This window comes from Osmerus eperlanus, chromosome 14 (genome assembly GCF_963692335.1).
Source record: "Osmerus eperlanus chromosome 14, fOsmEpe2.1, whole genome shotgun sequence".
Lineage (NCBI taxonomy): Eukaryota > Metazoa > Chordata > Actinopteri > Osmeriformes > Osmeridae > Osmerus > Osmerus eperlanus.
In genome coordinates, this window is record NC_085031.1 from 8,740,714 (window position 1) to 8,808,322 (window position 67,609).

The 67,609-nt window shown below is 45.6% G+C and overlaps 7 protein-coding genes across 14 annotated transcripts; 4 read left to right on the top strand and 3 right to left on the bottom strand.

Moving 5' to 3' along the window:
- Positions 1-4,134: 4,134 nt before the first annotated feature.
- Positions 4,135-12,023, bottom strand: LOC134033218 (stromal interaction molecule 2-like). 3 transcript variants are annotated; one of them, XM_062477288.1, is made up of 12 exons: positions 11,065-12,023; positions 10,322-10,452; positions 9,499-9,610; positions 9,245-9,356; positions 8,986-9,101; positions 8,710-8,887; positions 8,459-8,636; positions 7,622-7,783; positions 7,410-7,510; positions 7,045-7,280; positions 6,684-6,855; positions 4,135-6,398 (listed from the first exon to the last, which is right to left on the bottom strand). In XM_062477288.1, the coding sequence occupies exons 1-12, from the start codon at positions 11,201-11,203 to the stop codon at positions 5,048-5,050; spliced, it is 2,988 nt and encodes a 995-aa protein (XP_062333272.1). In that variant the 5' UTR covers positions 11,204-12,023; the 3' UTR covers positions 4,135-5,047. The 3 variants fall into 3 exon arrangements, with proteins under 3 accessions (XP_062333272.1, XP_062333271.1, XP_062333273.1); XM_062477287.1 differs by having other exon boundaries at positions 6,669-6,855; XM_062477289.1 differs by lacking the exon at positions 6,684-6,855 and having other exon boundaries at positions 6,214-6,398; positions 11,065-12,014.
- Positions 12,024-12,682: 659 nt separating this feature from the next.
- On the bottom strand, positions 12,683-18,918 carry rbpja (recombination signal binding protein for immunoglobulin kappa J region a). The gene is made up of 11 exons (XM_062477346.1): positions 18,710-18,918; positions 18,032-18,070; positions 17,715-17,810; positions 17,412-17,577; positions 16,967-17,141; positions 16,591-16,728; positions 16,234-16,346; positions 15,989-16,129; positions 15,766-15,921; positions 15,591-15,694; positions 12,683-15,480 (listed from the first exon to the last, which is right to left on the bottom strand). The coding sequence occupies exons 1-11, from the start codon at positions 18,727-18,729 to the stop codon at positions 15,129-15,131; spliced, it is 1,500 nt and encodes a 499-aa protein (XP_062333330.1). The 5' UTR covers positions 18,730-18,918; the 3' UTR covers positions 12,683-15,128.
- A 412-nt stretch (positions 18,919-19,330) lies between these two features.
- Positions 19,331-26,852, bottom strand: hgsnat (heparan-alpha-glucosaminide N-acetyltransferase). Of its 2 annotated transcripts, none has more exons than XM_062477325.1 (18): positions 26,539-26,852; positions 25,389-25,504; positions 25,001-25,137; positions 24,308-24,426; positions 23,976-24,045; positions 23,725-23,794; positions 23,346-23,449; positions 22,995-23,071; positions 22,879-22,909; positions 22,590-22,750; positions 22,339-22,454; positions 22,084-22,205; positions 21,725-21,851; positions 21,494-21,580; positions 21,238-21,315; positions 20,923-20,993; positions 20,689-20,801; positions 19,331-20,544 (listed from the first exon to the last, which is right to left on the bottom strand). In XM_062477325.1, exons 1-18 carry the CDS (start codon positions 26,717-26,719, stop codon positions 20,363-20,365), a joined length of 1,962 nt encoding a protein of 653 aa, XP_062333309.1. In that variant the 5' UTR covers positions 26,720-26,852; the 3' UTR covers positions 19,331-20,362. The 2 variants fall into 2 exon arrangements, with proteins under 2 accessions (XP_062333309.1, XP_062333310.1); XM_062477326.1 differs by lacking the exon at positions 26,539-26,852 and adding an exon at positions 25,859-26,181.
- Positions 26,853-27,587: 735 nt separating this feature from the next.
- On the top strand, positions 27,588-37,171 carry LOC134033243 (proline-, glutamic acid- and leucine-rich protein 1-like). 2 transcript variants are annotated; one of them, XM_062477340.1, is made up of 6 exons: positions 27,588-27,894; positions 30,774-30,815; positions 31,285-31,329; positions 31,526-31,670; positions 32,095-32,256; positions 32,411-37,171. In XM_062477340.1, exons 1-6 carry the CDS (start codon positions 27,844-27,846, stop codon positions 33,526-33,528), a joined length of 1,563 nt encoding a protein of 520 aa, XP_062333324.1. In that variant the 5' UTR covers positions 27,588-27,843; the 3' UTR covers positions 33,529-37,171. The 2 variants fall into 2 exon arrangements, with proteins under 2 accessions (XP_062333324.1, XP_062333325.1); XM_062477341.1 differs by lacking the exon at positions 27,588-27,894 and adding an exon at positions 28,295-28,393.
- Positions 37,172-38,386: 1,215 nt separating this feature from the next.
- pdcd4a (programmed cell death 4a) lies at positions 38,387-50,938 on the top strand. Its single transcript, XM_062477348.1, has 12 exons — positions 38,387-38,632; positions 38,746-38,855; positions 43,427-43,735; positions 43,910-44,007; positions 46,032-46,145; positions 46,285-46,506; positions 46,616-46,713; positions 47,337-47,451; positions 48,298-48,405; positions 48,877-48,987; positions 49,123-49,262; positions 49,342-50,938. The coding sequence occupies exons 2-12, from the start codon at positions 38,810-38,812 to the stop codon at positions 49,391-49,393; spliced, it is 1,413 nt and encodes a 470-aa protein (XP_062333332.1). The 5' UTR covers positions 38,387-38,632; positions 38,746-38,809; the 3' UTR covers positions 49,394-50,938.
- Positions 50,939-51,418: 480 nt separating this feature from the next.
- Positions 51,419-56,703, top strand: mogs (mannosyl-oligosaccharide glucosidase). 4 transcript variants are annotated; one of them, XM_062477312.1, is made up of 5 exons: positions 51,419-51,577; positions 52,223-52,586; positions 52,800-53,023; positions 53,505-53,698; positions 54,528-56,703. In XM_062477312.1, exons 2-5 carry the CDS (start codon positions 52,238-52,240, stop codon positions 56,290-56,292), a joined length of 2,532 nt encoding a protein of 843 aa, XP_062333296.1. In that variant the 5' UTR covers positions 51,419-51,577; positions 52,223-52,237; the 3' UTR covers positions 56,293-56,703. The 4 variants fall into 4 exon arrangements, with proteins under 4 accessions (XP_062333296.1, XP_062333297.1, XP_062333298.1 ...); XM_062477313.1 differs by having other exon boundaries at positions 51,425-51,577; positions 52,205-52,586; XM_062477314.1 differs by having other exon boundaries at positions 51,494-51,577; positions 52,112-52,586.
- Positions 56,704-63,121: 6,418 nt separating this feature from the next.
- LOC134033248 (early growth response protein 4) lies at positions 63,122-67,170 on the top strand. The gene is made up of 2 exons (XM_062477345.1): positions 63,122-64,087; positions 64,320-67,170. Exons 1-2 carry the CDS (start codon positions 63,931-63,933, stop codon positions 65,669-65,671), a joined length of 1,509 nt encoding a protein of 502 aa, XP_062333329.1. The 5' UTR covers positions 63,122-63,930; the 3' UTR covers positions 65,672-67,170.
- Positions 67,171-67,609: the final 439 nt, after the last annotated feature.

Consider the following 67,609-nt stretch of genomic DNA (forward strand, 5'->3'; position numbering starts at 1 on the left):
CAAGACTAGTGGAGTGAGTCTGTGAGCACAATGTACTAGCAGCATGCAACACGTGTGCTGGAGGATGAGTGACTGTTTTCCAAAGGGTTTTCAGTTTTTCTGAAGTTTAATCTGAGATGTTTTGGGTCAAAACAAGTTGACCCATTTGTGGATACAGTATTCAAGTTAATTCATCCAGATTACTTGTACTATGCTAGGCAACCATTTTTACTTTTACTGATGACTGGACATACTTTCGTTTTGTTTGTATAACATTTATTGTGAGTGTATTTTAAATGTTGTGATCTTAATTCTGTTGTTTAGAAATAAAGTGTTACGTGTGATAGTATGATGTGAACTGAAGAGCAGGTAGAAGCAACATAAAAAAATATATATATTTTAAAAACGCAAGAACACGAGGGGGATACTCAGTAGGACACCATCACTGAGATGTTTATCAAGACTGACAAAAGGAGCACACATACATGGCAGGAGGATCACAATGGACACCAGCTGAGTGATTGGAACGAGAGAGGGAGAGAGAGAGAAACACCATACTAAGACCCAACACGCACCCAGACAGCCAGACAGAAAACAATAGGGGCGGGGAAAACCCGGAGAACTTCATCTGTTTTCTATTTGAACCAAGACCTTTTTTTAAAAGACAGACATTAGGTTGAAACAATCTAACCACTTCTATTCTAGAACTTGAGGTGGGAGGCTTGATTTGCTAACAGAGACACCCCAACAGCTTTTGATAATGTTGGAAGATGTTTAAACTGATTTTAACCACGTTAAGAGGTTGTCTAAGAAACTATCAATGTCAAAGACAATACACTATTACATATCTTTTTAATACAATGTTTCATAAATATCTTTAAAAACAGACAACTGTAACCACATAGGAAGTCCTGCAGTAATAGTAAAGAATGACAATGAAAAGAAATCAGTCAAGTCACGGTAAATAAATGTATTTTTGTTATGAGTCGCGGTAAAAAACTATATCTAGAGTGATGGATTTATGATTGGGAAATCAGTCAGTAACCCAAACAGAAATCAGACATGCGACATCTATGTAGGTGTTCAATTGTACAAGCAGGTGGGTGTTCAGGTGTGCTGTGACACACATTGCATTATTCCGACCCAGTGGGTCACGGGAGGAGGAGCAGTCAGGACACTGCAGAGCTCAGACCACAGACCCTGTCAGTATCAGCACATTCATGCTTCAGAGGAGGAAGAAGGGAACATTTATATTCCTGCCACAAAATATTACAGTGTGTTCACATTTCTCCTGAAGAAACAGAGGAACCCTTGCAGGAAATAGTATTCTTACACAATAAAAGCCATATGGAGACATGTTAATAGTGAGATATTATCTCTTTTATAGTTTCTTAGGCTGGAGTTGGTTCCCCTTTGGTTTCTATTCCTGCCTTCATGTTTCTGTTGTTTCTATTCTTGCCTTCATGTTTCTGGGAATGCTTTCCAATAGACATTGGAGCATTGATGCAGGATTTGCTTCCATTTAGCCACAATAGCATTAGGGATGTTGAGTGATTAGACCTGGCTTCCAGTATTAGAATTGATTCAGATTGTGTTTGACTGTGTTTAGGGCAGGGACATGTGCAGGCCAGTCAAGACTATCCACAGCAAATTGGACAAAACATAGCTGTATTCCTCGTCTTTTCAGGGAAGCCCCAAAGCACCTCTCATCCTCTTCTTTCAATTTGTTGATTTTAATAAATTTGACTTAATTAAATTTGAGGTGATTTTATTCTGTGCCATCCAGATGAGTTTGTGTGGCTTTGGTGACAGGGACGCACACAAAAACCACAACAGTTTCTGTTAATTGCATAGAAACTGTCACAGGAAATGTTCTGGTATGGCAGACAACTTAAGTTGCTGCAGCAATTTCTGTGTTTCTGTGGCTGCATTTCCTGGGTTCCAGGTCTCCAGTCAACGCTCTGTCCTGTATCATCTAAACCTTTTAAACAAACTTACTAAGTTTGCACTTGTAAATGTTTTTTATATATGATACAAATTCCTTCATATGAATACAAGATTGACATTTTGTTGGCTTGATTAATTGTTTAACTTGTTGCATGTCTGAAAACTTTCACCTAATTGGTTGCACTTGGTTGCTTATCACAGTGTATGCTCATGTTTTGGCTTCCTGCAATGTTTTGGGGGGCTATCTCGTTGCTTATGATCATTGACCTCTGCACTTTTTGTAAAGCTCTCTTGGAAGTCGCTTTGGATAAAAGCGTCTGCTAACTGAATACATGTAAATGTAATTTGAAATGAAAGCCCCCTCTCTTGTAGGCCATATAAAGCTGTCTGTTCTTCTGTGTGTGTGGAGAAATACACACCCCTTTAATAGACAGGTAACCCAAACAGCTGGGAGACAGCTTTGGCCAAGATGGGATGTCTGGACACTTTAACCCCCGACGCCTCCATTGTCTCCCTGGTCACACCTGTGACCCTGTCTGCTCCCCATCTCTCTCTTTCATTCTCTTTCCCTCCTTCTTCTCTCCGATCATACCATCCACACTGTGTCACATTGTCTAGGCGACAATGTGACACAGAACCCAGGTCCTGCATCCTGGTTCATAAAGAGCCCCCTCCCCTCCACAACGACCTTTTGGTCTAATCCTGTTTTAATTTGACTGTTCTCTACACTTATCGTGGAAACTTTTGAATGGAAAAAAGTTGCCACGGAGAGGGACTGAAAGATAAAAGTTACCTCACGGTTAATTGTTTGAAATAAAACATCTTTTTAAGAACATTATAAAGCACCTAACCCAATGTAAACCCTCATGAAGACACAGAGACCGTTCAGGTACAATTGTTTTGTATTCCAAACAGCACCTTACGCAGCTGAAAATCTTGTATCATACGGAAATTACTTTTAAGTTTAGTTCTTTAGCTTTCTTTACTATTGTTACAAATATTTCCCAGCTCTTTCGGGTGTACTATATTTACAGTACTGAACAGATAGATAGAACAACAATTGCTTACTGATATTCTACAGTTGGGTATAGCTCAGTGGTTAGATCAAGAGGTGGCAGATTCAAATCCCCCCTTATGAATTGTTTGGATGAAAGAGAGAGGATGAAATAATTAATTACAGTGGCATGGCATGTTAGCCACACACGTCAGTTTTTATTTCCACAATTTGTATTTCATTTAAATTCATGTATACATCCCAACCAGCAAAAACTAATTTGTTGGGTTGGTTTATTTACATTAAAAATTATACATTAAGTTCTAACTAGTTTAAGTTTCAGGCATGTAACACTTTCCTAGTCAGTTAACAAGGGGTGCATTTCGTGGCAAGAAGGTATACAACAAGCCTGCCATGAAATGCACCCCCCTCTAATGTCTCTTCTGTATATCCCAGCATCAAATGATTCTTACTGTACACTGAGGGGACTAATATGAGTAACCAGAGTAAGTTTCAGGCATGTAACACTTTCCTAGTCAGAGTTAGCAGGGGGTGCATTTCCTGGCAAGAAGGAATACAACAAGCCTGCCATGAAATGAACCCCCCTCTATTGTCTGTTCTGTATATCCCAGTATCAAATGATTCTTACTGTACACTGAGGGGACTAATATGAGAAACCAGAGTAAGTTTCAGGCATGTAACACTTTCCTAGTCAGGGTTAGCAGGGGGTGCATTTCGTGGCAAGAAGGAATACAATAAGCCTGCCATGAAATGAACCCCCCTCTAATGTCTCAATCTGTATACCCCAGCATCAAATGATTCTTATTGTTTACTGAGGGGACTAGTATGAGCTATTGTCTGATCTGTATATCCCAGTATCAAATTATTCTTACTGTACACTGAGGGGACTAATATGAGTAACCAGAGTAAGTTTCAGGCATGTGACACTTTCCTAGTCAGGGTTAGCAGGGGGTGCATTTCGTGGCAAAAAGGAATACAATAAGCCTGCCGTGAAATGTAACACTTTCCTAGTCAGGAAAAGGAAAAGGAAGAATGTGGTAATTCTACAGATTTAATAGGTTGTGGTTAACTCTCTCTTTGTCTTCCTATCAGGCTGCTACTTAGCACCTGTACTCCAACACTACACTTCTGTTATTTTATCATACTTTTTTCCTGTCCTCAGAATTGTAAGAATAACAAATCCACACTGCAGGTAAATCTATCAACATTTATTTCAATATGAATCCAACAATAGGTCAACAAGTCACAATACATGATTAACTGACTCCCATTTCAATAAATAAAACAGTGCATTTCCTTTTCCTTCCAGGACTTTCGAGAGAAACCAGTTTGTCAGAATACTCAACAAAAAATGTCACTATATATCAGAACAAGTACATTTAAAAAAGATTATCAAATAATTTATCAATTCAATGTCAATCAGATGTTACCGATGTTGTCCCTTAACAATTAAACAACAAAAAACAACAGCAATGACTTTCCATCAAAATAAACAAATAGTTCCAAAGAAAATGTTAATTAATTAATGTTAATACTAATTAAGTTAATCTTTTTTGCATCCATTCAAATGACATTTTTTTAAGAATCTCCTTTTGGTAAAGATTGGTGCAGCTTTTAATAACACTCATTATACATATCAGAAACAATTCAAATTGTGTGAAACCCCAAATACTTAAAACTTCACTTCCAAACTCTGCTGTTTGCATTACACAGAAAAACCGAAACAAATTTGAACAGGAGAATGTTCAGTCTACTTAATGTAAACAAAGTGTAGCAAAACACAAGCTGAAAAGCTCAAAATACCACCTATCATCCTTCTGCTTAAGACTTCATCACAAAGACTACAATTAATCAATATTATATAAAATTGTATTATATCAAAAAATTATTGAAAAGAAACCTAAAAGCAATCAGGCAAAGAGAGAGAGTCCCAACAAACAGAGCCACAGTGTCTGGAAAAAACGTCCTGAAACCAAATGTTAAAGGGGGAAAAAAAGACTTGCGATGTTGTCATGCTTTCTAAGAGTTTTTCTTTCCTGCAAGTCTCCCTCACAAAGGAGGTTCTAACCCTCAGGACACTTCCTGTTTAAAAGAGATGGTAAAGCGTCAGAGTTTCTGAAGGCCTCCTTGTGGTGGCCGGTCAGAGGCAGAATCCTTCTTCTTCTTGAACAAATTTTTCAGTTTGGACGTCCTCTTACTCTTCTCCTTAGGCTTCTCCCCCCTCCCTGAGGGAGAGGGGTTGTGAGGGGTGGCAGCCACACCTAGTGGTGTCAGGTCTTCCTCTCCTGCTTTCAGGCTTTCGGTCAACATTGGGGCCGTGGCAATAAGCTCATCTGCGCCGGTTGGGGTTGTAGTGGTTGGCGTGGAAACGCATTTCTCCAGGATCCCATCATATACAAGCCGGCTCAAAGGTTCGAAGGGTGGTTTCCATGATGACACAGAGTTTAAGGTAAGGTCAGGCTGTGCCATCCGCCCAGACGAGGAGCCTGACTCCTGAACCACAAACTCCTCCCTTGATATCCTTCGTTTGGGCATTTCCAGGACAACGTCCACCCTGTCCCTGGAGATCTTCCCAGAAGACGTGTCTACAGAGCTGTCAATCATGTCTCTGGGAATCCTCCTCCGATTTAAGCTTGCAGGCATGTCAAGTTCATCTCTAGAGATCTTCCTAGCAGCAGAGGAGTCCATAGAGAAGTCTGGCATCTCTCTGGACAACAAACGAGAAGACGTGTCTATGAGAATTTCCATCTTGTCCCTTGGAAGCATTTTCCTTGAAAGTGACTCAGTTGAGAACTCAAGTTCCTCCCTGGAAGTCTTTCTAATCGGGATACTGATAGGGTCCACCATTTTGTCCTTGGCCATTACTCTCATGGTGGAATCTGAAGACCCATCTTTGTCCCTTATTAACTTCCTAAAACCTGTGTCCATGGACACCCCAATAGATTCTCTGGAAATCATTCTGAAGGGGCCATCGAATGAACACTCCTCCTGCTGCAACCAGCTGTCCATGGATCCCCCCATGGACTCCCTTGAGAACTTCCTGCCCCCTATTTTGGTAGAAGCTTCTCGTTCTTCTCTGAGCATCTTTCTGTTGGTGGAGTCCACAGAAACCTCAAATGCATCTCTAAAGGTCTTCTTGGAAATGATGTCTACGGAGGGCTCCCACTTGTCCTTGGGCATCCTCAGTGAGGCCGTGTCTGCTGTGGCGTCCATCTTGTCTCTCGGCATCTTTCCGACGGCGGCTCCAACCTCTTCTCTGGGGGACATGCAGATGGGAGGTTCCACTGAAGGTTCCGGTTCCTCTCTGGAGGTGTTCCTCACAGGGTCGTCATCAAACATATCTGCCTCATCACGGTAGATCTTGCGAGGGGCGGAATCAACAGCGGCACTGGGGAAAATCCTGCCAACAGGGGGCGACGTCATGAAGTCTGCATCGGTGAACATTTCCTGAGGCTCTCTATAAAAAAAGAGGGATAGAAGGCGGCCAGAGAGAAGGGAGGAGAGAGAGAGATAAAGGATCAAGAGAAACAAAGTAGTGGAAAACCAGGGTGAAAGACCGGGAAGGAGTGAAGAGAAAGAGATCAAATGTGAGAAAGAGAAAGAAGAAAAATAGAACGATGAAGGAGAAAAAGAGAAAGTTAGACATTCCATTTCAGTGTAACACAACAGTGAGTATCCAATCAAACAATACAAGCCTAAGGACTGGAGATACCAGCCAATGACGTACTGTCTCAGCTGAGACCTTATCAGTTTAGTGGCCTCCTCCTCCTCAAAGCAGGGGAGCGGGGCATGACTGGCCAGTAGTAGGTCAGGGTCGGAGGACATCATGGAGGAGGTCTGGGCAATGAGGCCAGGGCGACGAGACCGACACACAGTGGAGCTGAGGCTCCGAGGGGAGCGTTTGATTGGAGGAACTGAAGTGGGGAGGGGTCAAGTCTCTCAGTGGCAACACTTTTGTTCTCTTTATATTCATCAATTAAAGTGCATGTACAAATACTAAATTATAATATGAACATGCCTCATCACCACCACTATCATCATCATCATCATCAGCAAAACAACCATTACCATCTCCATCATCCCCACCACCACTAGTTCCCTACCAGGTATCTGAGGTTGGATGGGTGAAGAGTCTTCCGGCAGGTCCTCCACAGAGCTATGGCAGGAGTAGTTCTGCACAGGCACCCGGGACCTAACCAAGTTGGCATCGACATAGAGTGTGGCAGTGAGGCTGGCCAGGCCGGTGTTCCTTATGATGGTGAAGCCACACAGACGCTCGATGTTCTGCCAGCGGACCAGGCGTTCTCGAAGACAGGCCGTCACATCTGACAAGGAGTTCCTGAAGGGAGGACACAGCACAAGTGTGTGAGTTATGAATGGGATTCATGCACTCTAGCTCTCTCAATATGACAGAAGACTGTGTGTGTGTGTGTGCTCATCTGTGTTTGTGCTCATGTTTGTGTCTCACTTAGCCTCCATTATCTTTTGGTCCACCTGGTCCAGACAGGAGCTGTGAGCAACATGAAGAGTCCCCAGAACTGAACTCCTCTTCTTTTTGATCTTTTCTGCCTGGACGGAGACACGCATGCAAATGTATTATGAATACAGACAGGACCAGCCATATGTCCATCCACATTTGTCTCCCTCCCTCCCTCCCACCCTCCCTCCCTCCCTCCCTACCTCCTCCTTAGCAATGGCCAGCTGGAGCTCTGCTCTGTGCTTCTTGACATTGTAGTACTGGACCTCCACCTCGTGGGTGAGCTGCAGCCACAGCTGTAGGGCCTCAGGAACCGTCCAACTGGACAGCATGTCCTTCTCTGCCCTCTTCAATGCTCCCCGCACCTGGACACACACACACACACACAATCAATCAAACACACACACATTGGCGTTTTGGCACACAAAACAGGGCTTTGTAATTGGTTGAGACTCTGAATACATAGTACAATCAAAAAGATGTTGAATAGAAGAGCCGATGAACCAACTACGTATGTGGCTACCGTCATATTCAGGAATAGATGGCTGAGGAGTCCATGACCCCATAGACATAATAAAGAGTAGACGCCGCATTGACCACTACTGCCTACTGGCGCTGACGAGCCGTGGGGCCGCCATCTTGGAACGGGCACCCGCTCCACTCAGTGTAATCTGTTTGGCTGGGGCAATGAGCTGTCAGCGCATTTAATTAATCATACCTCACTGAATACCGAACTGACTTTCACACGTTTATTTTTGCTGCAAAGGTCATACAGCTATGATACAGGACATGGTTATTCTATTCACAAAACATAACCAATAGTACGGTAATGTTATATCTTACTTGTGAAAAGTAATCCCCCGAGCCCTGTTTGCGATGGTCTGCCGATTTGAGCAGGAATATGCTGCACAGTGCTGGCATCTTGTTTATTCTGCTGCTACACAACTAGGAGTATGACCTGTCCAAGATGGCGGACGCATTTCTCGCACCCAGCAGCCAATGCGGCCTCTACTCTTTATTATGTCTATGCATGAGCCTACCTGTTCTAGCTCTTCTTCTGCATATCTCAGACGGCTTAGTTCGCTGACAGCGCCCTCTCTCAGCTCATAGAGGCGGTGCGCCTCCTCTTGCGCCCCCATGATCTCATCTCTCATCTTCTCCTCCAGGGTCTGCTTCTCCTCCGCCACATTCCTCTTCTCCTCCTGGGCCCGCTCCAATCTGGGGAGGAGGCAGACCTATTAGCCTCACACACGGACACAAACACAAACACACACACACTGTGTGTACTCACTGTTCCTGCAGTTCGCTGAGGTTGAGCTCAGCACTCTGCAGACTCTCCAGGTCTCTCATCATTCTGGAGATGTGTATCTTGCTGGATTTGTTCTGGACCCGGGAAAACCAGCAGCCACCCACTCCCATCATCACTGACACCATCAGCAGCAGGTCCTTCAGCCAGTTATGGGGTGGCCCTGGAAAATGTGAGGGGGCGAGGGGAGAGGCCAGAGTACAATGTTAAATGGTGATGGAGATGTTAATGATAATGGTTTGGGTTTTTGTGTGCTCGTACGTGTAATTGGTCCAAACAGCACAACGTCCAGAGCTTTGATATTGAGTTTCTGTTTGTCTCTCTGGTCAAAGATCTTCAGCTGACCGCTCAGGAATGATGGCTCATTTGCTGCAATCCTTCACACACAGCAACAACACTCACACTGGTTGGATCATGGGACTTGAGGGTTTGGGTGTAAACAAATATTTATTACTCTGAATCTGATTGAATGCAGTTCTAACAGAATGCTTCTCAGAGGTTGATTAATGGTTGCTCTGACCTGGGGAGGGTGTTCCCGTCAACCCTGAACTCTTTGAAGTTCTTCTGGTACTGAGGCAGCTCCACAAAGTCCCTGAGCCAACTTAGAACATCGTCTTGAGTCCAGTTATGCACTGTGGAAGAGGGTGAGTGGAAAGGGAGAGGAGGGATGAAGAGAGAGCAGGAAGGGGTAGGGGAAGAAAATGGGAAGTTAGAAAGAGACTCACATACTGTAAATACTGTTTAGATACCTACAAACACACACACACACAGTACCTTCTGAGGACTTCCAGCTTCTCCACAGCTCCTCTACAGTGATGTGCTGATCCTCTCTGTGGAGGTTACTGTGTTTATTGGTCTGCTGCTGTTTCATGTCCTCTATGATGAACTGCAAAAGGAGGGAGAGAGAGAAAGGAAAAAGGAGAGAGGGAGTGAGGGAAGTGGAATGGGGGTGGGGGTCTGTGAACTTTCAAAGTCTTGGGTCAAGTGTTATGACTAGACAAGTCCCACTGCTGTCTTTGAAAATCAAATTGTGTGTTCCAAGGTTTAAATACATTAGGGTTTTAGGGGGGACAGAATAGAGTTGTAGTCCGTTTGTTCCTTGAGTTTATGAGAGTCCATTATATCAAGGTAGTCAATTAATATGACTGAAATGTATTTAAAAGAAATATGAGTGTGTGTGTGTATGCATGAGTATGTGTGTTCACTGTCTTGGAATCCATCTTTGGCTGTAACCAGAGTCTTCATGTGATGGCTATTGGAATTCAGGGCCAGTTTTCAGATGGGTGGACCCCTCCCCCCTAGTATCTATGGTAACAGCAACCTGAGCCCCGGGATACTGTAACCGTAACCACATTCTGGAACGTCCCGACATTCAGTAGTTCTTGATCCAGCACCTCTACCACTCCCACATGTACTGGAGCTACCCACTCTCCTGGTGAAAAGATACTGGCTGCACCAGACTGAGACCCACACACATGCTCACACACACACACACAAACATCGCACAAGCATGCCTGCTGCTTTCAATGAACCTGCGCGCGTTGACCGACCACAGCAGACAACAAATGATATGAGAGAAGGGGGATACCTCCCATACCTCCACACTCTCCTCCACCTCGATCCCTCCGTCCTTGTCGTCGTCCATCTCCCTGTGGATGTTCCTTAGGGCTTCCAGACTGTAGCGGTCAGACTCGCTCATACAGGGAGGAGTCACCACCACACACGGGTCTACACAGGCACAAAGCATCAGTTAGTCTTCTTGCAAATAGTTTGTCAGTCTGTCAGTAAGTCAGCCGGCCAGTCAGCCAGCCAACCAGTATTGGGAATGCTCTAGGCGAGTTCACAGTCAGTGTATAAACTAGGCGTGTAGTCAGTATACAAACTAGCCTTTTTCTTCAGTTTGCGCACCTCAGCTCCATGGCCTCACACACAGGTTCGAAAGTCATCTCCAAAGCCGATCTCGGCAATACGCACAGGTCTGGGTGTACATCTGAAGTGGGCTGTGTATTCTGAACATAAGGCTCATCTGAGATAATTCCCTTAGATTCCTTTCTGACAGATAGGCCTACAACTGTCCATCCCTAGGATTCTGTCATTTCATTTAAATACCCCCAAACGGATCTCATCACATGGAAAGTGTCTACTAGAGTCTCCCCTGCCCTCTGCTGGATCTGTAGTTTTTCTTTAGCTCTCCAGCACATATATATTCTAAACATGAAGATAAATACGACAAATTCCTGGTTGCGGTCCAACCATTTCTTTGTGTACCCAAGAGACTTCGATGAACCCTTGCCAGTGATTTGGCACTTGGCACTTTTTGTTGACGGCGAGGCGACTTACCTTCAGCGTCAAACATTGCTTCTTCATCGGGGTAGGGGAATCGGTAGTGGTTATCACTGTAAACGCTTGCAATGGTGTGCGCGCCCACAAAGAGCACTAAGCGGAGGATAAAGAGCAGAGCCTGGGATGTGGGCATCATGGCTGGGGCTTTCTAGAGCTGTTGGCCCCGAGGCTGCTGCAGAAGATCCACTAATCAGATGTACACAAACAAACTCCTCTTCAGCGAGTGCACCGCCGTGCGCAACAGTGTCATGCGATCGGTGTCTATTAACGGCACCAATGAGGCAAGATGACGCTAATGATTCAGTTGAGAAACCAAGTATTACTATTAGGAAAAGAAAATTGGTGCTATTTGTAAAACGCCAATGTTATAAACTCCTGAGCTTGTTAGGACTAATGTCTTCCAGCAAGTTGTCACGCAACCAGATAACTTCATTAGACCTATTGGCCAAAATAGTTGGCTATTCTGAAAATATTGTCCATCATATAATTACAAAAATACTTAATATGGCAATTTTTTGTGTCTGCAACCCCCAGATATGGACCAACCTAAAATAAATCTCGTGTCCATTTACTCGTTTCTACCTAAGCTCCAGTAGCATCAACATTAAACTAGTGCGCAGAAGTCCAACATCTTTCAAGAGGAACCAAGACATCCAACGGTTTTTAAGAAATGCATGTCGTCGTCTGAGTAGTGCAAACGTGCTTTGACTATTGGGTTCCCCTGCGCCTTTCTTAATTTTTCTTCATAAAGACGTCAACTTTCCGTACTTTTCCATACATCTGTCCCTGTTAACTCTTCTTCCCGTCCAGACTGCGGCGCAGTATAGCGCAGTTGCGTAAAGTTGTGACGCGTTTGCGCGGAACCAACACACTCACATACAGAGCATGAACAACAGTTGTCCCAACAGCTTGCACAAACACTTTAGAACACGATACGCGTGGTCTTCATATCCAGGTCAGATCCGCGTTAGAGACAGTTACCAACTCCAAGAATCCAACGACTTTTCCGCATGTTCGCGGATCTGAGCAGCATCGGGATGGGGTTAGTATTCTGCAGCTGTTGATAGACCTTCTCTAATAACATCTATATCAGGCCTGCTAGGTGATGCAGTCAGTTAGAAAGAGTTTTACGAGGCCACATTCCACACACACACTCATCTGCACAGCCTGTCCAGACTCTAGATTAGACAAGGATCTACCTCTCAAACAGCCAGAGAGGCTGAACACACTCTTGCTCTCTCTCTCTCTCTCTCTGTCTCTTTGTCTCTCTCGCTCTGTCTCCCTCTTTCTCTCTCTCTCTCTCTCTCTTTCTCTCTCACACACACACACACACTCATGGTAACAGAAACACAGTGTCATCTTTCGTCCCTGAGCCCCTCCGAGGAGTCTATAAATAAAGGTAGGGCTGACCTCTATTCTGAAGAACATGCACAGGTGACAGGTGTCAATCACTATGCCAGAGGGAGTGTGTGTATCTGTGTGATCTTGAAGAAGTAGGTTGCCAGTGTTTGTAACGAGTGTGTCTGTGTGTATATTTTGTGGTGTATATATTAAGTGGTTTTGCAAGCTGTTATAAGCAGATAGACTGATCACAAGAAACACACAGAGATCCATATACAGAGGGGCAAACTTCTGCTTTTTTATTACTTGACCTTTCTCTTGCGAATACTGAGACTCACCTTTAGAATGACACTCAAAAGAAAAGACATGAAAGGAGAGAAATAGAAATGAGAAAAAAATGATATACAAAACAATGTCCACTGAATTACCCATCATTGAGTTCTTACTGGAATTAAATGATTCTCTCTCTGACTCCAAACGAAAAGCTGCCAGCATAACGACAAAGTTAAAATAAGAAATATTACTTTGGCATTTTAAGAGTATAGTTCTTATTTCCTGTCCTGGTGCTTGTGAGATTCACAGTGTGAAGACTTTGTCAGTCAAACAAGAAGACAGTGAGCAGAAGAGAGATGGCATAGAGAGAGTCCCACCATGGATGGGTGAAGCTGGTGACAACCTCACCGTCATGTTGAGGTCCAGGACCACACTACCAAGCAGACACATTGCTGTTTTGGAATCTATCCGTTTAAAAACTATTCCTTTGACATGTGACATTGTACACACTGTATATGCTTTTCATACTGTGAATGCTAACAAGAACAAAAGGATCCCTCTTTTCCAAAATACAGACTGAAGACTTTGTTCATTAAGGCAGTTCAATGAAAGGGTTATTGTACGTTAACTACTCAGTACACAGCAAGAGGAAGGAGCTAGCAGAGGGAAGAGAGGCCTCTCTTTCTCGTAGGTAGTGGTTTTAAGACAACATGATTCAAAAGACCCCATAGCTTTTAGCCCAAGTGCAGCAACTTGCGCTGCACATTAGCGTTAGCTTAGCAAGACACAGGTACAGCTAATTTAGTGACTTTAGTTATTTTGACCCTCCTAATGCAAACACATCATCAGACATTAAACAAAGGCTGGGGGTGCTATAAAAGGCTAAAGGCAGACTTGGTGTTTTAAAGCTCTCTGTGAAAGAATTAGGCCCTGGTCCAAAACTGACCATTAGCCCCTTACTCCCTGCTTCAGGAGATGTTAAAAGGTTGGGTGCCAAGCAGAAAGACAGAACCCCTCATGACTTATCAGGGGCCAGGCTGGGAGTAGATCCAACCTGCCTCCACCAATCAGAACATCTTAGTGGCAAGGGGGTGTTTGAGAGGTTAGGGGAATATGTTTGGATTTGGGCATTCACTTATATAAAAGAAAGGAAAAATTGATTAGAAAATACAGGCCTTCCTTTCCGAAGGTCTCCCACATACACTGATAGTGTAGAAAACAACATCATAACCACATATACACTTTCAACAACAACAAAAATGACTGTGTTGTAAAAAAAATTATGATAGAGAGAAGCGATTGGCCAGAAACAACTAAGGCAGCTATGCAAATAAACACCACTTTGAGGTGTCTCAATAGGCTAAGGGTGTTTCTAGGGCTGTTACCATCAACTATTATGGTATTTGAGTATTGTGCTAATTAATCGACTTAAAAAAAAAACGTTCAACCCTCCACAGTGGCCGTGAATAGTCCATTGCACTGTGAAGGTCCTCTTTATAATTGTAAGATTAAAAATATTTAATTACATGTTAGTTACATGATTATGCAGTAATATTACAGCTCTTGCTTCCAGTGGTATAATTTTGTAAGGCAATATTTTCTCTTTTTGTATTATTGTTATTTTCTTATCCCAGTGAATGAACAAATATTCGACTACCAGAACAGTTGTTAGTGACAGCCCAAGCTAATAGTTTTCTTTCACCTTCACCTGACCTGAAGAAACAGGAAGTAATGGCAGCGTAGTGGAAGTGTGAGTTTGCTCTCATTCCTCACTACTCTTGTATGTCAGTAAAACTGGAAGAGACAAGGAGAGGAAACCAGTTTAGACAACTTAAGATGCACACATTACCTTCCTACCCTTCTTAAAGACAGAAATGTCTCAAACGCAAGAAGAAAACAAATAAATCAAAACTATTTGGTAACAAAAAGTGTACTTCAATTACTATAAAGTTATAATACAAAAAAAGTGAAATTGTACCTCAGCTAAAGCTTATAAAATATCATAAGAATAAAATAATAATATAATAATATTCCTTGGTCCATAGAAACTGTTACCATAATAAAGTTTTTTCCCCACACAGGTTTCCCTTGCACACAAGCAGTGCATCTTCAAGCCCTAATGTTGGAACATCCTCAATAGAAAAGGTGTGTGGTGAAAGTCGTTCACAAACGACCGTAGTATAAAAAAAGTTCCTTTTACAAAAAAGGCTTTTGTCAAAGTGAGGTGGTTGATGAACGAAACGTAAGCGAAATCCCTTAAGAGTCAAGTCCGACACGTCGCTCATTTCCAATAACGGCCACACGTGGGCACCAGAGGCACCAGAAAGATGTTTCAAAGTCTCATGTCTTTTCATCCTTCTCCTCAGCTCAAGTGCTCCTTCAAGGGTCATCAAGTACATAGTCCCATACAGGTCCATAAGCCTACGCATGCACGCACACACACTCCGTTACGAGGACACCGACATGGCCGAGGCAGACGACATGCTGCTGGTGGAGCCGCTGGTAGCGTAGCCCCCCTGTCCGTCCCCCATGCCCCCCAGCGAGGACGAGGACGAAGGGGAGGAAGACGACGTGGGCGAGGATGACGAGGTGCTGTGGGCTCGGAGGATGGCGCCGGCCGCGCTGCAGTGGGGCCGCGGCCCCGGCTCAGGGGTGTAGGTGAAGGTGAGGGCGGTGGAGTAGATGATGCCGTCGTTGCGGACCAGCGTGACGGGAACCTGGACGGGCTGGCGGACCCAGCGCCAGCCCTCCCTGAAGGCAGAGATGTCTGGGACCACACACAGCACGCTCTCCCCACACCTGGACACACGAGCCAACACACACACACACACAACAGGAAAACAACAGAGATGATTTGAGAGACACGGGACAGTCTCATCTAACGTCATTGACCAAAAACACCCACAAACCTGTACATGGTGTCGGCCTCCACATCTCCAAACCAGACTCGTAGTTCGGGGATGAAGTTGTGTCCTGTCAGCTCCAACATGGCCACATCCCCTCCTCCATTCAGCTATGGAACCAACAGACAGCATCAATGTGTGTGTGCATGTGTGTGTATGTGTGAGTGTGTGAGAGAGCTACCTGCAGACTCTCCACCACAGGGACTGGCGTGACTGGGTTGGGCACAGGGCCCATGCCTTCGTAGAAGGTGTACTCTGCCTTGTCCGTGCTGATGATGGTCCAGGAAGCACCATCGTTGATCATCTCCTTATTGGTCTCTTTGGGGCAGGGTGTGGCCTGGAAGAGGAGGAGGAGTGATGTGCGTGTCCATATCAAAATGACTCACGTATGTGTGTGTGCATACCTGGAACTGGATGATCCTCTCCTGGGAGAGGCAGAGGTACATCCTCTCCGTGTCCTTCAGGTAGAAGGCACACTTGTGGAGCTGGGAAACTGGGTCGTCTGCATCCATCAGAGCGGTCTGCTTGTCCACTTTACGGATCACCTGAACCCCCACACACGCGGTCACTCAAGTTATTTGACCTTACAGAAACATGAGAGTAGGCTTTAGCTTTGTCTGCCTTCACACAGACACAGAAGCTTTCTCACCAGTCTGGGCAGGGCCATGCCAGTCACAGAGCACACCAGTTTGACTGTCTGGCCATAGTGGATGTAGCCGTCCCTCACCGCAAACTCCTCCCCCTCAGACTCCTCATCATCCACTGGAAGGAGGGAGAGAGAGATAGAGAGTGAGAGAGGGCAGGGAGAGAAAGAAATAAGGGAGAGAGAGAAAGGAAAAAACAATTGTGGCAAAGAGATAATATAACATGGCAGATGTTTTTCTGGTTCAACATTCATCCATATGCACAACTTTGATGAACATGAAACTCAGGAGGTGGATGCAGAAGTGTTAGGGCTAGTTGAGTGTCATTCCCAGAGTGAAAGGGTTTGTGAAGTGCAACTCACAGAGGTGGATGTGGAAGGCTCCCCACTGCTGAGAGCTGGCGTGGAAGTTGCCTCCTTCTACGTGGAGGTAGCGCGTGCTGACCGTCTGAGAACGCAAGCGGTTAAACAATGCCACCTTGGTCCCCGACGCTATACACACTACAGAGTGAGGGAGAGGGCCAAGAGAAAAACAGAGAGGGGGGGGAGAGAGAGAAATGCGTCCAAATGAGAAACTAAATCATTGCACTGTTTCCCTTGATCTAGGTATAAAGGAAACAACTGCAGACAGCAGAATAACCACAATACTGCTCCATCCTGCTAACACACACAAACACCATCCCTAAGACGGCCATTGTACATGTTCTTTTCAACATGGATTGTGTGTGTTGACACTCACGGTCAGCATTCTTCAGAGATTGTTTCTTCTTGGAAGGTTTGGAGATGACCTTGATTCTCTTGCTCAGGAACATTCCGATGTTGCTGCTGTTGCCGTACAGCATCCTGACTGACAGCATGAAGTGCTTTCTCTTGTCTGAGTCACTGATGTACAGGGTCTTGGCTGTGCAGAAATTCTGTTGGCGAGAGAGAAAGAGTGTCGGTGTTGCGTCACGGTGTGTGCTTGTGTGTACAAATCTAACAGAAAGATGACGACAGAAAGTGCGAGTGAGGATGACCATCAGGTGCATTTATGTGTGAATACAACACTACTAGGTGTGTGATTGTAGCTAAGAATACATTCTATTGAATGACAGAAAGGAGACAGACACTGTCTGAAGCCCTTGATAATTCAGATTTCTTCGAGTATATATGCATCCGTGTGCCTGTGTGTGCGCGCGTGCTACCTTCCCCTCCAGATTGAGCTGCTGCATTTCTTGTTCGCTGTTGCCGATGCCGATAAATGCGCAGGGCTGGGCCTCCTGGTCGGAGCAGCCATCTTTCTCCATCTCCTCCCTCTTCTTCTTCCAGCCGCAACCCATCAAATACACACACGGAGGCGGGCAGAAAAACCTGTGTGTGTATGTGGGGTGGGTCACATGAAGCACACATGAAGAAACTGGCTTGAACACAGCATGCCTACACATGCTTTTTACTACGTAGGGTTTTTTCTCACGCCCCCTGACGCACAACACATGTAAGCTACACACCTTTTCTCATTGCCATAAGACTTCTGAGCGACTTTTGCGTGCAGTATGAGTACAGTTTGGTCACCTCTCTCCTTTAGATAGTTCCTCATAGCCTCTCTGTGGGGAAACCATAAACCACGTTTCCAACAATCATCTGACCAACTAGACGTTGAACTACTATATTGCTACTATGTTGCTAGTTATACAATGGCCTCAGTTGTGTCACCATTCTTCTCATAACATTCAAGAATTTCCAAAACACTAAAAAAACTAAAAAAAACAATTATTGTAGTATTGTTCTTTCTTTTGACTAGGAAATTATTGTTTGGAGGTGTTACCTTGTCAGACGTTGTGGTTGAGGTCGCTCGCCAAACTTCCTGCAGAGGAAGTAAACAAAACAAAAACCTTCCTGTATTGAATATGCCACCACTTACTTTCAACACACAGGTTTCTTCTTATAAAGCATCATAGCCTACTGCAGCTCTACTGTCATTATTTCCCCTTAAATGAACAATAATCAGTTATGTAAGAAAATATATTCTATAGTAAAAGAAGCATACTAGAGTAGTTTCTGCAGCAGGTGGTAATAGAGAGAAGTGGCACATAATTAAAGTACGTGTCTATAAGCTTTGTTTCTTTTCCCAGGACAAGCACGATAACATTTACGACACTTTGTTCCACAACAAATCTCGGGCGGATAATTCCCAAGCCAATAATTATAATTATCTAATATAACAAAGAGATACAGTTACATATATTATTTGAGTCATGTAAAATTATTAGGTAACCTAACTGAGTAATATTATGGAGAAGGGTTGAGATTCGTTGCCGAACTAGTGGCCCAACATTAATACAAAAGTAGCAATATGTGTGGGACCAATTTGGAAAGCGTCCGTAACAACATCAACTCAAATCTTACTGTATAAATACTACAAAGTGGTAACGATCTGCTCAAGCATTTAAACTAAACTTTTTTACTCTTCTTCCTTCATTTTGCTTAGAATTTTAACACTTACCCCGTCACAACGGGCGCCATCTTCCACAGTCTCCAAAAAAGTCCAACAATCGCGAGATCCCACCCTCAACCCCCTACAAAAAGCCAACGGGACAACGGAACTAGACTGAAGGAATAGGCAGAGAGAAAGAGGGGGAGGTGTGACGGGGGAAAAGGGGTGAGAACAGAGGGGAGCGACTGACGGAGGGCAGACGCCACAACAACAGGCGTGGGAAAGTTCAAACGTCGCGCGAGAACAGAAAAACTCTCACAATAGACGATAATGGAGTGGGACCCAGCGTATCGCGAGATAAGGTGATACCCTTATAACCTGGTAGGACTTTTTCACAAGGTTCGAAACTGTAACTCGATTCCCAAAACTTTGTTGAGCTGAAAACTACAGCTCGATGAGAGGCGCTTGAGTCTAACCGACAGTCAACCAAGAGCGAAAATTGCAGTTTTAGAGTATGCTGTTGCTTCCTCAGGTTTCTACACAATTGTAAAAATAAAAGTTTGTATTGGCTGCTATAGGCCTACTTATAACTGGTTCTCATTAAAAAGCGTTGTTTGGTCATAACACCAAAGCAGCACATTTTTAGATTGATTTGAGGTGGCGCTCCTAGTGAAGTAATGACAACACACAATCAGCAAAGTAAGTTTATTAAAATATAAGATTACATTTATATTACATTCATATAAAAAAAGCATAATGACATTTTTTGAAAAAGTTCAATTTCATGTTATATTATAACCATTGATACAATTTTGTTCACACTTACAATAAATGACACTGAAGAGTTTTAGGGACAGGTCAGTTTTTACTCAACATAGGTCAGGTTATCATTTTGTACTGATGTACTGATTTTGTGCAAATGTATTAAAGTTGTATTATTATCTCTAGTGTTATGGCACATTGCTTGCTGTTAATTTAAAGTTGTAATTTGAAGTGTAATCATACAGTTACTTGGATACATTCTTCAGGACAAGTGCAATATATTTTTTTGATGTTTTGTGAGTCCTTTAATTGGGACATAATATACAGGCATGTATGACAGGTTTTTGGCACAGAAATCCCCGACTGAGGTACATGATTCATACAGACTTAAATGTGCGCACGCACACACTTGTATTACCCACTCCAAGGTGATTAGCAACAGACCATCATTGAATGATTATTTTACATAGTATCTGAAACCTATAATCTGGATTGAAACACATGGTACACCAGTCTTTATAAAGATTGAGACAAAAACCAAACATGCCCCTCCCTGAAACTCTTCTCCAGGTCCCAACCAGGACCCCAGACCAGTGGTTCCTTAGTGAAAATGTCTTCATTTTGAAGGGCTGGACTGTCTTGTTATCCTAACACAGACCCCAGACCAGTTGTTCCTGAGTGATAATGCCTTCAATGTCAGGGGCCAGTTCACCCATTGCCATAAACTGGACTTTTGAGAGCACACGGCTGTGGGTTGACACTCATCGCCTTACAGTGTGAGGAATGGGCAAGATGGTCAGGGTCCTTGTGTTTGGCATTTCAAAGAAGAATGAGGCACTGTCATACATGACCTCAATATAACATGATCCAAGTTGTCCATCTTATAAGGTTTTACTAGGTTGCGTCTCTCCTAACCCACCTTTACTCGACGAGTCATCCCTCCCTGTTTCCACAATGCACCTAGATCTTCCAGAAGATCTTCTTCCTGTACAGCAGGAAGGAGATAAGGACCCAAAGAGAAGTGGCCAGCAGGTTCTGGGTCAGATGTTCAGCATGTGATTGGCTGTTGGCCATCTTCCAGCGGAAGGGGAAGTAATCCTCAAAGACCTCGTGACCCACGTACACCAGGATCGAGTTCATACCTGCAGCAGGGGTCAGAGGTCAAATATGTAGCCAAATCGAGCAGGTATAAGGACGGTTTAGAGCAGGTAGTTGAGCAGGTATAAGGACGGTTTAGAGCAGGTGGTTGAGCAGGTATAAGGCCAGTTTAGAGCAGGTATGTGTACCTGGGTAGTAGAAAGGAGCTCCAGACCACCAGTGCTTCACATCTACAGTGTAGTACACCAGAACCAGGACCACGTAAGCAAAACACGCCAGCGTGGTCACATACGACAGGGACCTGACAACACACACACACACAATCATTAAACCGCTTTTAAGTTGCATCTTACGTAGCTCAGGCAAAATAATGAAAATAGCTCTGCATTAGTGTCTAGACTTTATTGGAGGGAGTTGCTCACCACAGGTTCTTATTGACTGGGATGAAGCCTTGGTCTCGCGAACACTTGGTCAGTGTGGCCGAAACAACTCCCTGTGTGAAGCACAGCGAACATTCAGACGCCTCACAGTCACAATTCCCTGCGGTGGGAATCAAACTCACAACCCCAGGAAGCTGGGCCACTAGGAACATTCTGGTCTCATATGTGGACACCCATTCAAAGACCGTATTTTGTATCACTTCTCTTTGAAAAAGATCAGCGGTGTAAACCCCCAGACAGACACACCGTAAGGAAGGAGTCTCTATATGACTATTTCCTGTGGCATGATCGGCTCACCAATATGAGACCCCAAATGAGAAACCTGCTGATGATGCTGTAGTGAAGATCCTTGTAGTGGAGGAGTATCTTTCCTGCCTGAAAACCACATACAAACAATTAAGCCAAGAAGTGTCAACATTGATCAACATTTTCCCCCTCCACTCCCTCTCTGCAGCTGTGCCAGGCAGAAACGGTCCACACTATGTGTGCAATTACACAGAATGCACGTGCATGTGAAAGAGAGGGGGGGGGGGGGTTAAGAGACACTACAGACCTGCAGGCCTAGGAACGCCATCAGTACAGAGTTTATGCTGCCCAGCACTCCCTCTGGGTCAAAGGGCATGTGAGTGAAGTAGATCACCTGACAAATCAACACACACAGCAAGCTGGATAAAACAAGCACATAACTCCACCACCACCACCACGCTCTTTGTAACAAACTCTTCTGTCCCATTCGGCTCTATGTGTCTGTGGTTGTGTGGTCGTTTGTTGCGTGGTCACTCACGCGAGAGGATGGGGTCTGGTAGATGTGTCGGTCCCCCAGGAGCCAGCGGTCAATGTAGCCCGTGGCCCCGCCGGTGCAGTTTGGATAGAGGCCCATGTCACCGATGCCTCCGGGACCCAGATATCCGCTGGGGTGGCAAAAGTTTCAAATAATGTACTTTTGCTCTTATGGAAATAACTTGGTACTTTTATTCACCAAACTGGCATTCAACTGATCACAATGAAGATAACAATTTAAATTTGTACATTATTTCAACCTTTTGCCCCCCAGTGTACATACACACAGAATCAAAACCGGGAGGTTACACCCATTCAGTTACACACACACACACACACACACACACACACACACACACTCACTTTGGACAGTCTGGCACAGGGAGCAGAAAGGTGAGACACAACCAGAGCGTTTCCAAGGCGACTACGACCAGCCAGGCCGGCCAGTAGAGAAGAAACTCCCTGACAGGGAACCACCAGGCATCCTGGGAAGGGGGTTATAATCATCATAATCCTGGAAAACTCAGATGTTGTCATTTGAGTCATTAAGTAGTCTGTTAAGATGACTAGGGTATGAAGTGAATCAAAGATATTATGGAGCTTCTGTGTTGTTCTGACCATAGGGAGGTTGTCCAGGCGTGTCCGGGCCACACACAGGTCCAGACATGCCACCACCATGTAAGAGAAAGCCAGTCGCTGCAGTACTCCAGGGATACGCAGGGTGTCCCATGACACTGCGCACACACACACACACACAGTGAACAGTTAAAGCATGTCTCTGTGAGTCTCTATGAGTGTGTTTGTGATTTGTGTGTGTGTGTGTGTGTGTGTGTGTGTGTGTGTGTGTGCACGTACGTGTCAGTACTCACAGGGGCCCAGGCAGTAGTTGGGGTTGATGATGAAGATGCCTATGAGGAAGAGCTGCATGCTCCTCCATGCGGTCTTCCACAGGAGAGAGCAGCGCGTGGAGCCCCCTCGCAGCATGGAGTGAATGGACAGGGCTATGGACGTGCCCATGATGAACACAAACCTGGAAGGAGAGATGGACGGACGGAGGAAGGGAGGGAGTTTGAAAAAGAGCAAATCAAAATAGGAAATCCGATCAGTGTCCCTGTTGCTGAGCAACCATACAAATATTCAATAAACATGGCGCATTACCATGGAAATACCAGGTCAGCAATGGTCAGCCCTGAGAAGACAAGACAAGGACTGTTACAGCTGATGGCCAGAGAGAGAGGACGGAGGAGAGGGAGGCAGAGGGGCAGGAGACTCACCATTCCAGCTCTTGTGCCTGAAGAACCAGTACCTGCCTCCACCGTAGTTCACAAACACCATGACCACCAAGGACAACCTGAGGAGACGTGGACCACATGTACATGGAGTCACACACACACACACACTCGGAGGACGAGAGGAGGGAGGGATGGAGGTGGGAGTTGTACAGATGGGGAGGTAACTGTATGAGAGAGCCATGGAGGTATAAGGATGAGGAAGCCAGGAAGGAAGCACAGAGGATGGGACGAGAGATGATGGAGATGTGCAAGGAATTGTCCAAGTGGAGATTGAGGGATGTGGGCGTAGTGGTCTGGAGATGTGTGTGTGTGGGGGGGGGGGGCGGGGCATACCCTCTGAAGGTGTCAAGAGACCGTAGCCTCTTGGTGGGGGCTGGCTGGGTGGGAAGGATGGTGTCTGTGGCTGTCTCTACTGTCCTGCCTGGAGTTCCAAGTTCCTGGAGAGGGGGATGTGTAGGGAGAGGGGGATAAAGAGCAAAGAAGTGACACACATTTACAACAACAAAAAAGGACTGATGGGGACCACGGGAGAGCAGGACAGAGAAGGAGAAGAGGAAATGGGCTCTAAGGATACTGAAAAGTAGAGAACGACAGAAAACATGAGAAGAAGAACTCTGTGTTTGGAATATGGAGTCAACGTTTTTTTACACTCCAACATCCTTCCACAGTCACTGAGCCCGGTCTGGGATTCTCCTTTTATGATGATACTCACAGAGTTGATGAGCCTCTCCGTTTCCATGGAGTTGCCCAACCGCAGCATTACATTCCTCACCGCATCCAGCCTGCACCAGACATGACCAGTCGATTAGGAGAAAGCCTACCAATGATGGAAGGAGTCTTGCACTCAAAATAACGTTGTGACGAGCTTAGGAATCACACACCAACACATGCACCGACAGACACACAGCATCACCATGAGGCAAGTTATTTAACTGTGTGACATTGGTTAAGGGACAACTGTACCGTGTGATAGAGCCTGCTATGGCCCAGACTATGGCCAGCCCAGTGAAGAGGAGGGAGGCTATCAGGATGGCTGGGAGGAGGACAGGAGAATCACAACATTAACATGTACCTATGTGAAGGCATGCTTGTGTTTGACTGTCCAAATGTGTACCGTGTGATGTGTATGTATGTATGTATGTGTGAGGGAAGGGGGGGGGGGGAGAGAGAGAGAAGGCACGAGAGAAAGAAGGCGCGAGAGAGAGAGAGAAGGCGCGAGCGAGAAAGAGAGAGACAGATTCATGCAGGTAAGCTGTTAATGGTGTGCGTGCACTGTGTGTGTACATTCCACTCACGTATGTAGCTGTTGACTGGCTCTTTGTCGGTGATCAAGGAGCAGTTGACCACAGAGGAGTCGTTGAGGTTCTTCACCCATAGAAAGTAGTTTCCTTGTTCCCCAAAGTGAAACTGAACCCTGACACACGAGGTCGACACTCGTTAAACAACACACTCAAGGACACACGGTAAACATACTTGTGCGTGTACAATTGAGTCTGGTGTGTTTGTGTGTGCATGTGAGTGTGTGTAGGAGGATATGTGGTGTGATTAGGTCTGGTGTGTGTGGGCCATTGCATGTACAAGTGTGCGTGAGGTTCTGTGCATTGTGTATACGTGAGAGCGTGTCTGTATGGGGCAGTGTTTCCCCTACCATTATATTAGGGGTGCGCCCCCCCCCCCCCCCCCAAGGTTTTTTATATATATATATATATATATATATATAAAAAAAAAATTTAAATAGCGCCCAATCAGAATTTTTTTTATTTAAGGTTACCTTTCAGATAAAACAGGTCTATAGCTTGCTCTTTTATTAAAGAAACTAAATGGCCTTATGTTATTTATCTTATGTACACGACGGCATGACGGCACGTCATTTCTGTCTCTACATGGTGTCGTCGGCCCCCCCTCCCCCTGTAAACCTAGGGGAAACACTGGGGGGGGGGGGGGGGGGGGGAGAGAGTGTGTGTGTGTGTGTGTGTGTTGGGGCCCACCTGCAGAGCTCCAAATTAACAGGAGTGCTGTTGAGCTGCAGGGTGATGCCATGCTGCGTGCCCACAGTAAAGTCCACCGAGCTGGGCATGCCAGGACCCAGCCCAGCCGGAACCACACCCAGGGGCTGGAGCAAACACTAACACACACACAAAGAGGGTCAGTCATTCATTCACTGGTAGTAATTTCACCATACGTGGTACATCTCTCTCTATATTAGAGGTTTTGTACTAATTTCTATATTTCTATACTGACAATCATCTGTACAAGTACTATGCTCTCTGAGTACTGTGACTAATGCGTACTGTGAGTAAAGTATACTGAGTACTAAGCATTGTGTACTGTCACTCAGTACTATGAGTACTCTGTTAACTTTGTTGACTGTGTTACCTGGTAGCAGTGGTCGGATAGCCATGAGACCACCATTTCACTATCCAGCTCATTGTTGATGGTCAGAGAAGCCTCATCCATCTTGTGCACGGTGAACTTCCGCCGATGATGGTGGGCTGGGGAATGAGAAAATTAGTTTCCACACAAGGGCCTTGTATTTTGTGGGGAGATTTAGTTAAACCACAGATAAAAAAGACACAAAGTCAAGAGGTATAAATACGTCTACACATCACGTAACGTTACACAGCTAGAGAAAGATAGTACACACAATCCACATGAAACTGGTCACGCACCACGCGATTAACTAGCTATACCAGTTTGACCTAAAGCCTTCAGACAAAGTCAGACAGCAATGCATTATGTTCACCCTCTACTTGTCGCAATGTTAGGATAAAAGTTTTACAAATACAACATTAGCTACCCAACTAAGAACTGTTTTTCTTGTTTAAGTGCCTTAAATATGAGCATACCTTGAGGTGGACGGCAACCAAGCTAGTGTCTTAGGGGTGGCCAATTTAAGGATGCATGAGTTAGACAAGCTGTATGAGGCAGACTTCTTTCAAAGCAGCTAGCTGGTAAGCCTATCTATCTAGCCATCTAGCTAGTTGAGACTGGCATGTGAGCACTGAGCAGTGACAAGACCGTGTATTGGAGGGGGCTGGGGTTTGCGTTTACGGCTTCCACCCAGATGTCACATGCTTTATTAATCCGCTTCTGTGGCGAGGAAAAAATCAGTTTGGTGGGAAGTTTAAATCTCCCGGAGTGGCAACTTGAGGTTGTCACACTCACAGCGCTCGCTTGGTCCACCAAAATCGTCTCGCCGACGACATTTTAGCTAAGCTAGCTACCTTACATACTTGAAAGAGAAGACCTGTCATACTAGCCATAGCATAAGGCTAGCAGTATTATTCTAGTACATGCTAACGTTACTGACTCGGCAAATACAGCTGCATAACAGTGATTTTCATAAATTATTTAATGTACTTTCAATTCCCATCCAAAACAAGTGTACCTAGCGAATACCACCGGTTTCCATCGTATGGTATGGTGAGATGATAGCTATGGGTGTAGACAGCCACACTGCTCGCTTGAGCTAGTGCTAACTAGCTAGTTGACTAGCTACCTAAAATACTCGTTTTTTTCTACTTACAAGATAATTCGCCTGACAGGGGTGCCACGCAAACAGCAACCAGCAATGTAATCACAGTCATAAATAAAACATAATGTTGCCTTTCACTCTGACTCATTTTCACAACTTTCACACTTCCCTCCTGTCTCCGGACACCCCAACCAGCGTTTGAGAGTTTTCTCTTAATTTTTCTTTTTTCCATAACATAGACTACCGAGCTAACTTAGCTACTTCCGATTCCTCCTCGTTTTTGACATGTCCAGTAGTGGGTGAGAAAGGGGACAGAGTAAACTACAGTTATGGATTTCCAAGAATACGTTGAGGAATCGAGATGTATTGTTTTGGCGTAGATTTTTAATGTAACAAATTTGTTTTCGGATATTACATAGTTATTTGTTACTATGTATGAACATTAACTAGGCTACAAGCCTGGAAAAACGCAAGGAAAAACGCCTAGCTACTTCTTCAGTTTGTGTGAATACTGGTAGCAAGCTTACCGTGGCATTATTTTTATTGCCACCAGGTGGACTGCAGTTTCAATTCCAAGTTCTGAGCCGAGTGGCGTTCCTCTCGGAATTGGTTAATTTAGGGAGATTTTATGTCAAATGTCCCTTTTAAATTCAACATCATTAGCCTTCCATGTTTTCCAACTTCCAAGTTTTATGGATGTCTGTTTGTGTGCAAAATACAATATGTAATGTAGAATATTATTACTAGGCTGCTCGGGAGTGCCCTTGTCCCTCTCGCTCTCGCTCTCGCTCTCACACTCTCACTCTCTCACACACACACTCCACTACACTGTTGCAAGCGCGCACACTTCATTGCACAACCCCTTAGCGCGTGCACCACACGTAGGAACCTGACTTGATAAAACACACAAGAGACAGAACAATTCCAGTTGCTCATGTTTTTGTGTAGGGCTGTACTTCAGTTTAATTGCCTAGGTAACGCTATAGAAAGTAACGACAGCATCTTTGCAGCCTCTGCGGCTGTTGCTAGGATAAATTCACCCAATCATCGGCCCACCCTCACAGAGGGCTGGAATAGCATGACATCATACATCCCCGACTGGCTTTATTAAAAATCTTTCCCGCTGCATCGGCAAACACGGTGCAAACGGCAAAACGTTTTTATTGTAATGATCACCTTACATCCATAGAGCCTGTGCCATACTTGGATTGGCCCCGGTATCCCCGTTTGTATAGGATTCTGGGAGGAGCGTTCTTTACGCACGGGGAATGGCGGAGTAGGAAAGAGATGGGGGCTTGACATAATATTATCCCACTCTTCTGTTTCTCTGTTGTGATCAACTCGGTGACTCTCACAATGGATCCAGAGAAAACCTTGACGTTCTGCCTCGGAGTGACGGCGGAGGAGGTATCAAGCGTTTATTTCCCCTTTTTATTAGATCTCTGTGTGACTCTATAGTACTTCTTATTTGTCAACAAATAAGCAATATGCTGCAGTGATGTATGACATCTAGTCGATGGAGCTCAGCTCATAAAATTGCTCAAATTATTTTACCCTCTTTTGTGTGTGACTTTGTGTTGGTATTCTGTAAATGATTTATGGAACATTTTCAATTGATGCAATAAGTGTTGTGTTTGTTGTCAGTGCAATAATTGTGCCAAAATAAATGTGTTATATCTTAACAGATACTAAGTAAATGTTTTGTTTTGTGGATATGTTGGTCCCAGACCTGTCTGACCCACCTGTAAGGCAGGGTGGGTCAGATGTAGCTCTATAGGTCATATAACATGTGATTTGAGAGGATACACTCCTTTACTTGTTGATGATGTTGCTGAAACCCTGGTGAAGTTATCCCCTCCCCACCTCTCCTCTGCTCCTTGTGGGGAAATTGCAGTAATGCATCAAGGTATTAGCTCACACTTAAGTAGGCCATAATTAAAAGTGCTTTTACCTGCCAGACTGGGGTTGTAAAGATAATTTACTGCCCATCTGCCAACAGTAAAATACTTTAATGCTGATTCAGTTTGCCATGGTCTTCTCTGCTCCACCAAACTCTCATGCACACAAGGCAGTACTACAGAAGACTTGTGTTTTGCAAGTTAGCTGTAGTGTTGTTGCTGACAGTGAGGAATGTGTGTATACAACTACATTCCCCAGACCCCTGAGAACATGTTTATGTATTGAGACTGCTGTGTTTCACATCTCCAGTGTGGCAGTGGTTTTACATCTTCATCTCCAGAACAGTCATCAGCTTTGTGTCTCTTTAGCTACAGTCATGGCTTGCCAATGCTGTAGGGTTCCCTCCTCACTGTTCACACCCACATCACACTCCCACATCACACACACACATCACACACACACACAGATGGGATGTAAGATGTGTGGAGGAAGGGTACCAGAGTAGGGACATAACTGTAGGTTGGAGTAGGTAACTGTAGGTTCGGGTGGGTAGGTTATATTAGGTAACAACTGTAGACCAGAATAGGTGAATGTGAAGGTTAGTGCAGGTGGAGACCAGGGTATGTAACTGTATAGGTTACTGTATAATAACAATAAGGCCTGGCAGCGTTGAGTATACATAATGGATTGATTTCTCAATTAATGGGAGGGAAGGGGGGGGGGGGTGGACCTCCAGTCAAATTCTCTACCACTAAGCTGTACCTATCCCCACATCTCTGAGTGGAGCTCCCCTAGACCTTCCTTCTAGGGTTATGTTCCCCTGCCTGTCGCCAGCATTTACATTTACATTTAGTCATTTAGCAGACACTCTTATCCAGAGCGACTTACAGTAAGTACAGGGACATTCCCCCCGAGGCAAGTAGGGTGAAGTGCCTTGCCCAAGGACACAACGTCAGTTTGCATGACCGGGAATCGAACTGGCATCCTTCGGATTACTAGCCCGATTCCCTCACCGCTCAGCCACTTGACTCCGCCAGCAGATCAATAGTTGGCAGCGAGGTGCTCCTAGTGCTGGTCTGATAGATGCTGGTGTGCTCTGTGCTTACTTCAGGGCATTCTGCCTGGAAACCCACAGCTAGATTGATGGAGACTGCGCTAGCTGCTACTTCTAGGAACTGTGGTGGTGTTCTAATACAACTGTGGAGAGTTAAATGTGTGCGTGTGTGTACATGCGTAAAAGAGTGTTAACTGAGGAACATGACATGTCCTTTTCTGTAGTGAAAGGGAAGGGGGGACTGGTAAAGAGCTTTGCCTAGCCGTATTTGGTAGTGGTGGCAGACAACAAACCCCCCCCCCCCTTTCCCCCAGTATCCATGCAAGCATTGTCCCCATTGCCCCCCCCCCCCCCCCCCGCCAGCCAGCACAGGCAGGCATTTTCCTTTTTCAGTCTTATGCAACAGTACTGCGTGACAATCCCTACAGGCATGATCAGCACTGTGTGTGTGTGTGTGTAAGTTAGTGTGTGTGTGTTTGAGGTGGAATCCCTACAATGGCTGCATTGTGACAGGTCTGGTTTACGTTCAGAATAGTGGTTCCATTGCACTTATGCTGATATCCTACCATGATGTAACCTATCACTGATTATGAAAGGTTTTTCTGGTCTTCTTCCTGTGGTGGTATTAGTGAGCACCTGGAGTGATTTCAGGTCATCTCACCTCCTCTAAAGGACACTGCAGGCTTTATAGAAAACTGTCTTGAAGATAAATTAATGATGAAATGAAAATGAGAGGGAGGGTGTGTGCGTGCGTGTGTCTGAATGTGTTTTGTGGAGCTGAGATTGGCCCTGAGTGTCTGGCTTCTTTGCTAGTGTCTGGGAGCCGTCAAAGAGATATATGCTGTCAAACAGTAATTTTCCTATCCTACCAGCCTTCATGAAAGTCTAGCCAGAGAACGGAGCCAGAGTTTTTTTTTTCTTGTGGTACAGTAAATGGTGTCTGTAACCATCTTTTTTCTCCACCTGCTTTTCCACAATCTCCCTCTCTGATTTCGTCTCTCTCTCTATGTGACTGTCTCTATCAGTCTCACTCTCATCATTGAGAGTTCACCTCCTTCTCTTTCTTATGCCTGCTCCATCGGTGTGTGTAAATGTACCAGCTCTGCTGTGTTCTCCTCTGAACCAGCTCTGCTGTGTTCTCCTCTGAACCAGCTCTGCTGTGTTCTCCTCTGAACCAGCTCTGCTGTGTTCTCCTCTGAACCAGCTCTGCTGTGGTCTCCTCTGAACCAGCTCTGCTGTGGTCTCCTCTGAACCAGCTCTGCTGTGGTCTCCTCTGAACCAGCTCTGCTGTGGTCTCCTCTGAACCAGCTGTTTTCTGTTGATCTCTCCACAGATGACCATCTCTCTGCAGGGGCCCGAGGGCACGGAAGCAAAGGTGAGTGGCTCAACCTTCACATAACCTTCACAAAAAACAACGCTTTACGTTTATATTTTATCCATATAGCAGATGCGTTTATCTAAAGCAACATCCAAATAGTGCAAATAGATGAAAATCAAGATTCAGAAGCGTAAAGTTCTAACAGTATTTTAGTGGTTGAGGAACGGTCTGTATATACCAAGCACAGCACACTATTCTTATGTCACTTTGAATAAAAGCGTTGGCTAAGTGAATAAATCATTAAAAAAAGCTAGTAAAATATTACATATTACTTTGTTTTTTTGCTGAAAAGAAATGTGTGGGTACAGTCTCATGAACCTTCACACAACCTTTATGGTTGTGTCACCAACAATGAGGCCCAATTATAACTTCATTCACATCAAGACTGTTTTGCAATCATTAAACAACTATTTACAACTAGACTATGTTATCAAGTGTATCAATATGGTCTAATTTCTCTTCTTAGGTAACCGTTTCTCCAAAGGCCCCTGTCATAGGAACCATCAGCAAGGTGAGATGCTTTGCTTTCTTCACAGCCCTGTAGGACACCTGGAGGTTGGTTCACTCCAGACCTAATGAACCCTCATATCTCAGGCTTATTTTCAGGTGCCCTCCTCTCTATTTTAGTTTGCTGACTTACCATAGTCTGTTCCCTAAAATAGCCGTCCGGCTAACGCTTTCATGTAATGTTGGGTTACGTCCACTAGGGGGTGAAGTACCCGGGCAAAGGCAGTCAGCCTATGATCAGTCCTAAACACTGTCCAGGAATCAACAACAGCCCAGGGTACCTGTGTGAGACTGGACACTGCTGTGGAGAAACAGGCTGCTGCACCTACTACTACGAGCTCTGGTGTGAGTAACACTGACAGAATATAGTCCAGTCATGGGATAGCTTTGTATTGTATTATGTTGTCTTGTAGTCAATTCAGTCAATTCCCACCACTCTTGCTCTGTATACACATCAAGTTCTGTCCCTATGGGTTCTTTGTGTGTTGTTTATGGTCTGTGTGCATGTTTTTTTATGGGTTATGTGTCTTAAGTTCTCAATGGGGTTGTGTGTGTGTTCCGTATTGGTTCTATGTCTTTGTTCTCTATAGGGTCTGTGTCCAGTTTTTTCAGGGTTCTGTGTGTGTGTGGGGGGGTTCTCAATAGGTGCTATGTGGGTGGTTTCTCTATGGCTTCGGTGTGATTCCTGCAGGCTTTAATGTGTGTGTGATCTCTGAGTTCTCTGTACGTGTGTTCTCTATGGTTGCCTTCCTGTTGGTGTGTTGTGCAGGGTTCTGGCTGCTGTGGACGGTTCTGATCTTGTTCAGCTGCTGCTGTGCGTACCGGCACCGCAGGGCCAAGCTCCGCATGCAGCAGCAGCAGAGACAGAGAGAGATCAGCCTGATCGCCTACCATGGAGCGTGCAATTACCCTAGCTCTATGCTGGACCTCAGTACGTCTCCATCCACTTGATAGATGCACTATCCATGTATACAACATAGATGTAATTCTAGGAAATACATATTTTGTAGTGGCCCCTTATAATGGCTCTGTTATGTACTCTGAATCACAGTCGAGTGACAGTTATCTCCACGTGTGGCTGGTAGGTTTCTTGGCCTCCTTCAAGCTGCCGTCCTATGAGGAAGTGGCGGCCCAGCCCAGCACCCCGCCCCCTGCCTACAGCTCTGTGTTCGGCCTGCAGGGAGGGGGCGCCACCACCTCGTACCCCCACCCCTACGGCCAGCACCCCCAGCCTCCCTGCCCCCCCTACCTGTCTCAACGGGCCGGCCCCAGCGGAATGACTTCTCCCCAGAGCTCTGACAACTACACCAGCTGCTCCTGTGAGTCCTGCTCCCTCACGTCCCCCTCGAGCACCTCCTTCTCCGTCCAAGTGACAGACGAGACGGATGACAGCAGCCTCGCCTCCACCCCCAGCGAGGCTACAGGTGGGCGTGACCCGGGCGGCACCGTGGCCTGGGGCAGATCCCCGTCAGAAGGGATCCTGACCCTGCCTCCTCCACCCACCCTTCCCCCTCCTCCTGACCTCCGACCCATACCCTCGCCCAACGTCGTCCCGATTTGTTCCCCCAGCGTTAGCGAGGGGACTCCGGCCACGCCCCTCGCCCTCCCCCTGCCTACTTCCAATCACTCTATTCCCCCCTTCCCTCCACCGCTTCACTTTACCCCTCCCCTGCTTCCCTCGCCCTCTTTTCCTCCCCCTCCAGTCCATTGCCTCCCCCTGCTTGTCCTCTCCGACCGACTGGGAGCGACGCCAGAGCGGAGAGGGGAGGAGCAGAGCCCCAAGCCCACCCCGTCGCCCCCTAAACACACCCTTTTCTCCTCTGACGTGGCCTTCTTTGAGCACCACAGCCACTCGGAAGATGGGGAAAAGGAGGAAGAGGAGGAGGAAGAGGAGGAAAACGAGGACCACTTCCGTCACCGTCGACTGACCGGGGACTCGGGAATAGAGGTATGCCGGTGCCAGGTTAAGCGGGTGAAAGAGGTGGATGAGGAGGGCGAGGAAGGGAAGGAGGAGGAGGGAAAGAAGGATGAAGAGGAAGGAGAGGAGGCGGGGTTTCTCCACGACAGCGTAGACTGTTCCCTTCGAGCACAGGCCGTCATCCCATCACAGCTCCCCGATGAGCGAGCCATGCAGTGCGGCCCCGCCTCCTCCTCTGCCATCCTCAGGGGCAGGGACTCTGTCATTACCGTGGAGTCATCATAAAGTCAACAAATGAGACCCAGCCAATCCTGTCAGGTGACCGACAAGCTGACTTGACTGACAACCTATGAGGATGTGGGTATGTTTACTGTGGCCGCATCCCCCACCTGCTGTTCAGTTTAGAGGGGATACAAGGCCTGAATACCAACTAACGTCTGCCTGTTGTTTCATTGGTTTAGAGCCATGGTCTAGTGCCATGGTCTAGTCAGGTGCATAGGTTCCTGTTGTGAACTGCTTGTTTTATGTACGTGCCAGAGTTCCTGCTGAGCTCTCATGGAGAAAAAAGACATATTTTTTATTCCCCCCTCCCCCCCAGAGGATAAACAAAGCAGCAGTGAAAATGCTAATGCCGTTGGCTAGCCTTCTCTTATTGTCACACACAAACTGTCACTCGCATTCACGTACATGCACACACACAGGAAGAGAAGCAACAGCTGCGTGGAGCTGTGTGAAGCCAGCATAATGTTCACTTAGCGTCCGATACAGACCCACACACACGTCTGCTAGGTTTTCAGCTCTGGGCCTGCCTTTTCAATTTGCATCAAAAAGTCCCTTCCTCTCCTCCTATGCCCTTCCCCTGTCTCTCTCTCTCTACCTCTATCTCTCTCCACACACACACACACTGCTTGGTCTATGATATCTATATCAATAATGCCAAAGCAATAACGATGGGATCAAAGGTGAATGTCTAGGACTAATCATTGGAAAACTGGGAGGTTGTGTGTCTGCCAGAATTCACATCTCCTGGGTATTTTCCAGTGTTTTCCTTTGCATTTGGTCACTTTGTCGTTTACTATGTCTCTCCGGTATTCTCCTGTTGTCCAGTGCCAGTTGATGAAGTACAGTAACAGAACACAACACACCACCAACTGAGAAATTCCAGTCACTTTCGTTTCACGTTGTTGCTGTCTGACCTGGAATTTTGCTTGTCCTGTCAGAACATGTCTGTCAGAACATATGTGTACTTCCCCACTGATATTGAATGTAATGTTTTGCCTAATGGTGGATAACTGTTTGAAATGTATAACATGGAACTCATGGGATAGAGCCTACTGCTCATTGAAATAACAGGATATCACTGCTCCAAGAAGTGAACTTTGAACTTTAGAGCAGTTCATGAAAGACTTATTGTGTGAATTTAAGTGCCCGTATCACTCACGTTTGTTCTAACACCATTTCTTGGACTTTGTGAAGTGAACATTTTCAATTAGGAGCAATTGAAAAAAAAAAAAAGAATTCTTGGATTTGGTGAACCACATTTCTGCATTACAACAATGGATTGTTCTTATCATGAGATAATAAGACATGCAGTCTCGGAGGATAATTGCACTCCACTCTGCTTTCAGAGTGCTACGTAGACCCATTGGTTATTGCTGGAAAGCCCAGTGTAAAGGCATCTGGACATAATCATTTTCAGATCAGTTGTTTAACTGCTTTTAAAGCCTTTTGGTTTCAAAGTAGAACTTCACCTCTGGACTGTGTGGAACCGTGCAAGAAATGTTTCCACTGCAGGGGAAGACTGCTTACTGTGGAACACTCCTGTTGTTGGAGTGCAGGATCATTATACCTTTTGTTACAGGACAACATTCACCACAACGGCGCTCACTGTGATTACAATCAAAATCCCTTTTATTTCTGATGAAATTACAAATATGACCAGGTGTGTGTTCTTTTGTTGGGAGCAATTTTTTTCCTTCTCGTGTGACGCCTTTTTCAGGGCGTCAACTCTATGAGTTATTTAAAGACACAGATACTTCTACCCTCCTGGAAAACTTCTCCATTAGAAAGTCACTTTATAGAAATGGTTGCTATAGCTTTCTGTGCTGGCCTCTGTTGGAACACCAGTGCAGCTATCAACCTACTACTAGACTGGACCATTAGACTAGACTACATTTATCCAAAGCTAGATCTGTTGTAATGTTTTACACTTTGGACATTACGCTGTCACCTGTACTGTACTTATGCTGTGTATTTGTAGCCAACTTCTTGTTTCTAACTACAAGCATTCATCCTTGCCTTTCGGGTGGTAATGTTCAAAGTGGTTTTTTTTTGGGGGGGGGGGGGTGCTCTCTGTTTCCTGTCTGTATAGGGGCTGATGCCCTCTGCCCATCTGAGTTGACAGATAGTCTGACGTATATTTTCTTATTGTAGAATGAGGATAGGAGATCCTTAAAACATCACTAGAAACATCCCTGAACATATCATAGCCAGATGGCTACCTTTCGTTAAAAGATCAAACGTTCATATTTGGGGTCTAGAGAGTTGTTGGGGGAACCTGTTTCATAGTTACTTTGTGCCTAAAATAAGATTTCCTTTGCGTTTGGGTGCTTGTCATTGAGTATTTATCTATGTGCCACATTGTGTGGATTATGTAATAGTTGTATATAGTTCTAAACCAAATAGGAATAATAATTTTCCAGCAGTACTTAAGCAGTCTCTTTATAAAATATATATACAGTACACTGGTACGTGAGACTTAGGATAAAATAGTATTTAGCAATAGTATGGTATTCACAGATTATTCTTATTCCGATCAACGTGAGTTGATAGGTGATTATTGTTGAAATAATGAATCAACCTCTTCTCATCTATGATTGTATACAACAAAGCCTGGGAGAAACTTTCTTTAGGCTTAAGACTGTTGTTATGAACGGATTTCTGATCAGCTCGGCACCACCCCACTTTTAAACTACACCCTTTTGAGAGGACAGACCAATCAGATCCTAGTTCAGTGTTTAGGACAGGCTTAGTCTTATTTGGCTGGGTCAGCAGTCGGTCCTTGTGTGTGACCCCTGTCCCTGCTCAGCCACGGCATGATACAAGACTGTTATCTTGTGGAGTTTTGACCGCAAAAAGGGATGTTTACATCTCCTAATGCAGATACAACACACTTTATATTTGTACTATGTTTCTTTTATAAGGCCAGTAAATACACAAATGCTGACAGTGCTGAAAAACACTGCTGAGGTCAGCACTTATTTTGTTTGGACAAGTGACTCATTCTTGAAAAAGAAAACCTGTCCCGTCTGGACAGCTCAAGACTGTTGGTTCTTCTCTGCTGCGAGAACACGTAGCATATTCCTCCAAGTCCTGCCACTCGTGGATAGCAGGCTGCGTTGTGACTGTTAATGAATTTGATTTTGAGATTTCAACAGAGGAACATAAAATTAGAGGGGAAGCCAAGCTTACCCAACAGTTGTAACTGCAGCGACTACTCTAGTGTGCATGTGAGAGTGGTGACAAACTTTCTATATCCTAGTTATGTTTCAGCCTCTTCATTATGAGGTCAAAGTAATTTGGTTATTTGTTAAGATGACATTTTTATGAACTTGTCACTGTCAATGTTGCATTTATTTTGTATCCTGTATAGGACATGGTAAATTTGTAGGTAAACTGATAATGGGGTGTAACAAACTGTTTTGATGATGTACTTTTACTGTGCAGTTCTTCTGTTCTCCTGTAGTGCTTTCAATGCTTGGTGATTTGACTCCATGCTGCAGTTACTTCATGCTCCATGTTAGTCTGAGTGCGACGTTGATTTGGATATAGACCAAATCAAACAACCACTTACGAAAAACAGAATTGTGTATTTTCTGTGGAAATAAATGTTGGTACACAAACACTACGTTACTTCAAATAAATGCAAACAAAATAGTTGTGGCATCTTTGTATCACATTCATATTTGTTCTTTCTCATCTCTTATCTTTGTGTCAGTCCTGATATTTTAAAATGCTGTTTTAATAGGCCTATACAGTGCACTGTTTTTTTCTGAAAGAGTTGTTGTTAGAGGTGCTGGAATCTACAGCCAGCCTGTTAGCAACAAATAAGTGAGAGTGTGAGATAGCAATCAACACCTACTCACTTGAAGATGTAGTTTCTCCCTGGTTGAGAATGAGTCACCATCTCTGAAGTTTCTCTCCTATGTCCTTTAAATATGCCTAATCCACTTTCCACGTAGGCCCTATTACTGCAACAAGGAGTGACTGACAAACACTTAACCAATTATATTTATTGTGTAGTATAAACTTCACATGGTTTGGTTATGTTCCAAATATTAACTTTGCATAAGACATGTGCTTTTTGATATTATTATAGCATATTATTATGTGTGAAGCTGAGAGCAGGGCTTTCAAGTCTAACGCATTCGCCCTGAGACTCACGCATTTCAACGAACACCTTGTATTTCTCACGCTGAGAAGTAAGGGATAACTTGTCCCGCTATGTACAATTAATGGACGAGGCATGGGCCTACGGAGGTACATTTTCTGTCGAGTTCATAGTAGCAACTTTAAGCGTCTGCTAAATGAATAAATGTAGCCTAATGTAAATGTAAGTGTACTCCTTTTGCCTGACCTTGAATTTGAAGTCATTCGCATTATCATTTCACTGCTAATCAAACAACCTTGTTCTTTGGCACCACCTTGTATTGAAATTGGGACTGAAATAGTAAACAGTAAAAACGTGTCAAACCTTACTTATTCTGACCTAGGTCTCAAAAGTGAGTGCGTGCTATTTCTATTGTGGACAGACGATATTTAATTGATACATCTTCAAAGAGCTGTTCCAAGTTCAAAGTGGGTGGTGAGTGGTTGAGCATAATTCTCCTTTTTTCAAATTATACCACACCCGAAGAATACAAATATATATAGATGTGCAATGAATCGTTATTAGAGACAAACATGCTGAATGTTTTTGCGGATGTCACGTAAACCTGATTCAGTATAGGCATGCGTGTAAGGTCTCTCTCCATATCGTTGACCAGTGTCATTTACCTGCAATGTGATTGGCCTGACCAGAAAAATTCCTGCCCCTTTATTAACCACTCCTCATCCACGTTTGGTCCACGTGACTTTACGCAGACGTTCTAAAGTTAAAAACAGACTTTGTTTATCTTGGATGCTCCTGACATGTACTCGAACTAGTTCTGCATTCGCCCATAGTTTCTTCGTGATCTTTTGAGATTAATTCTGAGAAGAGTGTACCATCTATCTTTAAAGCTTAGCAGACATCCTGGTGTTTGTTCTGTATTTGCAACTACATTTAATTTACAATTTTATTCGAAATCGACGTTGGCTTTATCAAGCGCGATCAAGCTATCAAACACGAGTGAGGTTTATGCAAATATTTTGCTGTCCACGCATATGCATTGTTACATTTAAGATTAATGTTTAGTTTCGACTTGTAATGTGTTTATTTACTCGTGCACGTCTTGTTTTCAGAGCAAGCAACTAGGTGAGGATAGCATACGTTAACAAACGGTAAACGGGCAATTCAAAGAGCGCCATGGCGACCGAAGTGGAGACATGGGCCACCGCTCAACAGCACGACGGTGAGTCGGAAAAAAACTGTCCATTCTTTTGTGGTGCAAAAATTATATCTGGATCCGTTTGAGCTTAATATGAAAACATCAGTCCCATTCCACCTTTTGTCCCTGGAAGGGAAGGGCTGCAGTTCCCACTACGCTCCACCATGTGCTCCAGTACCTCATGTACTATACAGTGTGCGCACAAAGCAGTTTGCAGAAAAGCTATTTCATTCGACGCATAACTCTCACAAATGGTTGGACCAGGGACATTATTTGAAAAGGCACCGTTTGGTTATATATTTGGTGTGTTTTGATCTTGCAGTCCACGTTGTAAAGGCACACTGAATGTTAACCCTTTCGTGACGTTCGGTTCGCAGTGAATTTGCTAGTTTTATCCAGCTGTCTAAACCCATAATGTTGATGCTAACTAAACGCATTAGCTTGCTAGCGTTACTCATTTGTTTCATGTATTCTAGAAATGGCCCAACGTATCATTATCTAACTCGATTGAAGACCTATAACATCACTTATCTTCATGTGCTATATTGTTTATTTGATATTGTCGCTTATTTATGGCAGTCTGTAGCAATTGCACTGACGGACGATAGATCATTTACTATCCTTTTTCTGAAGCGTGCTCAATGTGCCCCAAGTCGAAAAACGAGGAACTGAATGTTGTTGTTTGGAACACCACGCCCCCTAGAACTGTGAAACGTCCTCACAATTCTATTTGTTTTTATCTGTAGATCAAACACAACAGCGTCTGCTCCACTATACACACACACAAAATATAATTGATATATTTAGGTGAATATGGCTAGTGTTGGTAAGAAATGCTACAGCATGCACATCCCCGCATGCACATCTGTTAACTACTGTATAACTTCCGCATATACGGAGGTCGTTCATTACAAAAACAGAGGGTGCGAATTAACGATATTAAACGAAACAATTCACAAGCAACAGAGGCCGAGCCTTTTGGTGCGAAAGTGACGTCAGCATCCACAGCTACAATGTACGGACCAATTTGAATTTATTGCGTAATCTTCCTTCCCGATGTGCTTAAGACGTTGCTTAAGTGATATCGATGCCTTTTGTATTTATAATAGTTGTAATCCATGTCTTAAGTACAGTCAAATATTTGGTTTTATCAATGCATAGCATTTAAACCTAAAAATTGAATCTATAGTATGTCTTCAACCAGTGGGTGAGTTTGTCGTGATTTTCATAATACACAACCTGTCTCCTTGCCCCAGGGTCGGAATGCGGTGCCTCCCCCCTTATTTTGGCTACACGTTTCTATAAGGGACCTGTATACAAAATGCCCCCTTCTGGAAATCAAACAGTCGGTTCATTCTGGAGCCTGCTCTGCCCTTTTTATGTGGCTCATGTCACTGCCATGGTTTGTCTGTCTCCACACTTCTGCTCCCAGGTGGGGGTGGGGGCTCCACTCAGTGCAAACTGCCATTTTTCAGGGAATCCCTGCAGGCCTGGTCTTTACACAACATGTCAAAGATGCCTTTGAATTGGCTGAAAAGAAGGGGGGGGGGGGAATTCTTAAATATTATGGGCCTGTTCTAGTTATGGGAGAACAAAAATACAAACTCATGCACACACACATATGCACATGCACACACACACACAGACCTGTCAAGCCTGCTTGGTTCATGGCCAGCTGAGTACACATAATTCATGTTGAGGTTTGTCACAGTCGCTTTAGTGAAATGCACCCCCCCCCCCCCCCCCTACTACAAATGGACAATAATCTAAAACAAACAGGCCCAGGTCAGACACTTAAGGCCCAGACGTGTTAATTATTAACCACAGGTTAAACGTGTGCACATGAACAACACCTCATGAAAGCGCTCCAGTCCTCTTTATCTTGTTCATAGCAGGCTCTCCCAACACACTCCCAAATCTAGGTGACCGTTAAATGCCTCAGTCAAGACAGACACACCCCACTCCTCTTCAGCTCACGCCTCGCCGCACTACCCCAGCCTGGCAGACTATTTTCCCTTCACCAAAATCCAGAAGCAACCACCGTTTCTAGTAGTTGGACGTGTTCATTACCAGCTACCTTCTGTGGTCGATCATCGATCATTAGGCTTGGCAATGTGTGTTCTGTTCAGAAGCCTGGCACTTTAAATCAAGCCATGAAGGTTAGGTAAACTAGGTCAATCCTTGGAGATCAGTGAAAACTGCTCCACTGACCTCCTCTGGATGGGCAGCCCTGCTGCTTTGTGTTGGCAGCATGTCTTTATACCACCAGAGGATATTGTCTAGTCTGGCTGTGGTAGACTAGTGATCTTTAGCCCTGCTGTGGTAGACTAGTCCTACTGTGGTTGACTAGTCATCTCTAGTCCTGCTGTGTTGGACTAGCTCAGGGACACTACTTGTTGCATTACACAACTTGGCTACCTGTCTAACCTGGATCAAGCCAAGGTCAAAATCCTCAGTGTGTCCCCTACCATTATATTAGGGGGGCGCCCCGCCCCCCCAACAGCACCCCCCCCCCCCCCCCCCCCGGAAGGTTTTTTTTTTTTTAAATATAGCGCCCGATCACAAAATTAAGGTTACCTTTCCTATAAAACAGGTCTATAGCTTGCTCTTTTATTAAACAAACTAAATGGTATTATGTTATTTATCTTATTTCCACAACGGCATGTCATTTCTGTCTACATGGTCCTCGCCGCCGCCCTACCAACCAACCCCCCCCCCCCCTCCCCAAGCTGTAAACCTAGGGGAAACACTGATCTTGCTTTGTGTGTGTTCGACAGCTAGGTAAATGACAGACTAGTGTTGTTGTGTACTTTTAGTTAATCGACATGGTCGGAGTGCTCTTGGGGTGGTCTGGATTAGAGACTTAACAGATGGGATCTGTCTGTGAATTTCTGCAGGGGTGTAAGCATGCACATGCAGGCCCTCTTGTAGGGGGGGAGGGTGGCGGTTGCCTGCTCTTTCAGTTCTCAAAACAGACAGCAACACCTTCCTCTGCACGCATAGACCACAACACACGCACAGAGAAGTAAAGTTACTTAGCTTTTTAGCTGGGAAGGCTACATTCTGTTTTGCTGTTTTGCAATGCCTTGACTTGGCTGTTGCCCAACTTGGTTTTCTTCTCTCTTGCTCTCTCTCCCCCTCAATCCTAATATACTGGCAAGTCATGTTAGGCATGCAGCTGGAGCAAGAGGAGGAGGTGAGCTGGTCAGTTGTTTACAGTTTGAGCAGGCCAGGACAGAGGGTATGCATGCGGGCGCTCTCATAGAAAAGAGACACTTCCTCAGAGCAGAGACCTGTGTGTACAGACATGTTTGCATCCTATCCTCCCAACTGAGCTCAATTCAATTTCTTATGAGCCTATTCTTTTTTCTCACTTCTGTTACTAGCAGAACAGAATTTGTCCTGATTCTGGATATGTGGCTTGGGTGAGTTTCTCCTCCTCCTCTCTATCCCTCGTTCCAGCGTACCCTGTAATCTATAGGCCCATAACTCCTCCGGCTGGCTCTCTCTGGGCCTTCTCAGGAGGGGTTAGGGTATTCATTACAACCCCAGAGAGGTCCCTGCCTCTCCCAGAGTCTTGTCCCCGTGACCCCGCACTGCCATATGTGGTCAGACTCTCGGTGAGTGGGAGCGGTCTGGGCTCCTCTCCATACGGGAAAAGCTGCTGACTCCAGCGTTTCTGCCCCCCTTGTGCTCTCCTAACCTCCTCCTTTCCTAGCTGCGTTTCCTCAGCTAAATGGTGTGTGTGTGTGTGTGTGTGCGCGCGTATGCAGCGTGAGGTGCCGTCTTCCCTTACTTGGACTGGGTTCGGTGCGGTACCCAAGTGCTGTAATTGACAGAGACCTCGTAGCTGCTGGCTTGCACGCTATGCTAACACCACCAACCATGTGCTCTAAATGCACCGATGTAGGTCGACAGAGATGCAGATTGGGCTGTATGAAACAATGCTACTATCATTCATCCCCCAAACTATCACTGCTTCTCTCTGTGTGGCTCACGCGAGCTCCCAGAACCCGCCCATGTGTAAATCACAGCTGTTGAGGGAGACCCTCAACAACTGTCAATAACCAGCAGCTAAAGAATTCCTCTCTGTCTCTGCGCACCCTCTGCCTCGTCTGTGCACCGTCTCTGCACTAAGGGAAAACATTGCCATGTCAGTGGGCATCATTCTGGACTTGACCGGTTTACTCTCGTTCAAAGACAGGGTGGAGACGGGTGACAGGAAGGTGTGGTCTTTTTGACCCTGGATGACATCTGTTTATGACCAGCTGTTAATTGTCCCCCTGAGCAACAAGCTTGTAAACAATTAAATTGTGTCCAAAACACAGCTGATTAAAGGTATCAAGATGTATTATTGTACTTTATGGTTTTAGGTATTATGGTTGCACTAGCCTGATAGCTGAGATGTGTTTACTTTGCACTGTGCCTCGTAAATAAAGAATTTGACCTCAAATACTGTTGGATTTGTGAACTAGGATCCTTGATTTTCTGCTGTACGATATGCATTATTTGCATGTCGCTTTGGATAACAGCATCTTGTAAATGCTAAAAGATATAGAGGATCAGATTATGTACTGGATGCCTTCCTTCCACAGGGGTGTTCGCCTTTGACGGCGACATGGGAGGGACTGACCATTTCTATGGCGATGAGGACGAGGGCCTGATCGAGGCGGAGGTGAACGGCAACTGGACCCCGCAGGAGAAGGCGTTGCACAAGGCGCGTCTCGAGGCCAAAGCCAAGAGGCGTCTGCGCAAGTCCTCGTCGCGCAACTCCACCAGCGACTCGTTCTCCGAGTCCCTGTCCGGGGAGCTGGCCGGGGGCGACCCACACAGCCCCAAGGGCAAGGTCAACGCCAACGACCGCAAGTCGCGGGCAGGCAAAGGCAGGGGCCTTCCCAAGAAAGGTAGGCTGCACGCCGGGCTGATATGAGGGGGTCTGCTGCTACGCTAACGGCTAACTGGGTGTGTGTGGTCGCCGCGCGTCTGCCTCTGCGCGCCTGCCTCTGCGCGCCTGCCTCTGCGCGCCTGCCTCTGCGCGCCTGCCTCTGCCTTCCTGATGTCTGTCTGTCCGTCCTCAGGTGGTGCGGGAGGTAAAGGGGTGTGGGGAGCGGCAGGAATGGTCTACGAAGACGAGGAGCCTGACGCAAGGGACCCCAACTACGACGAGTCGAAACAGGTGTGTGTGTGTGTGTGTCTTTGCGGGAGAGGAACTCCTACGAGCTTCCCAGTATGTATCCAAATGACAGGGCCCACACTGGGTGTGTGTAGACAATACAGCTGTAGAGACGCACACCCTGCATCGCCACGCCCAAACGTACACAAACACAGCCCGGCTCTGTCCTCGGCGGTCACCCCCCCCCTCCACACAACTCTTGTTTTACATCCCAACTATGAATGAACCAGTACCAGCCGGCCCAGGTCAGGGTCTTTCTCCCTCAGGGCTCGTTCGGCCCTCGACCCGTTTTTGCCGGGAGATGCTTTGTTCCAAAGCGTCGCTCTCATCACAAAGCGGTACTGCGCCGAAACACCTCTTCTATGGCCCCCGCAGAAAATTAAATATGCTGATGCTAGTTCGGGGGCCACCAGACACGAGGGAGAAGGGATGAATAGAATGGCCCCCACTGCTACCCTGACCCCCACCACAGTTGATTATGTACTGACACGACAAGACGGGTTGCTATTAACACACAGCATTTACTGTAGAGTCGTTCTGTTTCGTCCTGAATGAGGTCGTCTAGACAGCTTGACTACATTTGGCATGTTATTCATTTAGCAGACACGTATGTGACGTACAAGTACTGCGTATCGAAAGAACAACGGATAATCAGACATTTCCAGGTACTGTCATTGGAGTATTGCCAGTTGAATATATGTAAACCTTTTCAAGATGCACTGCTTTCAAGATTATAGCCTACTGTCCTGGTTCAGATGTGGGATCTGTTTGGCCTAGGACAAATGGTAAATGACTGTCGGCCCTCTGCTCCTAGTCCTCAAGGTGAAGCCAGCACAACGGTAGCAGTTGGCTGGAACTCTGAACTGAGATGTGGGTCAAGGCCGTGCATGTCCCCACACCACAGATGGCTCTCTACTGTACCCGTCAGTGGGACTTTCAATCTTTAACCTGCAGTATCGACCCAATGCAGAGCGGCCATGCTCCTGATCCGATAAAAGGTCACAATGACACCGGAGTGGGAATGGTGCGTCTGTCAAGGCTACTCCCCCCACCACCACCACCACCACACACACACGATTAAAGATGGAGGTGGATATCAGGGCTGGCCTTAAAAGCTGCTGTTGCTGCTGTCTCGGCAATGAGCTTGACTAGTGGTCGTGAATGAAAAGTAGGATTTTCAGAGGTGATCCAAGTATGCAAATAGGATCCATCTCCGTATCCTTTACAGTTCGTCGCAAAGCCATAGCTGAGTCAGCTGTCGGTCAGGGTTTATTGTGAAGGTTCGAGCGAGCCCTATCACCGTTCAGCTGGTGTTTTTCATTATTCAGGCCAGAAATTTGGAAGGAACATGGGACAAATGTGTAGTCCCACCACCTGGTCAGGCTGGGCTTCACTAGGATTGAGAGGCTCTGCGTGGTCACCTTCTGGAGGCCCGACCTCTCGGGTAGACTTGCCAGCTGTTTGTTTCCTGAAGGTCCTGTTTTCAGTATCTCGCTGTTCTATCAAGGATCACTTCCCATAAGTGGCAGGAGAGAACAGGAAAGTGAGTCATCGTGTTTGAGGTTGTGGCTGAAACCCTTGTCCTCGCGCTCGGGTGATATTCTTTCCCCTGTTGTGAGTTTGGAATTTTCAATGCAGGGCAAAAACAATGAAGCCTGGACTTATTTCCTTCTGGCACTGCTGCTCCGGCTAACTATGTCTCCCCCCCAGAAGGGTTAGGGTTAGATGTACTCACACTACCTTACATTGTTTAGCCTGAGCTGTTAAACCAGTGGCGCATTTATTAATCTATGTTCACAATAATCGGTGGTCAGTGGTTCAGGGCAAGTGGCAAAGCTGCTCCAAGTGTGTTTACTCTTTGTTGTGGTTGTTTTAATGTGTTCGGGTTTTGCAAGGGGAACAATATTACTAACACCCACAAAAGATCACCAACTGCTCTTACTGCACTTAGTAAACATATACTCTTTGCTTTTTGAAAGAGGAAATAGGTAATGAATCCTGAGGTGTGTGTGTGTGTGTGTTAAAAGGGAGACACAGTGTATGCAAAAGTGGTACCAGTACTGGACGAGAAGGAGCTGGAGAAGACCGTCAACCCAATCGTCCAGGAGTACTTTGAACACGGAGACACAAAAGAGGTCCAGGTAAATGGGGTGTTTGACCAGAGCAGATGTCCACAGGTCATGTACTGCCATGTTACCAGGATCAGTCCCTGTTTGAGGCCACGCCCTCTTCATGTCTCTGGGTGCGACCACGATTCACGTTTCCATCTGTCTCCTCCAGATGCTGCTGAAAGGACTGAACCTGGGCCACAACAAGTATGAGTTCTCTTCCCTGGCCGTGTCTCTGTCTCTGGAGGGCAAGGCCAGCCACCGGGAGCTCACCTCCAGGCTGCTGTCCGACCTGACGGGTAAAGTGCTGTCCCAGGGGGACATGGCCCGGGCCTTCGACAAGACGCTCCGCGAACTACCGGACCTCATCCTGGACACCCCTGAAGCCCCACAGGTAGGAGTGGTGAGGGTGGAACATATGTGCGCTTGGTTTGAGGTCAGGGAGCAGCCTTGTGTTATAACAGACGGGTTTGTTGTTTCTGAGTACTGGACTGTGTTCACAGATGCTGGGCCAGTTTATCGCCAGAGCCATAGCCGACCACGCCCTCCCCATGGCGTTCCTGGACCGCTACAAGGGAAAGGTGGACTGTGACTACGCCAGGTGAGCTGGGGTTAAGGGGATCAAAGGTTGTTTATGCTCAGTTTGACAAGCAGGATAAAGCTGCCACCTTAACTCAGTGCACACTAGAATGTCCATAACTACTGTAATTTCCATAAGCGGTCAAAAAGATGCCAAACTCTATAATCTGTTAGTTTAAGGATAAATACCCAATTGAGAGATTTCATTCAGTTCAGACATTTTCATACTATTGTACGGATTAGCCAATTTAATCTAATAATTTGTAATTGTATAGCAAAAGAACTAGAGAGCGCTAGTGATGTTTCTTTGACAGAGACAAGGATAGTTGCTAAGCAACCATCAACCCCAGCAAAGATTTACAACAGAAATTCTTCGGTCAATATGATCTTGTGTGGCTGAAATAGGTCAACAAGTTAATATTCTTTTTGCCTTTTGTGTAATTTATATAAAAAACATTTTAATATACATTTCAAAACTGTCTAAATGACTGTTGTGGCTGTTCTTGTGTTAAGAATTCACTGCTTCTAGAGAAAAGAAATTCACCCTTACACTTGTAGCATCCTCTTATGAGGATATGTGGTTGTGGTCCTCATGGTTTGTGGTTGTGGTACTAATGGCGTTTGTGTGGTTGCTGTCTCCTCCAGGGCAGCGCTTGACCGTGCGGCCGTGCTCCTCTCCATGAAGAGGGAGATGGTGCGGCTCGACAACGTGTGGGGTGTGGGCGGAGGCCTCAGACCTGTCAAACACCTCGTCAAAGAGGTAAAGCCTGTTAAGGGTGGGGCCTCTCTTTCCTGGCTGTCCCTCCTTTCCACCTTCTCTCTCTCCCTCCCCTGACAGGATCTTAAGTCGCTAGAAGGCCAAAACAATGGGGAAATGTGTGATGTGTAGCTAAGAGTTTCAGGGCCTGTTTGTAATGATAAAGATAAGCTTAGAAGGCGTGTTGTAATTAGCTGCATCTACTGACAGATTGTTTACAGGGACAATCTTTTGGTGTACTTTCCTCTGTCCTTGCGTAACATCAACAGAAGGTAGAAGTGCATGCGGGGAAGAGAGCCACAGGCCAGTCCTGTTTTATTAGTGTGTATCAGAACTCACTCCCACTGACACAGGATCCTTCACAGCCTGGAGTAAATAGGCTGCACCCTGGCCTCACACACACACACGTAGGCACACAGGTGGGCAGCTGGCTGCAGGTTCACCAGGTGTCTGTGTGCTCGTAAAGTTAATGGAATCCTGTTTGAATAGATTCATGAAAAGTGTGTGTGTGTGTTTAGAAACCGCCCTCAATCCTTTGTGTTGCGTAACCTACGGTAGCCCTGCCAGTGAACCAAACTCCCATCCAGTTTGGATTCTTGCCGGGTCATTTCTCTGCCTTTGACTGTCTCAGGGGGAGTCCCTGGAGGACTGGAGGGGAGACCCTGAGGGCCCTTCTCACACCCACAGCACAACCTGCCTGCCACTCTCATTCTCTCTGTCTCTTTCCCTCTTGCTTTTTCTGTCCATCTGTGTAGGATCCGAGTTCTTGATGATGTGTAGCCCATTCAATTTCAAACCGAAGCAGCAGTCCTGTATCCTCAATGTGTTGATGTTGTTGTTGTTGTCCAGATGAACCTGCTGTTGAAGGAATACCTGGTGTCAGGAGAAGTGTCTGAGGCAGAGCACTGTCTGAGAGACCTCGAAGTTCCTCACTTCCACCACGAACTGGTCTATGAGGTATGCTAGCTTGGCCTTTTTGGAAATATTGACTGATGTAATTTTTTGGGGGGGAAAAGGTTGGAATATTATCTTGATTTTTATCGGAAGAACTGTAAGCAGGATGATAACCTCCCTTTCAAACCAAAAATGCCTATTTTCACAAGATATTTTGAAGCAGTATTCGACTGACAGTAAAACTGAGCTAAGAGATTACATAACATTCAGCAGTTAGTATCCTAGATACTAAGTGCAAATTCCGTAAGAACTGCTGTCAGGTTGATGACAAGCTTGCTGAACAACAAACCATTAATGCCCTCTTGTGGTGTCACAGGGGAATGACACTTGTTTTCAAATTTTCTATGGGCTTCGTGTGTGTGTGTGTAGTTCAAACTCTCCTTTAGGTAATATCCTCTGGTTTCTGAGGTGTTCATTTCACACCAGTGCATCTGAGGCTAATATGCAAGTCTGTGTTCTCCCTGTGTCTTCCAGGCAGTGGTCATGGTGCTGGAGTCCAAAGGGGACAAGGCCATCCAGATGATGGTGAAGCTCCTCCAGTCCTTCTGGAAGTCAGGACTTATTACTCTAGACCAGATGAACCGGGTCAGTCAGTCTTTGCATTTGGGTGATCCCTCGCCATATAAGTCGGTGTCAAATTTGTATGAATATAGAATAAAATTCAAGGTTATCATGAATGTTCTCCTCAACCCCATCTTTGTGGTCCTGTTTCCTCCGCAGGGTTTCCAGCGTGTGTATGATGAGCTTCCAGAGATCAACCTGGACGTCCCCCATGCCCATGGCATCATGGAGGCTCTGGTGGATCTGAGTTACCAGGAATCAGTCATCACTAAACAGCTAAGAGACGCATGTCCCTCCAGGTCAGTGCCTGCAAACATGAGCATTTGCAGCACACCCAATTCTTTTGCGCAATCTTCTCATTCTGTTTATGACCACCAGGGGGCGCAAGCGGTTTGTGAGCGAGGGAGACGGTGGACTGATCAAGCAATAGTGTGGAGGAGGAGGGGAGGCTACGGTGTGTCCATCGCCCTCCCCTCTGCAGCCCTCCCCTCTGCAGCCCTCCCCTCTGCAGCCCTCCCCTCTGCAGCCCTCCCCTCTGCAGCCCTCCCCTCTGCAGCCCTCCCCTCTGCAGCCCTCCCCTCTGCCCCACGCAGCAACCCTGAGGCTGGTCTGCCTGGCAGGCTGACTCCCCTGCTCTACCCCCGACCCTCCGTCATCAACACCTACACACACACTCACACAGCACCACACACACCGACGTTGACATCGGGTGGAGGAGGATCGAAGTGAGAGGCCCTGGCGTTCACCTACTCTATTTTCATTTTTTTTGTATTAGGTCTTTTTTGTGAGAATGTTTTCTTTCTGGGATTGCCATGCGTTCTCCTGCCTCATTCTTCAGTTTGCCCCATGATGTCTGGATTGGTCCTCCTGGTCAAGGCGTCTGAAGAATGGGGGAAGGTGGGGGGATTTTACAATTAACATGGAGTTTGGGTCAATTGGAGTCTGAGGCTCATGTCTGGTGATGGGCATGAGGGGTTATGTGGTTTCAGTTGCTTTGCCAAACTGGTGTTTCGGTAATTACATTGTTTGCTTTGCATGTGTAATGCTCAAGAAAAACAACATGCAAAACACTAGGAGATCACAGCCTGCAACCTTTCCAACAAGCGCTTAGTTATCGAATGCTCTTTGGGAACGCTATGGACCTCAGCTTTTATTTTTTTTGACCAAAGCTTTATTTGTAAGACAGTTCTCAGAAGTGTTCAAATTGATTCAACCAATTGTTCCTGTTCTGTATTTCTTTGTCAGCCCAATGTCCTGGCTTATTTTGGTTAGACAGGGCATAGTTCACTGTTCAGATCAAAGCTGTGGTCAAAACAAAAGCCTGTTTGTACCTAGTTGGTTATCCAAGGGCCCACCTTCTGAGGACAGACTTGGAAGATCAACGTAGGCCTCAAACACTCAGGATGGACAAGGCCTTATGCATACTTTTCTGGAGGATTTAGATTACCCAAACTGGAGTACTTATCAGGTTTTTGTTGTATTTGTGCTAGATTCTTTGACCCACTTCCACAGTGGAATGTATACCCCTATATCATAGAGACTTCTTCTTTGTTCCCAGACTAAACCAAACCAGGTGCTGGACTAGAGAAATATGAATGAAGGTTTTCAATTTTATGTGGTCTTGAGTCCAGGACTTAATGTGGTCAAATCTGGCTCTTGTCTTTTCACTGACCCTGGTGTCTCTGGCTGAGGGTATGCTCTTTAGTGTTTTAACCTTTTCTAAATGCTGTTCCTTCCATCCCTTTGTGCATGGTTGTAAGCATGTGTGTCCTATGAATCCTATGAATGTCAGATCAGGGAGTCAACCTAGGGGGGAAAAGGATGTAAGGATACATTTTGAGATGATTCACACGAGAGCCGGAGTTCTTTGTCTGTTTGCTGACCAATGTGTAACCTTCGGAATCACAATGTGAGGAATATGGAAATGGGGTTTACATCTTTTCATTGAATTAAAAACAAGCTAGCATCAACAAAACGTGTGTTTCTTCCAGTGTTAGTTAACGAACCCATCTAGTTAGGGGACGGAAGGAGAGATGGAGTGTTAGAGGTAGGGTACCCCGAGGGGAAGACAAATTGATTTTACTGACTTCGCAAGCTAATTTGCAGGCGTCATTAGCTGAAAAAATATTTGAATGTCAATCTTTATTTTATTTTAATAACCATAGCATTTCAGTGGGTGTTGCCATTATTGGCTAAAATATGCTCAAGATTTAAGGCCTTCTTTCCATTGTACAGTAACTGTTGCTGTAAGTTTAATTTTAGACCAATCATTGTATGCTATATCACAATTAACAATGTGAATACATTTAAAACAGAAACAAAGCTTTTTTTTCTTCACCCAAGTTACCATTGCATTGGTGTTGATGAAACACGCTCGGAAATCACTTCCATCCACGATTAATTGCACTGTCAATAAAATGCAATGTTGCTGTTAGGTGTTGAATCCTGCTTTTGAAAACAATTTGTATGAAGTATGTAAAAGGCGATGCGATATTATAGGTCTGTAAGTCGTGACATTTCGGTTGTACACGTCAGTGGTTCAAGGAAACGAGGCAAGCAGGAAGTAGACCGAGTTAAAATGTTGAGTTAAGAATTAAGAATAACCGTCGCTACGGTGAGTATTCTCATGAATTAGCTCCCATTAACAACAGCCGTTCTATGAAAGTAAATGTTTCGTTTGGCTCTTGTACAGTACATTATAGTATGTTTCAAATGGATACAAAGTGTAAATTACTGCCTGCTGGCTAAGCTGCAAAGGTTAGTGCTAGCTGTCACACTACAGTAGCTAATGTGCCGCGTACTGTACACATTATTTAGCTAGCATACAAGTTAGAGCTAGCTAGCTAGCTAGCTAGCTACCTACGTGGGTGACAGCTATACTAGTTATTCCATGTTTCACTATAAAGTGAAACGGAAACATCGACAGCTGAAAGTGACTATAGAGTTATATTACTCCAAATGTAGGCCAAGATGTAGCTAGCTAACCCAGCTAACCAACCTATCGACTTGACATGATTGCAAGCTAGCTGGTATTGGTGCATCAATAGCTCTAATTGCAATGGGCTACAGACAGTGTGCTGCGGTATATAAGTCTGCTTTCGCTTGCTACCCTTTTAGCCTCGTCTGTGTGCTTACTCTGGTCCTTTAGCGAATGCATGTGTACTGTACTGGCAATACAAATGATGAAAACACGTGCAACAACAGCAACAGAACTCTGTTTTCCCTCGGACCCTAATGCCAGCACCACCTTCTTCTTTAGCTCGAGACGAGAAGGATGGGCAGGCAGAGGAAGAGGGTGGTGACAGGTGAAGCCACCCCCCCCCTGAGGAAAGAAGAGAAGCCCACCGCACTCCTTCGCAAAGAGAAGAAAAAGAAGGTGGACATCGGCAAAATCTTCATCAACATATCCATAGGCCTTTGCATCTTCAGCCTGGTCTGGTTCTTCTATGCCCTCTACATGCGCTCCTCCCTGGCCAAACGGGTGGTGACTCTGCACCCGTCGCCCCCCGTCCTCGATGCCAACAGCACCAGTGCCCAGGTGGCCCCCGAGAGGTTCTGGGGATCCTACAGGCCCCAGGTCTACTTTGGGATGAAGACGAGGAGTCCCCAGTCCATTGTTACAGGTAGACCTGTATGACCTGGAGGGTCACTTATGTCTTAAGGAGCCTGTGCAGAAGAGACTACGAAGCCTATATAATAGAGAATGTACTTTGAGGAGAGTACGTTTTGTCGTTAATGTTTTAAAGCCCCAAGTGTGAAACCTTGCAAGCGTTCTTTGCACAGCAGCCCCATCGTCACCATACCTGTCTCGGTGTTCCTCGTGTTTTTCCTTCCAGGCCTGATGTGGATGCGTCAGTTTGCCGACGTGGACGTGAACCTCAGGCACACGTGCGAACAAGGCGATAAGCTGCAAAGCTACGGCTGGCTGATGCACGATGGCCTCAGCTTTGGCGTCCAGGAGATCCGCGACAGCGACTTCACCCTTACAACCGAGTTTGTCAAGCGGCTGGGAGGGGAGCACGGAGGGGACTGGACCTGGAGGATCACCGCTAAGCAGCATGTGAGAGACGAGGCCACGTTAATTTGGTAGAAATTGAACATCCTTTGCTTTGACTCATCCAGTTATGTTACCCCAAGAGATCAGCAGGGAGGTCGGTAGGTGAGTCTCTTTATGGCCTATATTAATGCACTGTCATTTATCTGACACAATATCATAGTTGTCAAAGTATCTTACTGCAAAATCACAGGTCAAAGGTTACCTTACTTCAGGGTCACAGAACCTAATGATTTGTCGCTTTCTAAGAGCAGAAGTCTAAATGAAAGTAAGTTAAGGTGATACGTTTTGACCCTGACGCTGAATAGTTCTCAACGAATGACAGTGCACCCATGGTTGTATTTGGGGAGATGTATCCCTCTATTGGAGCTCTGTAACTTCTGAAACTAGTCTCGAAAGGACGTGTTGATCTAGTGGTGATGAACTCCCTGGTTTGAACCTGACTAACCTGATGCTTGTGTTCCCATGGTGTCCTTGTCCCTGTCAGAGTTCTGCTCCTCACGCACCCATCATCTCCCTCATGTTCTACGCTGCTGGCGACACCCAGGGTTCACTGGAGGCCCACATTGAAGAAAAGAACCGCCTGGGTTCCCTCACTGGTTTCTCAGAGGAGCTGGGGAACTTCAAGATCACCTTTCGCAAGCCTGTTGCAGGGGAGTCCTCCAGTGTCAAATACGCCAGGTATTGATTTTAAATAATGGATCTGTACTTGATACATTTTGCTTGGCACGGTGTAACCGTTCTGCTAGTTCGTACTGACATTTTCTTGTGCCTTTGTAGATCTACTTTCTTTTTAGCTTAGAATTGCTATTCAGCCTCTATGCTGTAGCCTCAACATTGCATATTTACATTTAGTCATTTAGCAGACGCTCTTATCCAGAGCGACTTACAGTAAGTACAGGGACATTGCCCCAATGACACAACGTCATTTTGCACAGCCGGGAATCGAACCAACAACCTTTTGATTAATAGCCTGACTCTCTAACCGCTCAGCCATCTGACCCCCTATATAGGCATATAGGTGTTCCTTCACTGATTTTAGTCTTTATGATCTTACACTATATAATACTGGACAGTGGAAAAGCATTGAACATGACATGATGTCAGTATTAGCAGTACAAGCAGTCCATCAAACCCAGAAAAGTATAAAGCACAAGGTTCTGCTGACAGAATAACTGTCAGTGTGTTGAAGGGATGCAAAGAACAGTCAGTGAGAACTGAATACTTGCCTCAAAGTCAACTTCCTTCATCAGTTTAAAGAGTGTTGCCATCAATAGACCAAACGCAAAGTGGTGAGTCACAGACAAACTTCTTGTTCATTTTGACACTTATTTTCCGTTGCCTGTTTGCAAAGAGGGTGTGTCATCCTACCACCTCCATCACTGCTGCTTCAGGCTTTTAGAGGAAGCTTTGGAAGATGAGACAGGGAGAGACAGAGACAGAGGGAAAACAAAACAACACATGATTTCTTTGAGGTTTGATCCTGGTCTCTCCCCTCTCTCATCCTCAGCTACAACTACCTCCAGACTGTCACTCCAGGCTTGGAGAAGCTAACGGACATTGTGAGAAATAGTCTAAACCGTCGGTTTGTCTACAGCCCCCCTTCTGGCAATAAAAGGCAGTACATTGCGGTCGACACCTATAAACCTCCACACCACCAGCACCAGCAAAAGCCTGATGACCCCAGAAAAGAGAGTGACTTTTTGCTCCATCAAGTTACCGTCCAGACACCCTTTCAGATAGAGGTGCTGTTTGAGTCTGGAAGTTTCCGCAACCGGCCCAACCAGCTCGTGGGTACATCCATGACAGAGGAACTGGAGAAGAGGAAGGCAGAGTTCGACGTCAAGTTTGAAAAGACATTCGGCCTCCAGGGCAAAGGTTTCAGTCAGGCCCAGGTCAAGTTCAGCAAGGCAGCTCTCAGCAACATGCTGGGGGGGGTGGGCTACTTCTTTGGCCAGTCGGTTGTCCAGTCCGTCTACAACGAGTACCCACTCCTCTATCCCGAAGGCACCCTGTTCACAGCTGTGCCGTCTCGATCCTTCTTCCCGAGGGGCTTTCTCTGGGACGAAGGATTCCACCAGCTACTGCTGAGCAAGTGGGACCCTCAGGTGACCCGGGAAGTCACAGGTCATTGGCTGGACCTCATCAACATGGAGGGCTGGATCCCCCGGGAGCAGATCCTGGGGGATGAGGCTCGTAGCAAGGTTCCAGGGGAGTTTGTGGTGCAGCGCAACGAAAACGCCAACCCTCCCACCCTCTTCCTGGCCCTCCAGGAGCTGGTGGAGCAGCTGTCCACCAATCCTGAATCGGCATCCGTGACTTTGCCCTTCCTCCGCAGACTATTCCCCAGACTTCAGACCTGGTTTGCTTGGTACAACACCACTCAGACGGGCCCCCTGCCCAACTCCTACCGCTGGAGGGGCCGCGACAAGGACACCAACCTGTTCCTCAACCCAAAGACCCTGACGTCCGGCCTGGACGACTACCCCCGGGCCTCCCATCCGTCGGTAGACGAGCGGCATGTGGACTTGCACTGCTGGATGGCCTTGGCCTCTGGGATCATGGCCAGCGTGGCACGCCTCCTGGAGGAGCCGCACCAGGAGTACGAGCGCACCCACCTCGTGCTCAGTGACAACAATCTGCTGAATGAACTCCATTGGTCCGACCAGCTTCGAGCCTACTGCGACTACGGCAACCACACCCAGGCAGTCGTCCTGCAGCAGGAGAAGGTGTACGTCCCGCCGGGCCAGCCTCGCCATCAGTTCCCCGTGGCCCGCCTGGTTCGCTCTGTGCGCCGAGCTCCTAAGCTGCAGCATGTGAACGCCCTGGGCTACGTGAGCCTCTTCCCCTTCCTCCTGCACATCCTCGCACCTGACTCGCCCAAACTGGAGCATATTCTGAATGACATGAAGGACCCTGAGAAGCTGTGGACGCCCTATGGCCTGCGCTCGCTCTCCAAGTCCAACCCCCTCTTCATGATGAGAAACACAGAGCATGATGCCCCCTACTGGAGAGGAGCCATATGGATCAATATCAACTACCTGGCTGTCAGGGCACTACACCACTACGGCAACACAGAGGGTCCATATCGAGAGAAGGCAGCCACACTGTATCAGGACCTCAGGACTAACATAATCAATAATGTTTACAGACAGTACGCAGAGACAGGGTATATCTGGGAACAGTATAATGACAGTTCGGGAAGGGGACAAGGAAGTCACCCTTTCACCGGCTGGTCAGCTCTGACTGTTTTAATGATGGCTGAGCAGTACTGACGATGATGGTGATCACATCTCACTGTTATTTTGAAACATTATCTTTACGGTGCCATTTTTACAGTTTTCTTTCAAATTACATAAGATTCATTTCTTTGCCGTGTACCATTTCAAATACAGCTGTCAAAAATTTAAATATGGCTAACAATTAGTTAATTGTCTTTTGTACAGAACATTTTGTACAAAAACAAGATGGTTCTTGACAAATTGAAGGCTTGTATCAAGGTTAAACAAATACTTTAAACTATGCCTTCTCAACAAAAAAGTCTGACTTTGAACGGTCTCTGTTTTTGCCAGCAAGGATTACTTTTAGGAATTCAATTTCAATCAAGGTATTTGTGATCATATTTGCATTGTGGGATACGTTGGTGCTATGATGGGTGAGATAAACAATCAATAAAAATGCTTAAATCACGTTTACATTTTTATTTTTATTTTATTTTTTACAATTGAGGTTTGTTGGTTTGAGGTTTGTTACAATCTATAAAATGCACAAAAACAGAAATGTGCGCTATAGTACTGCTGCATTTGTTTTTGTTGTTAATCCCCTCACCCACCACCCCCCATAAACTCACAAATGGAGCTGTTGCTCCAAACTTTGAAACTTTTATGCAGAAGGGAGCAGTTTTACTCACAAGGTAGTAGAACCCCCATTTCTAATCGGCAGCAAGTCCTGTTTCTTTTGTCAGACTACACATGAAGGACAGCTGCTGACGTCAGGCTGCTGTCGGTCATTGTTTCGGTGCCGCCTGGTTACCATGGCGAAGCCTCGTTGTGAGGGCTCAATGTTAAATTGGATGAGATGAAGAACCTTGGGACAGAACTGGTGTCAACATCACACTGGGGTGCACACATTCAGACACAGAGGGCATAGTGTAGTTGGACTTATTTACTCCAACATAAGTCCAACTACATAACATAACACCCCATCTTGGTGGCTCAATACGCCAATGTTGGTTTTCAGCTTCTGTGTGACCCTGGGCTGCAACCTCTATCTTCCTGTGTGAGTCCTGTTTGAATAGACGTGTAGTTCAAGGCTGTGCCTGGCGCAGTAAGGTTGCAGGACTATAAATAGGGTCTGGGCTGAGGAAACTGCTGCAGCTTGGATGTTCAGTAAAGAGACTGCGGAGAGAAGCTGGAGCCTGTGCTTCTCTCTTTATGCCATCTATACACAGCTTGTACTCAATAGAAAGGGTGTTGTATTTCATGGATTGTAACATGACTGTTAACGAACAGACTGAATGGTCAGTAAGCCTGACGACAAATTCTCCCATGTATCCAATTTGCTGTGTACCTGAGGGAGTCTGAGACTGAGGGGTAGAAAATAGCAGGGGTCTCATCTTCATGGCCGCCTGATGGACTTCCATGTGCTGCGTTTGACCCCTTGACCCCACAGCCGCCAACTGCATCAAAGCTGGAAGTGGACACAAGTGAGTTGTGTCCAAACCTCCCTCCAGGATTCTCTCTATCCTAGAGAGGAAATGTATTCCACCCCCCTTCTTAGCGTTTGCAGTCACAAAATGCATTTATTCCTTTGAAGAGCGCGTCCGATCTGTGTGACTAAAGCACTCACTGAGCCATCCATTCCCCCTAGCCCAAGACCCCTTTTCCATGGTGAAATGGGATAATAGCCAAACGCTATCAGAGCCAACTAATGCGACTGCATAAACAGATGAGTCAGATGGGTGTATTCATCAACGCGTTTTCTCTCGTTGCGTTTGCTTCCTATTCTCTGTAGGGGTGTGTATGTGACTCCCAGGTGCCCACCAGAACGAGGCACTAGAGCTCACGACTAAGCAGCGTTAAAGGCCACCTACCATCAGTCCCAGTTCTCGTACGTGCATGTGCCAGTCTACGACAGTTGGGAGACCAGTCCTAAAGTCCAGACCCAGAATAACCAAGGACTTGGATCCACCAGGAAACCACTCCAAACAGTTCCTTTCCCCAGTAAAATAGGACCATCTCGAGGAGACTCAATGAAGTAGCGCAGAATGGTGGTTAGAAATAGTCTCCATCCTGCACAGTCTGCTCTTAGTCCACCCAGTCCACAATTACTGATACGTTGTGCTAGAGGGAGATCATTAATAATGTATCTGAAGTTGGAGAAAGCCTTTTTTTGAACACAGCTCAACTCACAATGGAGAAGTGCCTAAGAGTAAAAAGCAGTATAAGTGGGTAATTATGTTAATGACTCAATTTGGATAGGGTAGGGAAGAAGTATTACTCAGTAATCATAATGCGTATATCGCCTATTCATTGCCTCATGCAGGTGCCATAATGCATATGTAATGTATTCATGGTCTCCTGAGACAGGCCAATAGATTTGTCCCGCAGTGATATGATAACATTGGAGATCTCCTACAACTCTCCACTGACAAAGTCTCTACTCTGTAAGTGCAGGAGCTGTTGGCAAGCCTTCTATGAGCTCATGCCGTCACGTTGGGGTTTGTTTCTGTGGGCTTGTCGTGCCCCATGGCCAAACGCTCCCCTCTGTGATCTTGCTAATGTGTCTCCCTTTCACGACCGCTCGTTAGCTCGCCACGCGGTGATGTCAATTGTTCCGTGTTGACGCTGTACGTTGCACTAGTGTGGCTCTCTGCCGGCAGCATCACTCTTCTCTCTGGGGAGCCCGGGGAGACTGACGAACGCATGAATGTGTACACCCGTTGGCAAAATAACATCCCCTCCGCTGTCTGCTTAGCTCATGCTGGTGGAGCACAACCTCCACTAGCTCCCCACATGTCTCTCTGTCAGACCTCCCTCACAGCCTTCTTAAGTAAAACAGCCCTCAGCCCAACCCCCTTCTCAACACACATACATCAGCCCCCACCCCCCCACCCCCCTTCTCAACACACACATACATCAGCCCCCACCCCCCCCCCCCTTCTCAACACACACACATACATCAGCCCCCACCCCCCCACCCCCCTTCTCAACACACACATACATCAGCCAAATATCCCACATTCCAGCACCCAGCCTGTCTGCCTGCCACCACCAAGCAGTAGCCTGTGTGTGTGTGTGTGTGTGTGTGTGTGTGTGTGTGTGTGTGTGTGTGTGTGTGTGTGTGTGTGTGCGTGCGTGCGTGTGTATACAGGCGTTATGTAAGGTTAGTGAGCCTCTATAAATAGGTTCACCCGGGATCTTTTGTCTTTACCTGCTTCCCTCTTAGCCTAACAGTTTTATTTCTGGAGAGAGAGAGAGAGAGAGAGAGAGAGAGAGAGAGAGAGGGGGGGGGGGGGGGGGGGAGTGTAGGCCACTGCCATGAAGAGCTGCTTGTTTCCATAGTTACTTTTGTTAGCTGAAAGCTCTTTGCATTCTTCTCTGTTTCCTCAGAGGCGGCCAGACCTGCCAGCCATTTGTTTGAATTTGTTTGTATTTTCCTCTAATGATCATGTATCATAAAAGTGATTGGAGTAAGAGCTATTGTTGATTTACCTTTGAGGGGCAAACTTTCACAGTGCCTTTTCCCCTCATCAGAGTGATTGTGTGTTGTGAAGATGTGATTTTAAACTGTGTGAAGACCATTTGGAGGGAGGAAACTACCTGATGTGAATGTTTTGGCAACAATTAAACATATTTGTGCTGGTATATATTGTTATATATAGAATGTGCTGCATATATATCATGTTCTGTGTTTGCACTTCTGTAGATGTTGCATTTTGCAGAGGAAATAAAGGACGCTTCCATTTGATATTCGATCAACTTTCACTTCCTCATACATACAAGTGAGGTTCATGTTTCCATATCTACACCACAAGCTGCCTTTTCTGGAGACTTCCACATACTTTGCAGGCCCAGCTGTGAGAACCACAAACCCCAACCTACAATTCCCCAACCCTCGAAACTGTTGATAGATCTATAATTTCTGCATCACATCACGGTGATTAAACATCAGGATCCATCTGGGCGGTTAGGTAACGGCAGGTAGCTGGAGAGAGGCCAGGAACAGCCCAGCCAGGCTGCTGTGGAGGAGAGGTCCTGCGGAGTAGAGACCACGGTTGGGGCCGTGTGTGTGAGGCTCTGTGTGTGTAGGTGGATTTGTGGGGGTAGAGGCCAGAGTAAGAGTAGAGGCCAGAGTAAGGTGTGTATGTGGGGGAGTCAAGGAGGAGAGGGTATATAGACCTGCTGTGGCCTTCAGCAGTCACGATCGTTGAACAAAAAGTGTGGTTGTTCCCCCTTCCTGCTGGCGAGGTGAGGGAGACGGGTGTCCTGGGAGCAAGGTGGGCGAGCGGGAAGATATTTTTGTAACACAAGGGAAACCTGCCACACCAATAGCAGTAGATGGGGCCTGTACCGGGCTTCCCTAACCCACTCCCACAGTCCTCAGCACATAGAGAAGCTCCTTCAAAAGAAAAACCACGCTTCCGCTCTCTCTCTCCCTCTCCTCATCGCCCGGTGATTGAATGAGGGTATATGTAACCATGCGTGGCCCAGCGAGAGAGAGAGAGACAGAGACAAGGGGGGTGGGGGGTGGATGTGGGGAAAAAAACTATAACTTGGCAGCTGAGGCGAGCATCTTGTATTTATAGCGAGTCGTGTTTCCGGCAGAGGTTCCTCCAGTGTTAGCTGTCTTCAGAAGAGCTATTGTATCCAGGTTTACATTGAAGATGTTCCTCATCCACCGCCTAGGGGGCAGATTTGAATGTGGGACATGTCAGAATGTGTTGTGTGTGTGTGTGTGTGTGTGTGTGTGTGTGTGTGTGTGTGTGTGTGTGTGTGTGTTTTCTGGCTCTTATACCACCCTGGCTTTCGTGGGATTGTTCCAAACCCACCAGGCTGTTTGTATGTAGGGGAACTCAACTGCATGTGTGGGAACAGCAGAGCTCATGAGGCTGAATTTGTGTTCATGAATGTATGGACAGTGAGATGGTTCTGCATGTCATTATCACATGAAGACTGAGAAGAGAGACAATTATTATTCCCCTGTGGTTTGCCTACAACAGTACTTGAGAGGTCAGCAATATATAGTGACTGGCAAGGGTATCAAGGGTATTGCTCCTGCCAGACCCCTCTGCCCTTGTTGCAAGTAGATCTATTTTCCTCAAGATTCCAGCTAGAATTATGTATCCAGCTAAAGGTTCTACCAAAAAAAGGGTTCTTCAGGGGGTATTCACAACAGTGACAAATAACCATTTGATTGTGTACTCAAGACCAGTATCTTATTGCATATTAAATCAATTGAACACAATGAATGGATCCTATTTTTATTACATTTAGTCATTTAGCAGACACTCCTATCCAGACCTCCTATCCTATTACGTTTGTATTAGATTTTTTGTGAAGTAGGTTTAATAATGACTCAAAGTAAAGCAAATTTTATTGTTGTAGAACATAGAGTACTTTAATTCTCTTATCTTTAAGATGGTTTCATCGTCCTCATGTGTCTGAATATATCCTTTCATTATAGCACACCACCATCCTTTAGATTAAGGCTTTGAACATCTTTGAAGTCAACGTTCTTGTTCAAACGCAAAGCCAACGTAATGACATCCTCTTTCAGACTACCTATATTCTATCAACGAAGTGAGAGCTTTTTTTTCACTCCCTGCACTTAGATACAATATAATACACCCATGCTTTTTAAAGTTTTACAGATACGGGGTTACCCCTTTACAAGACTCGGTGAGTGCTGACATTACATAAATCCATTACTTAGCCCCGTGGTATTTTGCGGAGGAGAGAGGTTACCGGTACTCTGCAGTTAACATAACACCGTCTCGTCGATTTGAACTCTGTGTGATCAGATCCGTTTTAATAGACTCGGGATTACTTGAAGACATCTCCCTGAGACGAAACATTTCGGGGCCTAGAATTAGAGCGTATCGCTGAGGTGAAAACGATTTGTTCCGTAGAATGTCAAAGCCGCTCTGTCTGACGAGCACATTAGGTTATTATCATAACTTCAGAGGGGGACGGGGAGTGCTTCTGCGTATGCAGTTATGGCAACGATTTGCTGATTCTTGAATGTTCTCTAATCGTTGTCATTTGTGTGCCAGGAGAGAGCATGGGGCATAACATTTAGATAATATGCATTTCTAAAGTGTAGCCTGCATGCCGTTGTATGTGTGTTGACTGACTCCATATAGTTTTAGGAAGGGGTATTTTCTTTAGACGTTTTCTGTAAAATATATCAGAAATCCATGAACCTATTGCGTGAAAAACCACAGTGGCATGCTGATTAATGAGATAGTTAAATACATTTCAAGTAGCCTACCCTATTCTCGCATCAATGTGAGCATAGCCTTCAGTCTATTTAAGGTAGTCTACTGGGTAAACCATCCCCCTGAAACCATAGGAGCCTTTTGCATTCAGCAGTTTGGTTTCGGACACAGGCTGCACTGTCGCTGTCCATGGTGCTGTAGTCTCCAGATGAGCGAGCTCTTCGCGTTAGGCCTATATCACCTCTAATCACGTTTGGAAACGGCAATAGGCCTATTGATTGTTTGTCGTAGAATTACGGTGCCGCACCTTCCACCTTTTATTCAGCTATTCTGAAAGTAACAGTTCTATGCGACCACGTGCTTTATTTGGGCCCAGCAACCGACGCGCAACTGAAAATAAAAAGCCATTTGGTTTGAAATGTCAGCATGTGAACAGCTGGGTTCAACCACTGAACACGGCAGGGGTCGTATTGACTCCGCATAACCGAAAGGCCAAACCTTCATGGTACGGGTTTGTAGTTGGCCTTGGATAGACTGCCATCACGTTTACTGAGGAAGTGAGTAGTTGAAACAGTTCAGTGCATAGCGCGGCAGGAAGGAAACAATTATCAGCAAGGGATTTCCTCCAGTGGCGTTGACCTGAAGACAACGTATAGGGGCTACCTGTCGCGTGCACGGTGTGAACTTGTATAGAATGATCTAGAAGGTCATAGAACTATACGAGAAATTGGATGGATTCCAACAAGATTATGATGCTGCAAAGCCTCGTAGCCCACTGGATAACATAAGCCTACTTTTTAAAATTATAATGTACATTTTGCTGAATAAAAGAATAGCATTCTGAACTGCACAATGCCAAAATGTTTTCTATTGAAGTTTAATCAGCATGTTAGGCTAGTGCCAGTGCTATAATAGTTCCATTAGCAGCAAATAGGCTAGACCTAATAGGCTATGATATTCTGTTCATAAACTAAAAGTCGATGGCACACTGTAAACACAACCGATCTCCTCATTAAGGTTGATTGTTTATTCTCACCTATCGCTGGCGGTGTCTTTTTTCCTCAAAGATAGAAGCAACTTGTTGCAACGTCAGAATCGTAGCTCTCCTTTTTTTTTGAAGCCTGTCACATCCTCTGTCCATGTATGGGCATTAAGTTTGCACGCAGCGGGGAATCCTCTCACTGGAGGTGATGAATGGGGAGGAGGGCCGAGCGATCCACCCAAGTGTATATAAGGAAAGAGAAGGGAAGCCGCTGGTGTGAAATCCACAGCAACAGATAGCAGAGCTGCAACCCGAGACGCAATTATCTCGACAAAAAGGAATCCCGAATAACTACACTTTTGTTTTCAAACGACCGTCTTTCGCGGATAATTTACAAGACCGTTCATCTAAGGGGGAAGGACATTATTTGCTTAGGTGATTTTATTTTAACCTTTCCATTTTCTCGGATTGACGGACAATAAGCTCGCCATCATGCTAAACAACATGGATTTGAATTCAAAAGATTCTTTCTACCCTCAGTTTGAGAATTGCAACAATTCTTCTTTGGGGATGGAAAATATCTCGCGGAAAGATAATCAGGAGATGTTTGCAGACGCCGAGAGAGGAACACCTGCACAGTTTACCCATGGTGAGTTTGCGTTACCTGCAACGCTTCATATGTAACGTTTATGCAATTTATATCCACTATCAAGCGATAATAAACTTAATTTGTTCTTATTGGCACAACAAAAAAAACGGGTTTGTGTGCATTCAGTAATGCGTCTCTAAGCACAATGCGTGCATGCTTATGTAAGTGTTTGACTTCGTGTGCACAAATTATTCACATTTTATAAACGCTTTCTCTTATTATTCATTTTTAGAGGGAGCGCCAGTAACCCTCAAGACAGAAGCCTCCAACTCCGATTTTGCTTTCAACCAATGCGAGGGCCCCAAAAGCACCTATGCCCCCTCCACCCTCGCATATTCCGGCAGTTTCTATGTTGAGGCATCTCAAGGGGGCACCTGCAGTACGGAAACACTGCTCAACATGATCACAGAGATAGTTGGTATATCTACGTTACCCATTTCTCAGGTTCAGCAGAGCGGTAGGGCTGCAGCTTCATATGCATCGCCTATACCGATGGACAACAGCCGCAGCAGCTTCGGCGACGCAGGGGTTCCAAAGCAATCATCTACCTGCTCGTTAGGTAGCGCCACCCCACCTCTGTACTCCCCTGAGCAAACGTGCCCCAGCTACCCCGACACTCAGGCAGCAGGGCAAATTCCCGACTCGGCCTCCTCTCATGTGAGCTTTGGCTCTCCCGCTCAGGTACCGAACCATGAGATCGTCGAGCCCCAGTCTGAAGCCGCGTCTTTCCCGGTGGTGGTCAAGAATGAGTTTGAAAGCAGCTGCTACGAGTGGACCACGTTTAACAAGTCAGAAGCATACATGGAGACGGGCTTCCAGTCAGAAACTTTCCCCATGTCCAGTGACTTCCCCCCAGAACAGCAAGTGGATGTTAAGGAGCTCTTGGACTCGTTTTCACCTATTTGCCCTAACCCAGAGATGGAGTTCAAAGTCGAAGGGGGGATTAAGCAGGAACAATGTTTCTCTGACACCTGCTCCCAGAGTTACACTAGTCCACTCTACAGCAGCTACACATGCTCGTCCATGGACATGTCTTCAACCAACCTTCTGAAGTCAGCCATATTCCCCAACATTGAACTTCAGTCCTTATCGAATCAGAGCGACTCACCGTATGCCTCATCAGCTCTACCTAGCACCATAGACTCTATACTTTACTCGTCCTTGTTGCCAGACTCCTTTGCTCAAAGTTATACCCGTGCGCAAAAGCCTCCCCGGGCCAGGAAAACCCCCGCCTCCTCTAACGGGCCAGCCAAAGAGAAACCGTTCACTTGCCCCATGGAGAACTGCGACCGGCGCTTCTCCCGTTCGGATGAGCTCAATAGGCACATCCGCATACATACGGGACACAAACCATTTCAGTGCCGAATCTGCCTGCGCAGTTTCAGCCGCAGCGACCACCTCACCACCCATACCAGAACTCACACGGGCGAGAAACCGTTCTCGTGTGACGTGTGCGGCAAGCGCTTTGCCCGGAGCGATGAGAGGAAAAGGCACGGGCGCGTGCATTTGAAACAGAAGGAGAAGATGGAGCTGAAGCCTCAAGTAATCAGCGCATGGCCATTCGCTCTACCCGAGGGAATTTGAAGCGACGCACACCAAAGTGCATACACGACAGTCAAATCTTTCCGTCTTGGAAGATGAGAGCTTTGTGAACCAGTTACTGAAGTGAGGATGATGTCTCAACGTTTGAGGTGTGACATAAAAGCTGTTGGTAAAGAGAATTTGGTGTTACTGTCGAAGTTAAAGAGAGACTGGTTGGAACGTGGAAGCGCAAAACATTAGGAAAAAGCTTGCGATTTAAAAGGGGTTTGCTGTTTCGACCCTAGTTTACGTGCTACGGCTATACTGACTTTCTATGCAAGAATGCATAAATTGATTGTAAAACCATAGCCAGTTGATAGCTCAACAAAGACTTGCATTGTATTTTGCTGTCACAATCAACAGATTTGGATACTTTGAATCCAGATCTTTAGAAGGCAGCATCGTGTGACAGCTGTTCAGCACCGTCTCAGCCGAACAGCTCCAACCTCGTGGACCAGTGGCATAACGAGCTGCGCTGTATTGCACTTACCTACTTAAAGATACCTTCTTTCCACTCGAGAGTCTTATATTTTATGCTTTTGAGGCTTTTTATATTATTACACTGCTACCAGTCAAAACAATGGTTCTTAACATGCATGTTCGTGTAGTTTTACTATAGGCCCCTAAACGTGTCAGACGAGCTACATTTTTTTTAATGATTGTTTAACGCCTACTCTTGGCTTTGGCCTGTTCATTTGTGCCAGGGTTCGGTTTGGTTTGGTTTAGTTTTGCTGTCAGTATTATATTGATTGGTCTCTGTGTTGTTTGAAAATGGTAGAATTATAAAATTTGTGAAAGCTTCTGTATACCATATATGGAAAATAGATATATTTGTATGACTGTAACTACTTTGTATTTTTATAACTGTGTGTATATACTGCATGTTCCACTATTAACTTTAAATTGTTAAAGTGGAAATGCATTTTTAAACTTAGTCAAAATGTGTTTTTTTGTTTCATTTTTTAAAGTAGAGGGCTGATATAGCGAGAGGCTATTTTAGAGATGATCATTTGATATCAAATAGATTTGTAAGACAAGTTTGAATAATCCATCTAATGGTATGATGGTATCATTTGATTTCTACTTAAATTATGCTGACTGTAATATTACACTTGTTGTAGTATGTCACTATACATGGCTTGTGTGTATGATGTGTGATCAAGCTAGAATCAACTAGCTCAACACAAAAATGTTGTTGAATCAGGTAGCACACATTGCTGCGGGTTTTTGCCATTTCTATCTTGGGAGATGATCACATTTCAGACTGGACATTGCTGACAAAATGATTTCACTGCAAAAACAAGGGATAGTAAGACATTGTCATCAAAAGTCAGTGTTTTGCAAAAAAAGAAGTGTTTTAACTCGCCTTAAGTTATATTAACTGCTTGGGTATGAATTTCCTATATACACACACACAAAGTTTATACAAAATACTTTCAATGAATATTGATGTTGTTATTTTTATGAAAAATGTTTATGAATAAAATGTTTGGAATTCTGGATATGTTGCATTGGGTCTTCTGTACAGTACATGAATGTGACCAATTGCTTTACGTAACATCATACAGTATATCCCTTACCCAAAACAGTCATATGGATGACTAGTGAGTGCATTCCTAAAATAACTGCTCTGACAGTCCACCTGTTTCACCAGCTAGTCCAAGCATTATACTGCAGCCTGCTCCTCAGTGACTAACACATGAAAGTGAAAACCCCCATTACTCAGAGCTGAGAATCCAAATCCCCTCCACATCCAAGATCACACTCTGCGGGTTAGAGCATGCAAATTATTGCACCTCCCGTGACATTTAACCAATTGTAACCATAGGCTACAGAGACTGTCTCGCTCTATTCCATACAACAGCTCTTCCGCAAATTACTTAAAAAATATTTGTCCTGTTTCTTCTCGTCTTCTCTATATGATTACGTAGCAGATCTCCT

What these genes read in the sequence shown, in the direction of transcription:
- LOC134033218 (XM_062477287.1), bottom strand. Translation starts at nt 11,203, where the DNA reads ATGATGCCCACATCCCAGGCTCTGCTCTTTATCCTCCGCTTAGTGCTC. An exon ending in CTCAGCGAACTGCAGGAACA is followed by an intron (nt 8,637 to 8,709) that starts GTGAGTACACAC and finishes CCTCCTCCCCAG; the next exon opens with ATTGGAGCGGGCCCAGGAGG. An exon ending in TGGCCATTGCTAAGGAGGAG is followed by an intron (nt 7,511 to 7,621) that starts GTAGGGAGGGAG and finishes GTCTCCGTCCAG; the next exon opens with GCAGAAAAGATCAAAAAGAA.
- rbpja (XM_062477346.1), bottom strand. Translation starts at nt 18,729, where the DNA reads ATGGCGCCCGTTGTGACGGG. An exon ending in AGAGGATCATCCAGTTCCAG is followed by an intron (nt 15,922 to 15,988) that starts GTATGCACACAC and finishes CTCCTCTTCCAG; the next exon opens with GCCACACCCTGCCCCAAAGA. An exon ending in GAGGCCGACACCATGTACAG is followed by an intron (nt 15,481 to 15,590) that starts GTTTGTGGGTGT and finishes TCGTGTGTCCAG; the next exon opens with GTGTGGGGAGAGCGTGCTGT.
- hgsnat (XM_062477325.1), bottom strand. Translation starts at nt 26,719, where the DNA reads ATGGAAAAAAGAAAAATTAAGAGAAAACTCTCAAACGCTGGTTGGGGT. An exon ending in CCTGTCAGGCGAATTATCTT is followed by an intron (nt 25,505 to 26,538) that starts GTAAGTAGAAAA and finishes CTCATTCCCCAG; the next exon opens with CCCACCATCATCGGCGGAAG. An exon ending in CAGGCACAAGAGCTGGAATG is followed by an intron (nt 22,910 to 22,994) that starts GTGAGTCTCCTG and finishes TTGTCTTCTCAG; the next exon opens with GGCTGACCATTGCTGACCTG.
- LOC134033243 (XM_062477340.1), top strand. Translation starts at nt 27,844, where the DNA reads ATGGATCCAGAGAAAACCTTGACGTTCTGCCTCGGAGTGACGGCGGAG. An exon ending in CCGAGGGCACGGAAGCAAAG is followed by an intron (nt 30,816 to 31,284) that starts GTGAGTGGCTCA and finishes TTCTCTTCTTAG; the next exon opens with GTAACCGTTTCTCCAAAGGC. An exon ending in TAGCTCTATGCTGGACCTCA is followed by an intron (nt 32,257 to 32,410) that starts GTACGTCTCCAT and finishes TGTGGCTGGTAG; the next exon opens with GTTTCTTGGCCTCCTTCAAG.
- pdcd4a (XM_062477348.1), top strand. Translation starts at nt 38,810, where the DNA reads ATGGCGACCGAAGTGGAGACATGGGCCACCGCTCAACAGCACGACG. An exon ending in CAGGGGCCTTCCCAAGAAAG is followed by an intron (nt 43,736 to 43,909) that starts GTAGGCTGCACG and finishes GTCCGTCCTCAG; the next exon opens with GTGGTGCGGGAGGTAAAGGG. An exon ending in CTCTAGACCAGATGAACCGG is followed by an intron (nt 48,988 to 49,122) that starts GTCAGTCAGTCT and finishes TTTCCTCCGCAG; the next exon opens with GGTTTCCAGCGTGTGTATGA.
- mogs (XM_062477312.1), top strand. Translation starts at nt 52,238, where the DNA reads ATGGGCAGGCAGAGGAAGAGGGTGGTGACAGGTGAAGCCACCCCCCCC. An exon ending in TCCCCAGTCCATTGTTACAG is followed by an intron (nt 52,587 to 52,799) that starts GTAGACCTGTAT and finishes TTTTCCTTCCAG; the next exon opens with GCCTGATGTGGATGCGTCAG. An exon ending in TCCAGTGTCAAATACGCCAG is followed by an intron (nt 53,699 to 54,527) that starts GTATTGATTTTA and finishes TCTCATCCTCAG; the next exon opens with CTACAACTACCTCCAGACTG.
- LOC134033248 (XM_062477345.1), top strand. Translation starts at nt 63,931, where the DNA reads ATGCTAAACAACATGGATTTGAATTCAAAAGATTCTTTCTACCCTCAG. An exon ending in ACCTGCACAGTTTACCCATG is followed by an intron (nt 64,088 to 64,319) that starts GTGAGTTTGCGT and finishes ATTCATTTTTAG; the next exon opens with AGGGAGCGCCAGTAACCCTC.